At 36.1% G+C, this 69432-nt stretch overlaps 9 protein-coding genes and 1 pseudogene across 11 annotated transcripts in view; 6 read left to right on the forward strand and 4 right to left on the reverse strand.

The window, feature by feature from the left end:
• The window catches only part of LOC137727919 (uncharacterized), a 7446-nt gene extending 4219 nt beyond the window's left edge, over window positions 1–3227 (reverse strand). Inside the window, exons 1-4 of the mRNA XM_068466788.1 lie at window positions 2922–3227; window positions 2051–2611; window positions 292–1545; window positions 71–141 (exon numbers count right to left, since the gene is read on the reverse strand). Coding sequence (XP_068322889.1) covers window positions 71–141; window positions 292–1545; window positions 2051–2611; window positions 2922–3044 — 2009 coding nt within the window. The 5' untranslated portion in view covers window positions 3045–3227. The remainder of the gene's footprint in view (window positions 1–70; window positions 142–291; window positions 1546–2050; window positions 2612–2921) is intronic.
• Window positions 3228–9745: 6518 nt separating this feature from the next.
• LOC137710793 (uncharacterized) lies at window positions 9746–18092 on the forward strand. 2 transcript variants are annotated; one of them, XR_011065010.1, is made up of 18 exons: window positions 9746–9980; window positions 10072–10161; window positions 10278–10389; window positions 13997–14024; window positions 14195–14293; window positions 14401–14470; window positions 14558–14592; window positions 14708–14782; window positions 14864–14959; window positions 15343–15406; window positions 15549–15602; window positions 15970–16055; window positions 16182–16242; window positions 16336–16400; window positions 16556–16661; window positions 16965–17053; window positions 17189–17490; window positions 17805–18092. XR_011065010.1 is itself a non-coding variant. In XM_068449924.1 (17 exons), exons 1-17 carry the CDS (start codon window positions 9915–9917, stop codon window positions 17346–17348), a joined length of 1356 nt encoding a protein of 451 aa, XP_068306025.1. In that variant the 5' UTR covers window positions 9746–9914; the 3' UTR covers window positions 17349–17669. The 2 variants fall into 2 exon arrangements, 1 of the variants encoding a protein (XP_068306025.1); XM_068449924.1 differs by lacking the exon at window positions 17805–18092 and having other exon boundaries at window positions 17189–17669.
• Window positions 18093–18633: 541 nt separating this feature from the next.
• On the forward strand, window positions 18634–19966 carry LOC137710805 (NAD(P)H-quinone oxidoreductase subunit T, chloroplastic). Its single transcript, XM_068449939.1, has 2 exons — window positions 18634–19035; window positions 19460–19966. The coding sequence occupies exons 1-2, from the start codon at window positions 18686–18688 to the stop codon at window positions 19881–19883; spliced, it is 774 nt and encodes a 257-aa protein (XP_068306040.1). The 5' UTR covers window positions 18634–18685; the 3' UTR covers window positions 19884–19966.
• Window positions 19967–21136: 1170 nt separating this feature from the next.
• On the reverse strand, window positions 21137–23438 carry LOC137710813 (uncharacterized). Its single transcript, XM_068449951.1, has 2 exons — window positions 23217–23438; window positions 21137–21696 (listed from the first exon to the last, which is right to left on the reverse strand). The coding sequence occupies exons 1-2, from the start codon at window positions 23388–23390 to the stop codon at window positions 21301–21303; spliced, it is 570 nt and encodes a 189-aa protein (XP_068306052.1). The 5' UTR covers window positions 23391–23438; the 3' UTR covers window positions 21137–21300.
• Window positions 23439–23957: 519 nt separating this feature from the next.
• Window positions 23958–26716, reverse strand: LOC137710823 (transcription factor IIIA-like; annotated as a pseudogene).
• A 1970-nt stretch (window positions 26717–28686) lies between these two features.
• Window positions 28687–35784, forward strand: LOC137710832 (O-fucosyltransferase 9-like). 2 transcript variants are annotated; one of them, XM_068449972.1, is made up of 10 exons: window positions 28687–29262; window positions 29708–29780; window positions 30368–30435; window positions 31014–31102; window positions 31899–32096; window positions 32280–32484; window positions 32592–32759; window positions 34327–34494; window positions 34692–34882; window positions 35459–35784. In XM_068449972.1, exons 1-10 carry the CDS (start codon window positions 28891–28893, stop codon window positions 35637–35639), a joined length of 1713 nt encoding a protein of 570 aa, XP_068306073.1. In that variant the 5' UTR covers window positions 28687–28890; the 3' UTR covers window positions 35640–35784. The 2 variants fall into 2 exon arrangements, with proteins under 2 accessions (XP_068306073.1, XP_068306082.1); XM_068449981.1 differs by having other exon boundaries at window positions 29124–29262; window positions 29667–29780.
• Window positions 35785–38209: 2425 nt separating this feature from the next.
• LOC137710847 (transcription repressor MYB6-like) lies at window positions 38210–39782 on the forward strand. The gene is made up of 3 exons (XM_068449993.1): window positions 38210–38574; window positions 38678–38807; window positions 38891–39782. The coding sequence occupies exons 1-3, from the start codon at window positions 38442–38444 to the stop codon at window positions 39558–39560; spliced, it is 933 nt and encodes a 310-aa protein (XP_068306094.1). The 5' UTR covers window positions 38210–38441; the 3' UTR covers window positions 39561–39782.
• An 11348-nt stretch (window positions 39783–51130) lies between these two features.
• Window positions 51131–56808, reverse strand: LOC137740873 (alpha-(1,4)-fucosyltransferase-like). The gene is made up of 3 exons (XM_068480680.1): window positions 56192–56808; window positions 51950–52123; window positions 51131–51813 (listed from the first exon to the last, which is right to left on the reverse strand). The coding sequence occupies exons 1-3, from the start codon at window positions 56651–56653 to the stop codon at window positions 51247–51249; spliced, it is 1203 nt and encodes a 400-aa protein (XP_068336781.1). The 5' UTR covers window positions 56654–56808; the 3' UTR covers window positions 51131–51246.
• Window positions 56809–60787: 3979 nt separating this feature from the next.
• On the forward strand, window positions 60788–65333 carry LOC137735162 (protein disulfide-isomerase 5-2-like). The gene is made up of 5 exons (XM_068474558.1): window positions 60788–61110; window positions 61246–61349; window positions 61445–61815; window positions 62629–62936; window positions 64676–65333. The coding sequence occupies exons 1-5, from the start codon at window positions 60883–60885 to the stop codon at window positions 64991–64993; spliced, it is 1329 nt and encodes a 442-aa protein (XP_068330659.1). The 5' UTR covers window positions 60788–60882; the 3' UTR covers window positions 64994–65333.
• A 1943-nt stretch (window positions 65334–67276) lies between these two features.
• The window catches only part of LOC137710872 (uncharacterized), a 3999-nt gene continuing 1843 nt past the window's right edge, over window positions 67277–69432 (forward strand). The window contains exons 1-3 of the mRNA XM_068450027.1: window positions 67277–67618; window positions 67708–67768; window positions 67880–68024. Coding sequence (XP_068306128.1) covers window positions 67411–67618; window positions 67708–67768; window positions 67880–68024 — 414 coding nt within the window. The 5' untranslated portion in view covers window positions 67277–67410. The remainder of the gene's footprint in view (window positions 67619–67707; window positions 67769–67879; window positions 68025–69432) is intronic.

Raw genomic sequence — 69432 nt, forward strand, 5'->3', positions numbered from 1 at the left:
ATTTTGTCACTGGTATTACAAAAAACTTAATACAAAACTATGCTATATGGTGCACAATATTTTTTTGTACCTTAAGTGAAGTGTTTGAATTTTCTGAAATTTCGATGCAACTCTTCTGATAGATTTCTTTTTCACCAAGCCCTGCAAAGTGTAACATACGTCATTTTTAAATGTACATAATAAGTTCAAAGAATTAAAACATTTATCATTTTTTGTTTTACAAGTATCAAGCATGAAACAAAAACACATCAATTAAACTCGAAAAGGTCATAAAAGAAAAACAAAGCTCACCCCTGTAATCTTGTCTGAAGGCAATCCAGATGAAGTTTGTGAGCCAGAAACTAGAAGTGAGCTGAGTGCAACTATATCACCATCTTCGTATACATATAGATTTAATAGTGACATGATTGTCGATATGCAGCCCTTAACTAAGAAATCAATCCCACTACCAAAACCCAAGGACAGTAAGCCTGAAAAGTGCAGAAGCATCCACTTGGAAGCCTTATGTATCGACGGGTGGGTGTTCATCATGTCTAATAAGAACTTTTGATTAGGCAGAGACATATTGAACTGGTGAAAACAGCCAATGACACCCACTATGAAATCATATTCCTTTGAAGAAGCGTCTTTTAAGGTTTTTGGAGAGCCCAAATGCCCGCCATGCCTTAGACACCAAACAGCTTTCAACAACGAAGTACTCATTAACTTCAATATGGAAGCAAGAAGATATATATCTTGTGGACTCGTATCCCCTTTTCTATACAGCACACTATCACTAACACCACAAGAAAAACTTCCATGTATTATGCTACGCAAGACGGACGCTATATCATCTTTACATGATTCATCAAAAACATGTTGGCTCTCATTTATGTATGCAACAGAAGAATCCATCAGGTTGGCTTTTCTTCCACAGAACATATCGCACAAATACGAGTCCCATAACGAATCAGAATGGGTAACTAGATCACACATTTTATCTCTCGTAACTTGTTGAATATACGACTCAAATGAAGGTTGACAACTTCTCCCCAGCATACGTGAACCAGTAGAAGAAGAAGAAGAACATTTAACACCCAAACGATGGAAATCCATAAGTGAACTAGACATGTGGCTGGTATATAAAAGGACAGACCTTTCAAATGCTGTTAGGTAGCAGTCCATAAGTCTAAGATCTGGTCTAGCATTCAAAGACATGTCTACATCAATAGATTCAGAAACCAATAAAAACAAATGTGTCTGCAACATTTTGGGTGCTGACAGCATGATGGGGTTGAGAAGCAATAACACTGCAGCTTTCAGGCTCAGTTCGGGAACTCTACAATGCTTCCCAAAATCACAGAATAATCTTTTGAGGAAGTTCCCATATGCTCGCTTTCCATAAACTGACAAGATGAAATGGGCAGAAATCACCTCCAGAACACTTCCAATATCACCTTTGACAGCATGGCACCGAAATAGCATTTCAGTTGTGCAAGAAGAAGAATCAACAAGAATAAAGTACTCTCTCAGCAATCTACACATTACAAGTTCATCTGCAAATATCTAAATACAATAATGCTACCATCAGTTGTGTATAGATGCAATAACTCTTACAAAAGTAATTATTTTAGAATGGCATGAGAACTTCACATGGAAGAATAACACAAAGGATATTTGAAATGGAATTCTTCTTGAACTGCAAAAAAAAAAAAATATATATATATATACACACACATACATACAGCCGACGATTGCAAGACTGTCCTCAAAGTATTCAATATGTTTATTCATATCCTAATCTTGTAAATATATAACATTGGTAATTTGGTAAATTTATACTGTACTTACTATCTAATAGCAATCAATATCACATTAAGTAAAACAAAATTGAAGGAAGACGACACAGAGAAATTCATATACAACAAACAAGTTATAATGTGTTACAATGTATACTTTTAAGACCAGTACGAGAAGAAATGCAAACACCACCATAGCATATAACTGTATGGGTTGAAAGCATAGCTGACATTCCAATAGCTCTAAAGGTTAAAAGTTATTGAACGTTTACCTCAAGCACTGCAGATAGTGCTGGACACCATGGATCAGAAACCTCTATCAAACATAAGGAAGAAACAAAATCTTCGGAAACAGTAGTAGAAGAACCAACAGCATCAGTGAACGTGCACTTGGAAGAAACAAACTTCTGAAAGGTGACAGAGTTGTTTTTCTCATCTCCTCCACTTGTAACCAAAGAAATCAATTTCCGTAGTACAGAGAGAAGAAATTGGGTTTTCTCCACTAGGATAGTAGGGTCAGCCAAGGTCAAGACTAAGATGCAACATCTCAGAAGCAGTGGTAGTTCATCAGGAGCGGCCGACATATCTGTGTGGGAATCAACGTGCCTTGGTCCCCTTGTTGCAGATACATCACATAAAGCGGAAAAGAACAGTTTAAACCTCCTATCTAGCTCTTTGTACAAAACATAAATGAGACTTTGTGTATCTCCAAGTTTCACTTCAACCCCGCCATCATTGAGAGCACCTTCAAAGTTAGAAAAGTGCATTGTTTCATTACACGACAGCGGAGCAAGTAGGAAGCACAATCTTTTCAAAAGGGGCATCTTCAGACCCTGAAATTGAACACACTAAGAATCAATCAACGCGTTTATCTACGTAAATATAAGTTCCTATGTCCACAAATGACACAAACATCCATCAATGTTCTACAACAAAGCAACACTGAGGCTACACTCGTTTCGGCGGAAATGAATTTCCCAATTTCCTTCTCAATCCTCTTACAATTCGCCCCTGATTCTACAAAATTATGACCCTGGACAGTCTCTATCCAAACAAATCCATAAATGCAGAAGTGACAAGTGAGCCATACGACCTAAATGAGAATATGAAACGACAATGCAATGTAAGATGGAGATGGAGTACCTCAGGGGATTGAATTGCAGAGATTAGGGTTTGGAAGTTGAGAGGGGGAGTGTGATTGGGAGTTAGGGCTTCTTCCATTGCAGGGCTGCGGCGCTTTCTGTGCCTCTTGCTCTTCCAACCCATCTCTACGTTCTGCAGAAACGCACGGAATCTCAGAAATGATCGGCTTTCGCTTACAAATGGGCGCCAAACTGACACCACTTTCGGAAGACTAAATATGAAAACCTAAGAATTCGATAGTTCAAAAGCTCTTATATTTTTTTCCGCACCCTATTAATTTCGGCCATTTGATTTACTTTTATTTTATTCAATCTCTTTCTTACTTTTATTTTATTCAATCAAACAATTAAAAATATTTGTAAGAAAATCTCCAACTTTTGAGTTAAAATATAAAACTTCTAATCCAAAAAATTTAAGTTTTAATCATAAATAATTTTTCTTCTCCGACCTTTCTGATTAAATGTTTTTTCTTAATGTCGTCCAATCAAAATAGAGTCATTGTGATTGCACATGGATGGCTGATAATCCCAACAAGTTGGGCCCACTTTTGCACAACAAGGTCCCATTGCCTTGCTTTTGGCTCGTTCCATTGTGTTCGGAGCTAGGGGTGGGCATAAAAACCGTCAAACCATAAAACCACATCGAACCGTATGAAAAAAAATCGAAAAGAACCGTGTTGATCGAAAAAGTCAACTTTGAGTCAAAAACCGAACCGGACCATTCAAACCGGTTTCGGTTTGAACAAGAACGGGAACCGAACCGAACCATTTTATTAATAATAAACCAATTAATTATATATATAAACACATGACATAGTATAATAGGTTGAAAAATTAGGTTCACCAAATTAGTTATGCTAGAGTTCCCCTTGAACAACAAACTTCACATAATAACTTGCTAAAGGAGGAGTTTGGGAGTTCTTTACCATTTCAAACAAATTGGCATGTATTTAATAGCTTTTGTGGTTTTTTTTAATCTATAGTTGGCATGCTCCTTAGCTTATATCATTTGGACTTATTTATACAGATAATTGCTAAAATGGGGTGCAATGCTTCTTCCATGTGTAGCCCTGGGTTTTTATGTTTTATTGGCATGCTCCTTACTTTTATACTTGAAATTTTTTTACATATTTTGGTTTTGCTGCTTCTCTGTTCCCACTTAATCAGTTTTATTGTTATATTTGTTCTTTGGTGTATGTCTTCCAACTCAATTTCAATAATTGAGCAAGGCTACTATCAAAAGTTATATTGTCTCCATTTACGTTTGGAATCGTAAACTAGCAAGAACCTAACCGGAACCAGAGTAGACCGAACCATACGATTCTAGTAATAAATTTAAGCGGAACCGCACCGAACCGAATCGTTGATATTTTCCGATTCGGATTCCTGTTTAGGGGTGGAACCGCACCGTGCCCACCCCTATTCAGAGTGTTGCTTTTCATTTGCTTCCTTTTTTCTCACGCGTCCAAAAATCAGTTTAACCCAAAACTGATTTTTGGTCTAAGGTTGGAGCGAGTTGGGAAGAGATTTAGAATCTAAATTTTAGGTTCTAACCCAAGGGTTGGAGTTAGTCTAAGGAAGAAAATGGGGTTCTCTAAAATTATCGATGACTAAAAACACAAAAAAAATTGTCACTTAATATTGTGATCTAATGGTAGTGGTAGTCGTAGCTGAAATGCCTTATGTTAGAATCTGGTGAATGATGAGTTCGAATCACGGCTTGTTTGGAAGTTCTTTTAAAATGACTAAAAGCTGCTTTTAGAGAAAATGTTTTTGGGTTCCAATTCCAAAAGCACTTCAAGTGCTTCTTGCAGCAAGCACTTCAAGTATTTTTTCAGGATTCGCTTGTATTTTTATAAATGATTGATTCAAAAAATATTTTCATTAAAAGCGTTTTCAATCATTTTAAAAGCCCATACAAACGAGCCCTCAATTTATTTCTCCACCCTTTATTGTAAATAGATAGTTATATGAAAAATTAATAATAAGATAATTATTACAACGGTAATGATTTGCTCGCATCTATTTTCCTTTGTGTATATCTCACTTTATTTTTGACATTTTGTGCAAATAAATTCAAATTATAGTTAAGAAATATAAATAAAAGGGTGTGTATAAATATTGAAAGCATATGTGAATATCATTTCTCTTACTACACAATGCTTTAGAGTTATGAGTACGCTTCATCTCGTAAAATTCAAAAATATGATATAAGTATAACTAAGAAATAATGAAATATAAATTCAAAAGGGAATTGTTATTAACACTTCAAAAATCTCATTCTACACTTCAAACTTTCTATATTAGAAAAGAAAAATATACTTATGAGGAGTGTAGAATGAAATTTTTAGAGTACCAATAACATTTTCCATTTAAAAAATAAAAGTGTGCGTCAACATTACAAGCATATGTAAATATCATTTACCTTACTACACAATGCTTAGATGTCATGTGACACACCCCGACCGAGATCGGAGCGTGCTGGCCGTCACACGAAGGTGACGTAGCCATGTGCACGTGCGGAAGCCAATAAAGTAATAATATAAAAGTACGAATAATTAAAAACTAGCATACAAAGTACTAAACAAGTGCTAGCGTAAGTGAAAGACAAATTCAGAGCAGGTCTACAGCAGTCCAAAAGAAAAGTTGCGACATAAGTACACCCAAAGGTGACCCTACGCTGGTGAGTATCTGTCAGAAAAGCCGGGAGAATCCTCTGGGAAAACCACCGAAACTGCTAATCAACTAGAACCTGGAGGGGCGCAAAACAAAAGCGTGAGTGGGCAAAAACAAAGCTCTTTGAAAACCATTTAGCAAAATACATTCTAACCCCTCGCCGTAAAACCTGTATACTTCCCAGAAATAAACATATATACGTATGTATAGATATGCCAAACATGCTCGAGGGTATGCCAATCATGCTCCAGAATATGCCATGTCAGAACCCCATAATGAATGCAAGTGCCCAGGTATAAATCACATCAATAGCACAACATCTGGCAGCCGGAGTCACCTAACGTGACCTGTACGGCTGCATATAGAGCTCAAATCTCAAACTCAATAACTGAACCTGCCCACGAGTCGGAACCACCTAAAGTGGTCTGTACGACAGGCCTGGATGTAATATATATATATATATATATATATATATACGCTCTAGTGCTACGATCACGTGAAGGCTGTGCGAATAATCGCGGGTCACCTACGAGTCGGAACCACCTAAAGTGGTCTGTACGACAGGACTATGCACCTAACTTGGATCCAAGCTGAGCGTGTGGTGCGGGAGGTGAACATCACGTGAAGGACTGTGTCCTACTATGGGCGGGATCACTAACACCGGGGGTGCAGGTTATGAGCTCTCTAAGCATCTCAAACTACTGTTGAAAGTAAATATGAATATCACTTACCTGGCACTTACCTGTGCGTCCACATCACCCAATATGCATATGTATGTGCAAGCCACTATTAATGCATGCAATGATGCATAAACGATAATAATAAAGTGCATGGCATAACATAAATAACCCTTTTTAAACAATTTCTGGGAATATAAATGTATATAGGTATATACGGAAAACAAAAGCCCACTCACTGGTATGTGGAAGGGTCGTAGCCCCCCTGCCTCGAGTGCGAACGCTCGTCCTCGGGGTACGTGTCACCTATATGCGAAATAACTATAAAAACGTTAACTTTAAAGCACATAACCAACTTCTCGTAATAACTTCTCATACATTGCTCAAAATGGACAAATGAATATACCAACGTGCTCTACACAACCTCAGGATCACAACCATATTTTTAGAAAAATTTTCCCCTGCCGCACACGCCCTTACGCGCCGGCCAAGGCACGGCCACACGCGCCGGCCGTGCGCAGGCACGTGCGGCGCACACTGACGGCGTCAACTGACGCCGTGAGGAATATTCCATCAGTTTTGACAGATTCCGTCAATGGCGTCAGGAATATTCCGTCAACTCTGACGGAATATTCCGTCACCTTCTCCGTTCAGTCTCCGGTGCCGTCGCCGGCGCCGGAAAATTGGAAAAACTTCAAACCTTGTTTTCTCGTTCGTTTCTCAACCATTTTTCATGATTCTTGAACCAAATTAAAGCCCTAGACTAGTAGAATCACGTTATACAACTTTTAAAAGCTAAAAACCACGCGATCATACCTGTCTCAAAACTCAAAACTCGGCCAACTTCGACCACAGTGATCCCGACGTCCAAAATCGTCCAACGAAGCACTCCGAGGCTCCTTGGGACACCACCAAGCTACCTACGAGCTTAGAAATCCCAAAAACTCAATGAATAATCTTTGCATGAATAGTACTCAAATCGGCCATTGTCGAATCGACGTGAAAACAAAGGATTTCTCACCTGAAAATAGTATGGCTATGCTCCCCTCGACCTCACGAGTTCAATGGTGTAGTTGGTTCCCTCGATCTACTAAGGTTTGGGTGATTTTGTGTGTTGTCCATACGTTTTCAGAAGGAAGAGGAAGGAATGGAGCTCGGGGGGAGAGAGAGACAGGGAAAGGCAGAAAGACAATGTCTGTGAGTGTGTGTGTGTGTGGTCCAACACCTGCCACACCACACAAAACAACCAATAACGTGACAAAAACGCACTAGGGGCAAACTTGTAATTTCACACGTACGTTTCAATATTTCCGGGACGGGATGTCACATCATGAGTACGCTTCATCTTGGAAAATTCAAAAGCAAAAAATACACAAGGTAAGCAAATGGGTGGGCAGTGAGTTAGTGACCCAGTTTTCGCACCCAAATTTGAATTTTCTTTCATAAAAAGATAATAGTTTAAAAGAAAAACTAATGAAAAAGGTTTGAAAACTTTGAGTTTTAATGATAAGGACAAAATAAAGGGTAAAGTGAATAGTACCAGGATTGACTTTTTAGTGTAAAAATATGGTTTTTCGTTGAAGTGAACAGTACTGCGGACTTTTCGTTAAAACTCCCTAGTTTAAAACATTATATTGTGAATTTCAAGCCGTTTCTCTCTATAGAACTATATTCTTGAATTTATTTTGTGGTGGTTTCTGTCATTTACAATAGAAAACGTTGTTTTCGTTCAATTAGCTAATTCATTATTCCATAGTAAAGAGATGAAAATCAGTTTTATAGCCGTTATCTCATTTGCATTCAGTCATTATGAGAATTGTTAACGCAATTTTCTTTGATATCTTAATGTTTAAATTGAGCTCTTATGTATAGCTTCCCTTGTCCCAACCTTGTGAGTAATCTATTCTTTCCTGCAAAACCCAGCTAGTTGAAAAGAATCTTACTTTTCACTTGGAGCTACAAATGCAGTGCCCTAAGGTCGCGTTTGGTACGCGGGACGGGACGGAACAGAGTGGGACGAAGCGTTCCGTCCCACGTTTGGTACGCCTAAAATGAGTGGAACGCGCTGTTCCACGGAACAAGTTTTGGATGATTTTTTGTTCCACCTCCCCCCCTAGAACGGGTCGTTCCACGTTTGTGGGACAGAAATTTCCAATATTTTTAGACAAAAATGCCCCTGGTCTTTTTCAAAATTTACAACTTCAAAATCAGTTAACAAACCCTAAAAACTATTTCTCTTCTTCTCAACCGTTTCTCTTCACCTCTGCATCCCTTTCCCCTTCGCAACCTTCCTGCTCATCTTCTTCTGTGCAGCCTCGCAACCTTCCTCCTCGTCCCCTTCGCAACCTTCCTGCTCATCTTCTTCTGTGCTGTGCAGCCTCACAACCTTCCTCCTCGTCCCCTTCGCAACCTTCCTCCTCGTCCCCTTCGCAACCTTCCTCCTCGTCCCCTTTGCAACCTTCCTCCTCGTCCTCTTCCGTGTAGCAGCTCTGCGAACTTGGTGGTCCTCAGGTATCTCTCTCTCTCTCTCCTCTCTGTATTTTTGGGTAACTTGAATGTTTGAATTGGTGATCACAAAATCAAGATTTGTTTGTCAGTTACAGTATTAATAAGTGCCTGATTTCATTTGTAAACTATTTCTGTTTACAATAAATATGGATTGGTAATTATTGGATTTAAATGGATTCGTAGTTTTTGATGAGAGGAGTTGTTGAGGTTGTGTGAAGGTTTGTTTTTCTGGGTTTTATGTTGCAGGGGGTTACAAACGCGGACAGGAGGAGAGGAAACATTAATCTAAAATCTAAAATCTTATTCTAATTAAACGTCGACGAAAAGCTTTTTCTATTTACAAAAGATAAGTTTTTTATCTTACTTTGTTTATGTTATTTAATAAACTGTGGCAATACAAATTATCATGTATTAATATTAATTTTATGTGATTTTTTATAGTTGAAATAACATCCACCTCGCCAATATTTCAACATCTTCTTTCATTTTTTATACAGTAATTTGTATTCAAAACCTCTAATAGATAGATGAATGCTTTTAGGGAGAACTAATAAAAAGTACTCTACATAACTTTTTTTTTTTGTTTTGAAAAACACCCAGACAACTTTTTGTTTTTTTAAAGACATTTGTGTGCATTACAAGGACCAAAAAAAAAATCACACTTTGTGAAGGTTTTGAATTAAAAAAAATATCCTTAATAATAATAAAAAATGTCTTTAATAATGATAAAAAATTGTTTAAAAATTTGTGATAAAAAAAGTTCTGCTAGAAATTTTTATTAATTTTTTAATATTTTTAACTAACTGAGTTACATTCCTCACGAAGCTATATACTTTCATTGGAGGATTTTATATTTAGAGGCAGAAGATTATCATAATTTTTCTCTTTCACAAAAAAATTATTATACTTGAAAAAAATATAATTAGGTTTTTAAAGCGTAAACTTGTGACGTGGGTAGGAAACTGCAAAATCATAGCGGCAAGAGTATAACCAGGGTTTAGGCAATTTGGCGGCTCTCTTCAGTCTTGCCTGGGGTTTTAGCTTCAAATTCTCACTCTGGTTGTTCTCCTTCCCCAATTTATACAAAATTAGGGTTTCTGATTCTGTAAAATTCAGAGCAGGTCCTGATTACGATGAAGGTGAAAGTAATATCACGATCCGCAGATGAATTCACCAAAGAACGAAGCCAAGACCTCCAGGTGAGTTTTTCTCCTCTCTCTCCTCGAAGCCTTTCGTCCCTCTTTCTCTCTCTAAATTCTGATGCTAGGGTTTCTGGTTCGATCTCCGCAGAGGGTATTCCGTAATTTCGACCCCAGCATCCGAACCCAAGAGAAAGCTGTCGAGTATGTCCGGGCACAAAACGCCGCGAAATTAGATAAGGTGTGATTTGGGATTGATTTTAATTGAGTTTTGATTTGTTGGATTTCGGACTGCGTTGGATAATTGTGCATCTAAATTTGTTTGAATTTTGTTTGTATTTTTCGTGGATGATTTAGATTTTTGCGAGGCCGTTTGTTGGAGCAATGGAGGGACATATAGATTCCATTTCTTGCATGGCAAAGAATCCAAACCACTTGACAGGAATATTTTCTGGTTCAATGGATGGAGGTACTTTGTTTCCTCTCAAATTTTCGAATTCCTTTCGTCTCCTATTTATGTGGACATTTCTTTAGAGATTTTGATAGATTCTGAAAGACTTCAAACCACTTTCTTTTTTATTCAGATAAATTGTTTTACATAAACACAGTATGACCCCAGCACCGATGATTCTCACCCCATCCTCTGATTTATAACACTCCAAACTTTGCGGGTCCAAAGCCTTCCTTGCTAATACATTAAGAAATCCCAAACCTTGTGAGGTTTTCCATTTAAAAGTCCAAAGTATTCCAGTTCTACCATTTTAGTTGCAGATATCACATGCATTGATCATCTTCAAAAAAAGATGATGTTGATGACGATGGTGCAAAAATCAAGCAATTGTTAATTGGTAGATAGGGATATTGGTTATGTTGATCATGCAGTCATATATATGCCATTGGGGAAGGGTGAGACGTGAGTGATGAGTCATCGGTAGTGAATTGGTTTGGGTTGCCGATCATTTTTATTTTCAACTCAGTGGGAAAAGAGTGGGTCTATCAACCTTGTGGCCTGTGGGAATTTAATCGGCATAGAAAGTGTTGGGGTAGAGAGAGAAGAATGCGTAGAAAGTGTCGGGGTAGAGAGAGAAGAATTCTTGGCTGTTCATCTTGAAGTGAAATCCTAGGGGGGAGGTGAGGTTCTTTATAGCCTTTACCATTGTATAAATCTCCTTTCAAATCCTCCAAAATCTTTCATTTAATGGAATCCTTCAAACTCTGTAGTTTTTTTCACTACATCAAGATTTAGATGCATTTTTAAAATGTTCTTAAAATCTTAATTTACTACACTAATGGGGGTGTAGTCAAAATAGGATTTGAAAGGAGTTTAAGACTTTTTTTAGGGAAAGATTTCGTGGAATTATGTAGACTTCTACAAGGAAATATGGATTTTTGAAGGCTTAAGAGGATTCATACTACAGACTTTCAGGGATTTGAATGGATTTTAGAAGACTCATATCATAGACTTTCATGAATTTTCTCCTTGTTATCTTTGCCATGGCCCATGACTGCATCAACCAACATCGTGTCCTCCTCCGTTCTCCATCTTCACTCTTAACCCTGCCTCTCTCCTCTTCAATGGTAAAATAGTTGAACAAAATCTAAAATACTCAGCAACTGCGTTTCTTTCTTACATAGAGTAGAGCCATAAACCCAAAGATATACTTCCCTGTCTATAAATTCATCCTACACAGTTAAAATGCAAAAAGGGATTATAAAGCCCAATTGACTCATAAAATACCATATGACACCCACTAAGAATAACATCAGCAACTCCATTTCCTAGGCTGATAAAGAAAAAGTAATCACCTTTCCCACACTTTTGGGGTTTGGCCGAATAATTAGAGGCAATGAGCAATTTGGTTCAAATTTTTTATTATTATTATCTTTTTTTTATAGTTTTTATTGAAATAAAATCTTCTTTTAACTAAAAAAGTAAAAACAATGGATGATAAGAACAAATAATCACCTTTCCCAGGCTATTGTGAGGCTTGTGAAGATTGAAGACACAATAAAAGAAGAGGGACAAGAGAGATGAAGGGGATGGGTCGGGTAAAAAAGTTTATATGCATTTTTAAAAGGTTTATCAAAATCCTAATTGACTACAACAAGATTTTAAAGTCTTTCAAAATTCTCTGATTTGGTCAAATTAGGATTTCAGAGAATTTTGAAAGACTTTAAAATGTTGATGTAGTCAATTAGGATTTTAAAAAACTTTTTCAAAATGCATGTACAATCAAATTAGAATTTTAAAGGATTTTGAAAGACATTAAAATCTTGAGTCAATTAGGATTTCAAATGACTTTTTTAGATTGCATGTAAATCTTAGCGTAGTAAATTGAGATTTGAATAGACATTTTTAGAGTGTTTATAATCTAGATGTAATAAAAAATAAAAAAAAATCAAAGATTTGGTAGTATTTGTTAGATTGGGGATTTTGTTGATTTGAGAGCATGAAGTACATGTACCTAGTACCAAAAAGAATCTCATCTTACTCCCTAGGATTTCATTTTATGTTCTTCTTTGCCTCTTTCCCCGCCAGCCATGCCCAACCCCATTTGCCACCCACCTAGCATCAACTCTCTTCTCCATAGTTGCCATATACGGAGTACGGTTCGAGTTTGTGGCTCGGTTCAAGTATGGACTAATAAGCTATGTTAATATTTGATAGAGAGTAGACATAGATAATACGATATTTAGTTCGAGTTTGTGCATTCTAAAAATGTGTTTAATTGATATAATAAGAGAATGAGAAAGATGTTTGTATCCAAGTGCAACAATCAAATGAAATATCCAAGAGTCAACCTCAATTCGCTAGAAGTATACCGTCGCAAGCTTCGTTGCCCAAAAATGCTAGAACAAGATTGAAACCGCTACTAGTAAGTTAAGTTACTTTTGAGAATTCGGGGTGGGACAAAGCAGTGGAGGTGTAATCGTGGCAAAAATCCATACAAATATTCTACTAGCATCAGTTATCATCTAATAGGATCTAATATTTATTAGAAAAATTATTATTTACTAATTTTGTTTTTTTATTTTTTAATTAGAAATATATAAACTATTGTTTTTATCAATGAGAATAATTTCTATTTTTCTAAATTAAAAAATAAAAAAACAAAATGAGTAAATAATAACTTTCATAGTATAGTATTAGTAACTATTAGAAAATAGATGATAACTAATGCGAGTAGTAGAACATTTGTACGGCTTCTTGCAATGTTTGCACCTCCACTGCTTTGTCTCAACCCAAATTTTCTAAAGTAACTTCAGTTACCAGTAGCGATTTCACTCTTGTTCTGGCATTTTTGGGCGATGAAGCTTGCGACGGAGTGCTTCTCAATGATTGAAGTTGACTCTTTGATATTTCATTTGATGGTTGCACTTGGATACAATCATCTTCCTCATTCTCATGTTATATCAATTAAAGACATTTTTAGAATGCACACAAATAATTAATGCTATAAAACACAAATAATTACTTAGAATAAGTAAAACTGTAAATTATTTTTGTAGTCAAACCAATTTATATTCTTTAAAGAATCTAACTGAATATCGTATTATCTATGTCTACTCTGTAGCAAATGGTATTATAGGTTACTAGCGAATTCCGTCCCCGAACCGAGCCGCAAACTCGAACGGTACTTTGTATCTAGCAACTATGTGTTGTTAAGTTCTCTGTTGTTAATGTTATTTAAAGTATAATTTGGGATTGATTTACTCCAATTTGTAATCTTGGCTTGATTCAACTGCAATATTTGTTGCATCATTCACAACCCACGAACCGTACTCCGTATCTGGCAACTATGGGCTGTTGAGTTCTCTGACGTTAATGTGTTTTAAAGTATTCTTTGGATGATTTACTCCAATCTGTAATCTTGGTTTGATTGAACTGCAATATTTGTTGCATCATTCACAATCGGAGTGCTCTATTATCTATGTTCAAATTTGTGGATTTACTTGCCTCATTCCTTATATTAAGTATGGTATTTGTAAAATATAACACGGTACTAAACTTTCAGAGTTTGAATATGTTTTAGTTCTTGATTCATAATAGTATTCACGTCTTTTTTTGTTGGCAGAAATTCGGCTCTGGAATCTAGCTTCCAGGTAATCAGTCTTATGGTTTTCTTGTGCAGGTATTATATAAATTGATTGAGACTTGGACCAGGTGTCCATGGTTTGAGTCATTATCTATATAAATTAGATCCTTTTGTCATTTTCATACTTATAAATAATTGAAATTTATTGTATTTGCTATAATTATTGAACCAAAAAAGGCGGACAGTTTGTCGGTTTCCTGGTCACAAAGGTGCTGTCCAAGGTTTAACAGTATCTACAGATGGGCACGTTCTTGTTTCTTGTGGAACTGATAGCACGTAAGGCATAACCTCCTGGGTTTATTCCCTTGTCCCCTCTACAAACTTAACTTCTTGTACCGTTAATGAAGATTTGTCCATGATGAAGTCACTATCTTCCCTTTCAGTATTAGGCTCTGGGGTGTACCTGTTTCTAATCTCCTGGAGGAAGATGTATCATCTGATAAATCTGCTGAGGTATGCCTTCCTTATCCTGTCACGTGTCTTTCCAATAAATGGGCTGCCCACTTTACACCTACCAAACTAATTATAAATGATTTGCAGCCACGGGAAACTTATGTTTGGAAGAATGCGTTTCGGTAAGTTGCTAATTGAATTTTAGAGATGACATGTATTAGTTGATCTTACAAATTGATTGATATGTCCTATGATTGTCAAAGTTCCTAAGATTTAGGTTTACATTCTCATTTGAAGGTCTGTTGATCACCAGTGGAATTCTGATCGGTTTGCTACGGGTGGAGCTGGAGTAGATATATGGAACCACAACAGGTTTGATCTGGCCTAGTTATTCTTCTATAAACTAAAGAAATTGATAATAATTTGTCCCTCGGCTTTGTTGTTGTTGTATAGGTCTGCACCAGAGCAGAGTTACCAATGGGGCACAGACACGGTTGTATCTGTTCGATTTAATCCTGGAGAGCCAGATATCTTGGCAACATCTGCAAGGTATGTATTGATGCTTGTAGATAAGATGTGTATAATAATACTAGTAATAAAAACTTGTACGGTAAACAGATTAGATTACCATGTGCTCACTCATTCTGGTATTTGGTTCCGGATACCTTGCTTTCGAATTTTAGTATTCCGTTACATTTGTCTTATTTAATAAGAATGGAACTAATAAAAGACTATCTTGGAGAAACAAATGCTTTCGTGTAAAAGAAGGTTCAGGTAACAGTCTGTTACAGCAACGTAATTTTTTTTGTTTTTTATATTTGTTCATACTGCGGTGATTTTATTTCATCTTTCCATATTTGTTTGCTTCATTTCTAACAAGTTATATAATATCGTATTTTAGGAGAGAATCTAATATATGAATTCTGTTGCAGTGATCGCAGCATAGCACTATATGACTTGCGCATGGGAAAACCAACATCAAAGTTTATAATGAGGGTATTGATGACAAATCATCGTTATCCATTTTATCCCTTTAATTTGTTTACAGTTTTTATTTTAAACTTATGAGAGCTTAGAAAATAGCAATATTTGTTGCCGTCTCTTAATGGCGTTTCTAACTTGCATTTTATTTTGACAGACAAGAACCAATTCCATTTGTTGGAACCCAATGGAGCCAATCAACTTCACTGCTGTAAGGATGTAAATTAAGATTTTTTTATTTGTAATCTTTGTAATACATAAGGGATTTGATCCAGATTATCTTTGTACATCCTTTTCATTGTTTTAGGATGTTTAATCATCACATATGAGCCTGAGAGTTGAATTTGGGAATAAAACTTTAGCTCTACCTAGTGCAACTTGGTAATATGATTTGGAGCAATTTCTTCTTTGAAAAAAATCTTGCAATCAATGTATGCAAAAAATATTTTACTTATGTTCGTTACCCTTACTAGTGGTTTTAGAGACGCCAATGCTCAAATATGTCGGCTTTCTTCTTCTTCATGTAGCATTTTCTTATTCTATTCCGTAAAGGTGCTAATCTAATTCCTCAATTATAGGCAAATGAGGATTCCAACTGCTATAGCTTTGATTGTAGAAAGTTTGGTGAAGCTACGTGTGTTCACATGGATCATGTTTCTGCTGTGTAAGTTGATAATTCTGCAATTGGAATATTCAGTGTGTAAACTTTATATACTAAATTTCCATTCTTCCTATTGTATATTTAGTGTGGAAACTTTGTGTACCTAACTTCCATTCTTTTGTTTCTCAGGATGGATATTGATTATTCTCCAACTGGTCGAGAATTTGTCACTGGGTCTTATGATAGAACTGTGAGTTCCCTTTTGCATATGATTAAACTCCATTTCATCTTTGTTTGTGTAAATATAGCCTTAGTCCTCTTAAAAAAAAAATTTCCTTTGCAGGTGATGATTTTCCCATATAATGCTGGTCACAAACGGGAGATATATCATACGAAGAGAATGCAAAGGTTTGGCTTTCATGCATTCTTTCCCTTATTTGGTTGCTCATATTTGTTGAACATATGTTATTAGCTTTCATATGCCAATCACTGCACTATAACTTTATGTTGATCAACTTCAATATTCTGACTCTTTTGTTTCCCTCGTCCTGCTTTTTATGTAGGGTGTTTTGTGTCAAGTACAGCTGCGATGGTAGTTATGTTATTTCTGGGAGTGATGACACTAATCTTAGGCTTTGGAAGTCTAAAGCATCGGAACAATTGGGAGTTGTAAGAAATCTCTTCTTTACCTCATGTTTTTGTTGCCTTGGGATTACAGCACGGCTTTTACCTTGGTACTCGGGAGTTATTCTTCCATTACCTGTATCCGACATGAACCCGTTATATCCTTGTATAGTACATTACACCTGACAGAGCTTTTTTTATTTCGTTGGGTAACCCTTTATCTCTTAGAAAAGAAAGAACGCATAAATTGGTTTGACCACAGAATTTTGTTCTTACCATGCATGCTATCACCATCACCAATATAGGCATGAAACTCACAGATATAAACATTTAATTATCGTCATCCAGCTTCTTCCAAGGGAACAGAAAAAGCACGAGTATCATGAGGCTGTCAAAAACCGCTACAAGCACCTTCCCGAAGTCAAGCGTATTGTGAGGTATAAAAGGATGATGCCTGCTGTTATTCGTTATGTCTTATTAAAATAATGAATTGTATTTGAAATGTAAAATGGTTTAATCATTTTTAGCCTCTGTTTCTCATCTATCTGTTGTTCTGAATGGTGATTGTGTAGGCACAGGCACCTACCAAAACCAATATACAAGGCAGGTAAGCAAATTCGTGAACAAAATGAATCTCAGAGAAAGAAGCACGAGAAGAGGAAGGCCCACAGTGCCCCAGGAAGCATCGTTCAAGAGCCATTACGTAAAAGAAAAATCATCAAAGTCGAGTGAAGAGTATGTGTGGGTTAATGTTGGTAATCGGCTTCTACATATTTGTGAGCTCCATACCATTGCCTTCACAGTATGAAGCATTCCTCACCATGGACGTTGGTGCGGTCTCTATAGTGGCTTTAACGAAGGATAGTTTATAGAGGTTGGTTCGAGTAACGCTAGGTCAAAGTTTAGTTAAATTCAAATTCATAGAGGAATATTGTGTTTCGCCTGGTTGGTGGCCTTGTGAAATGTTTCATGTGGAAATGTTCAGCTCCCGATCTCAATGTAGTTCGGAATTTTTGATGAAACGTGTTTCGGAATGTTCAGAATGTTTATACATTTCATAGCAAAGCATGTTGTCAATCTTTAACTCAGATTTGAATTGAAATGTAGTCATGGTTTGATTTGTTAAAGGAGTAAGATTCTGTCTCCTTCCATCTACTCTCACCTCCCTATTTTTTTTTCTTTCTGTAGTGAAGTCAACATAAGATGATGCGGCTTAATTGTGGCTGTTCAAATAAGACGGGATTGGAGGGAAGTGAAATTTGGAGGACAGAGAACTCTACTCCGTTAAAGAATTGGGCGATGGGTAGGTAAAGGATGTTCATTACCAAATACCAAAGCATGTGTATCTTGCTTTTTATCTCCATGATTTTTCATATACGGATCACCGCTACAAAGAATCAACTGAATCAGGTTAATTATGTATGAGATTATTTTCATTCTTTATTGAAAAAAAGAAAAATTTGGGGTAAATTACTGCTTGCCCATCATCAAGTTTGTGTTTGATTGCAATCGCATCATTATTTTCAAAACATTACAATCTCATATACAAACTTATAATTTTATTGTAATATTTAAAAGATGATGTATGAGATTACAATTGAACACAAATTTAAAAGAACAAATTGCAACTTATCCAAAAAATTAATCTATTTTGGAAATGAATTTTCTTAAAAAATTGAATGATTTAGATCATATAATTACAATGTGAAGTTGCATACCCCAATGGATGGAGTTTGAGCATTTAAACTAAAGAATTGAGGATTCGGGCTACACCACATAATAAGTTATCCATAATAATTTGGTTACGAATCCGTTATAATGAAGTCAAATCTAAAACTTTTTATTTTTAAATAATAAAAAAAAAATTAGACCATATTATTAAGTAATTTAAAACAAAATAAAAAATCATGAGAACCTGGTTATTTGTCAAAAAAAAGAAAGAAAAATATCAACTTGGTTAATGGCTTTTAATCTGGACCACATAAAAAAATCATCAACAAAATACATAAAAGTCGCAGGCAAATACAAAATAATTAAAGCCACAGCACGGCTGTTCCTGAGTGTCTTCCATGGCTTTCACAGCTGCTCCTCCTCAGGCTTCACACACTTTGTTCCTCAGAAGCCCACCAGCAACAACAACAACTACAAGAGCAAGAACAGCAACCACAACAAGAAGAACAAGAAGCCATGTGAGTGTACACGTGTACGCGTCTCAGGGGCCGAGCAACCGCGACAGGGCCCCGCCAGGAGTTGATACAAGAATCCATTGGGAAAATGACGACGAAGGTTGGATTGGAGGAAGCAGCAGCAGGAAAGAGCAGGCGGAGCAAGAGCCGGAGTCGGAGCAGCAGAAGAGCAATCTCTTGGGAGACAAGTTTGCTGATTTGCTCAATGACTCCATTTCTGATTCCCATTACCAGTCAGTCTCTCCTTCTTCTTTTCTCCCTTCCACTCATTTTTAAACTCATTTTCTTTATGTTTTATGTTTTAGAAAAATTATTTCCTACTATTTAGAGCAGGTATAGGGATCGTTTGGAAGTGTTTTTAAAACAGTTGAATCCGCTTTTAATGAAAATGTTTTTGGAATCAATTCTTAGTAAAATTGCATATGAACCCTAAAAAAACACTTTTTATTATTCTTGCAAGAAACGCATAATTGGCTTTTGGCAAGAAGCGCGCCTTAAGCGATTTTGGAATCTAAAAAGTTTTTTTTATAAAAACACTTTCGGTTATTTTAAAAGCAGTTCAAAACACGTGGGACATTAAACAAATTTAAGTTTTTGAGTTTCTTACTACTCAATGCTCTCTGATTCATTGTCAATGACACCAAAAAAAAATTTCAGGTTCTTAGGGGTACCTGCAGAAGCTGATTTAGAAGAAATCAAAGCCGCTTATCGAAGACTATCCAAAGAGTACCATCCGGACACCACTGCTCTTCCCCTCAAGACTGCGTCCGAAAAGTTTGTGAGGCTACGAGAAATTTATGATGTGTTGAGCAACGAAGAGAGCCGTAGGTTTTACAACTGGACCCTCGCTCAAGAGGCTGCAAGCCGCCAAGCGGAAATAATGCGAATGAAGTTGGAGGATCCTTACGTGAAAGCAGTAGAGACGTATGAACCTGTCCCGGACATGGTTGATCGTCTTGGTGGAAAGAACATGGCGCTGGGCGATCAAGCGATGACAGCCCTCACCATCGATGTTTTGATCATCGTTTTTGCTATTTGTTGTATCACATATGTCATCTTCTTCAAAGAGCCGTACTACTAGTACTACAAGCTAGCTTGACAATCAAGTAACATAGAAATAGCATACTTCATTGTTATAGCAAGTGATACAATGCACATTTAAAACTGCTTCTTTCTTCGCTCCCCACCTCGTTTGCTTTTCTTCGTTACATGCTCTACTTTTGCTGGAAGATAATTGTTGCAGCAGAGATCATCTCGGTTTTCCTCATCGTTACCACATCTCCATAACGGGAAGAATAAAGAAAGACCATTTTCTTTCATTTCTGAGCATGCTTCAGTATGTACTTAGCAAACTCCCATTCATTGGTACCATCTGAAACCTGTATCACTACGTCTTGAAGCTGATCCATACAAGCAAGATTACGGGATTTGTAGTAGCTCATATTACACCTCGATGCCTGGAAACGCAACAAGAAAATCAACTGACTTGCTTTCGTCAGTGAGAGAGAGAGAGAGAGAGAGAGAGAGAGAGAGAGAGAGAGAGAAGAGAGAGTACACAATGCTATTACTTACACTGTTTGATGCTGGCCATCGTAAGGATGAAACAGACCGTATGCACAATTTACGCGAACTAGTCATTCCATTACGAAGAGAGACCATTGCCGGGACTAGATCACCATCACTCAAGCTCCTAGTACGCAGATCCAAGAAATATCATCTAATGTTGGCATGGAACCTTTGTAATTGGTTATGAAAATTTTCTGTTAGTTGTGAGAATAAAAAATTTAACTTTTTAACCTTGGAGTAAAAAATTTCCTGTTAGTTGGGATAATGGACGATGATTAGTATACGTACATGTCTCAATTCCCTCTAATACAGAAGAGAGGAAAATTGAAGATGGAGTTGAACAAAATTAGCAACTTGCCATGAGATGCTATGTTAGAAATTTGTGTAAACTCCATTTAACACACTCCAGATTTTTAGGTGGTTTTCAAATTGGGACACGAGTTCTATTTTGGTATCAGTCTATACCATCCTCATGTTTGAATGTCTAATCCTCCACTAAATTGACGGTTTTTATTTTATTTGTCAATGTGAAGCAAATGTGACTTACACGTTAACCCCTACACGGGTCACACATCCACTAGTCATCAACGTAATGAAGAACAGTAAATTAAACCGGGCATAAAAGATAGGGTAATGCTATTCACACACCCCATTTTACCTCCACACACCCTTGTTTGGTCCATTAATCTTCTTCAGTTCATTTGATCCAACAACTGGAAAAATGGGTGTGTGGGCAGCACTAGCCAAAAGATATATATATATATATACACTAAACGTGGTGGTGCATCAAGAATGCCAGGAACGAACTAGAGAAAGCCTTGACACACACAAATTTGTGAGATATTCATTTGTTGGTCAAACAACGATAAACATTCTACATCTTATAGTTTCTTCTGCAGTTAACATGACTGAAAGAGTATGAACTTGTATCTTTAAACAAACATGATCCCGTTCTCTTTAATGGTATCAAGAACAATCCCAAGCTTACCTTCAATCCGTTCACCTTTTCGGGCCTCATAAGACAAAGCATATACATCGGCTTCCTTCGATCGCTCAGCAATAAGCCTCCCTATAACTCTGCACGCGTTGTGATCTGTGAGTGAAGGTAAGTTGCTCCGAAGATCCTTGGCGTTGGTGGTAGCAACTGATATCACTTTGCTTGTTCCCCGATGCATCACTTTTGCGTGGATAAACTTTTTCGAAAAGAAAACATTTAGTAAGAATGGCCTCATATACATATCAGTCTTCTGTTTCCAGGATTTCCTGTTAGGCTTCTTTGCAGCTTCACCTCGAGATCTCCGGGTCCATGCAGCTCGAACAACAGAATTCTAAAATCACAGGTAAAGAGAAAGTGAGTGTGAGAGAAAGATGCCCAAAACAACAGGATTGTCCAAACAGAAGTGCAAGGATTAGTAAGAACGGACTTGGCACATGACAAATACAATCCAGAACTGCCCGACATCCAAAAGGTTTTTTCCTTGGTTTTAAATCACGTTGAAGAACCTTCAAAATTTTCTTTCACCGAGTCAGGAAAGGGATAATCAGCAGAATATATATGCTGCTGGAAGTCCCTTCCACACAAAGGTTAGAGGACTTTTGGTAGCAGGGTGTTAATTGAGTTTACCAAGTTTAGGCACAAGATTTCACTGACATATATAAACCAAGAAAAGCCTTCCTTGTTTACAAGAAAAGAAAATTGGATGCAAACGTATACGATAATTTTGATACCAAGCATCCCACTAATCGTTTCCCCTTAGTTAGATGTCACTACACAACCAATGTTTAAAAGGCGAAGGAGAAGCCAGGCGTTTCATGGATAGTCACACCTAGGTGATAGCCACGAGACATGAGGCTATAAAGTTATTATAATACTTAATACATGTAAAAATATCAAGCAAGTATGCCAAGCAACCAAATATCTTACTATTATTATTATTTCTCTAATTCACATCATATTCATAATAAACTAAGTTAGAAACATAAAATTAGCTTGAATTTCATAAAAGCCCTGCCCAAAACAACGTTGTTTTGGGTTTGGACTTTTAAAAAAAAAAATTCAAATGCCCAAGTCGCCTAGGCACCTGAGTCGATAGCCTAGGCCACTCCAGCTGGGCAGAGGCGTTTTCTTCATAGCCCCGCCCCAAAAACTGCCTAGGCGAATCTTAAAACTAGTTTTTTAAAACACCGCTACTCATACAGCCACAATTTGAAGCTTCACCATTTACTGTGGCTGACTCCTTCCTTCACTCAAAATCTACTCTTATCTAGAAATCAAGATTGAAACCACCAGTACCCCACAACTCTCACTCAAATCAATCTGCCGGTTGTTTCCGAATCATAAACTGCAAGTATCCTTTATTTTGATTTACCATTACAACAAGATGATATTCTAAACAACTCTAAATTACGGAAAAGGAAATTTGAACTTTAGTGGACCCTCGCCAACTAGCCTAACTCATATCTGCATAAACTATTGCAACTATTCTCAATGAGTTCACTAACATACATACATACATTTTGAGGAACCAAACCATTTTGTTAAAATCCCATATCAGTAATACTGCAAACGCTTCAAGCCTTCAATTATATAATAAAAATTGAAATTGATATCTTCCTTCCTTTATCTAAACTCCAAAGATAAGGAAGAATTTGAAGAATAAACGAACATACGTAGTTTTTGTATTTGGTACTGAGAATTGAGTGCTTTGAGCCAACAGAATATTTGGTGCAAAATCGAGCGCACTCGTGTTTTGGGATTCAACTTAGTGGGATAAGGTTTTGTTGTTGGCGGTGTTGGCACTGCTAATTGAGAGATTAAAGTGAGTGACTGAGTGAGTGTGTTACTTACCCTACTCAGTGTGGGAGTGGGCGGGTCTGCAATGGAGATGTTAATCGGAGGAAAGGAAGAAACCCATGAAAGCTGCTGAGTCGACCGGGTTGGAAGTAACTCGGAGGAGGAGAGGCTGAGCGACCCACAGACACTTAATGGAGGAGATGCTGAGCAGGATATTACTGTCACCATCTCTCGACAATGTCGCACTGGAACGCAGCAGCAGCCTAATGGCTAATGTTTCTCTACTTGCTCACAAATTACCGGGGGAGGACCGGTCTTATAAAAAATGTAACAAAAAAAAAAAAAAAGAATAAACCGGCTATCAAAACCGGTTCAACCCGCTCACAGCGACCAAACAAAACCAATTTCAGCAGTTGTTGCTACTTGCTAGTATTATAGTCCAGTGGAAACGTGATGCGAAGCATCACGGCGTGGGGAACGGAATTGCAAACAGAAAATGGCCGGATGTGAACTGAGTCAAATGGCTTCCGTTTCCGTTCTTAGTTGTGGGGTTTCGGGCTCCTCTTGATCTTATTCGTAATTGAGAAGGGGTTCGAGTCCATTTCCTTGGAACACAAGTGGAACGGATAGGTGAAATTACGTTCTTCTACTCGTAAATTTTGATTCGACTCCTATAAATAACGATTTCAATACCAATTGCATTTCCACGGGGACATTGCTCCCTTTGAGCGTAACGTATCTTCACAGAATAAATTTCATAATTGTTTTATGTTCTTATATGAGATTGTAAAGAACAAGGCTGAAATAGGGCTTGTGTATCAAGGTCACTAATTTTTTTTCTTTCTCCTAAATAATATTCAGAAGTCGTACAACATGCCAACTCGAACGGTGTAATCCAAACTACCTTACCAAAACTACAGAACCTAAGAACTCGATCTTTGATGATGAACCGTTTCAGAGACTATCAAAATTTCCTACTTTACATATCTGAGAATTCAGATTTATATCCACAATGAACTTCGATTTGCGTCGTGGAAGAATGTTTAAACCACATCCAATACATAAGGCACGACTCAATGCTAGTCACTGTCCTCTTGTGATCGCAACCAGGAGAGATACTCGGACTCCTGGGCTGACCGATTTGGTAGTGTTACCCTTTTCCGAACCAACATTGGTATGTCGGGGCACTGTCTCCTACGCCCACCCCTTGGCCTTGACCGGAATTGCTCATCAGCCTCTTCAAAATCCCCCTGAAACTCAAAGCAGTTGATGTTATCCATGTGAATAGATATTGTGACACTGCCTTTAAATATACTTGCTCAAAAGAACATGCAAAAATGCAACACATGAGGGAATTGAAGATTCAAGAGCAAATCTTACATGGGTATAGACATGACATCCAGTCTTCTCATGGTTATCTCTCACATGCTTGTATGCAAATCTCATGCCACAACCTGAGAAGCTACAGACAAAAGGTTTATGCTCAAGGTGTACAGCTCTCACATGTTTAGAGAGATTCGATTTCTGCATACATAAAACCAAATGTCAACACAGAATAACTACACAATATTTTACATATGAAAATAACAAAATTTATTGGTCAACAATTATTTTATGATCAATCTATTCACTGGTATAAATACTAGTTTTCCTTGTTCACTGATCACTTGACTAAACGAAATCATGTTATAAAAGATCTCTCTCTCTCTCTTTTCAAAGTTAGTCAACGACTTACAGTTGTAAACATGCGAAGACAACCCTTGTAATCGCATTTAATTCTTTCTATTGAACCCCTCCCTTCATGTGTGAGAAGATGCCTTTTCATATTATTTCTCAGCTGCTTGACCCCACATATCTTGCAGGTAGCATGTTGGTGGCAGGACTGGATATGGACCTTAAGGCATTGCTCATTGGTAAAGTGTTTCATACAGCCTGGTTCAAAGCAGAATGCCTCCACTGTATCTAGCTTAACTGCATTACGGAAGGATATCAACAGCGTTTAGGATTACACCAACACATTTTCTCATTTTGAAGCCAAAAAAAAGTGTATCTATATGTATCTGCATTATTTCATTGCATTCACAAACAACACACTACAAAACTAGAAAAGAAAAATAGAATTTCGAAACAAAAGCTACCATGGGATTCCTCATGCTTCCGCAGCCTTGAAGCATATCTAAACGCCTTTCCACAACCAATTTCCTGGCATACATGCTGCTTCTGCGCTCCACAATCAGCTGAAGGGCAATCCTCAGTGTGACGTTCATTGACATGCCTCTTAATGTTACCTTGGAAAACAAATTTAATATTGCAGTTCTCAACTGGGCACCCAAAAAGTTTCCCTTGGTGCTGAAGGAGATGGCGGGTCAAGTGGTCCTTTCGTCTGTAGCTGGAATGGCAGTCATCCACTGAACATATGTATGGCCTCTGAAATCAATAAGCTGAAATAAATTGATGAACTCATAAAAATAATTTCAGAATACACTTGAACAGTCATCAAACCTCAAACCAACCAGCGCGTGATTCAGGTTCGCTTGATGGAGCTTCACAGGAGGTCTCCCACCTGGTACTAGTCCATCAAGTCTGAACCTTATCGCATTTTGGAGTTCTTTGTGTGGGATCCAATGCTTCACGCTATCCATTGTATATTTTTCATAAATGTTGATTCCTGCAAAACATATATCTTTAAACAATTCGATCGATGCAAAGATTACACAAACTTCATCCAGAAATTGCAGACAGCGATACGCATAATCAGCAATTGTTAAATGCGTCATCAGACTCATATCATATCACAGTGATACAAATATACATTAAAACCTGCTGCCGGTTTACTGACAACTCGTGAGAGAATAACACAATCCCTCGAAAGATTTCATCGCAAGTAGTCCATGGAAGATTCATAGTCAGCTGACAAGGCATTAATCGCAACACGCAGAATCGAACTCAACCACGCTTATAAATCTCAGCTTGTTTTAATCAGGCGAGACCTAAAGATAAAAGCAAACAATACCTCAAGGGAATGACATTGCAGGTGCTGCTTGAGATGTGCAGGTTTCTTGAAACGGCACCACATTCTTCACAAGTATTGGAATTTTCTTCCCCAACCTCCCCACCTCCATCACCGTCAGCCATTTCCATCTCCCCCTGCATCAAAAATTCAAAAAATTAAAAAAAATTTAACAGACCCAACTTGTAATTTTGGGTTTAGAGGCAAAACAAAGTTGATCCACAATAGAAAAGCTGTCAAAAACAAAGACCCAATTCATCAAAATTCATAATTCGACCGAAAAGAATCAAGATTAAGGAGGAGAAGAAGAAGAAGAAGAAGAAGAAGAAGAAGAAGAAGGGAGTAAAAACCTTGTGGTGTGAGAGAATGTGAGAAGCAATGAGAGACTTCTTGGACCTGCAGATGCCACAGTAGTCGCAGTAATACCGCCTTATGTCTATGACAACAGGCCCCTCCTTCTTCTCTCCTGCCCCTTTATCCATCTTCACCACGGCGTTTGGGGTTTGGAGTTTGGAGTTTGGGGACCGACTGGTTTCTCAAAGGCAATGAGCGCAGTGTTTAGATTAGGGTTTTCATACCTTCATATTGTCGATTCTACCCTTTTCAGTGGAATTTGGATTTGACAATTCTTTACTTTCTTAATGGGCTTTCTTTGCTGGACCAGTCCAGTATGTGAAAACGGCCCATTATATTAGGGCCGTTGTCGAGAGCCCGTACGGTTGCGTTTTAAAAAACGATTTTTTAATCTGTTTTGTTGTACATATAGGATTTTGCAGTCTTATGATTTGAGAATGCATTTGATAGTTTATTCCGATAATGATATTTGAGAAAAAAATAATATTGAAAACATCTGGTTTTAATATCTAAAATATCAGAAAAATAATAAATTAGTGTTTGTTAGTAAATACTTCTGTAAAATAAATTTTAAGATGATGGGGTAAAGTGCTGGTGGCAATAACAAGGTAAGAGGCAATGTTGGTGGTGGCAATAGCAATGGTGGTACATGGTGGTTGTGTTAACGAAAGTTGTGAGGCATGATTGTGGTAATGTTGGTTTGAGAGGTGGTGAGGATCATGGTGTTAAGAGATCGTGGAAAAAGTGGTGGCAATAGCAGCGGTAGCGACAGTGGTGGTGAGACAGTAGAGATGGTGGTGAATGAATGCTTGTGCAAAGAGAAAAAAAAATCAAGGGAGATACGATTATGAAAAAGACTAAAGCTAAGGAGGCTTAAATGTAAATTTGACGGGGCTTGGCTATAGAGTAGTAAATCAGTAATGATATCAATCTTATTTGACAACACGCACATTATGAGGCAGATATATTAGCTCGATAAGATTTGCAGTGTGATCAAGATGTGCTTCATCACATTTTGATCACACTACAATATGTATTTACTAATATAAGACTCGACTCTCACATGAAATTATGTTATGAAAAGTTCTTTTTTTTTTATTAGAATGAGTTGAATGTCTGATAAGATTTTTATAGAAACCCACCCCTTTTGTTGTCTAACCTCTTGTTCAAGCCCTTCTCATTTTATACTTAGTTGGATTGAAGAAATAAAAAAATGTGGATGAAAATGTATGTGTACGAGATAAACAACTCCTACAAACCTAAATTTCGTTGGTATTCTATATTAAAATCAATATGAAACCCGCATATGTATTTACAACTTTCTTTATTTACAATCATGCATTAAAGCATCCAAAATTGGAGATAATCTAACTATGAAGATTTGGCCCCACTTGATAATAAGGTTCTAAAAAACGTTATGAGTTAGTCCGATTGCGGATTGGAGTCTAGCGCTTAGGCAGATTTAATTAAATTTATTATATAACATATAAATATGTACTTACGTACACTCTAAAAAAAATAAAAAAAATACTTCTATTGAGAATTTATCAAAGTTAAACTTAAAACTTAAGCCATATTGCCATCCTCATTGACAAATGCAGCAAAAAATAAGAAAATTCAAATTTGAAAATTCACTAATTAACTAAGTTATTCAAAAAACTCTTCAACTTAATTAAAAAAGATTAAAAACAATGGAACCGCCTAACCCGTCTGACCCCTACTTGATTTTATTCAACGTTTCGGCCTAAATTGCATTGATCCTTCACCACCTAACGCTTAGACCGATTTTTAAAACAGTGCTTGAGAATCATACAGCATTCTCAAGACAAGAAAAATGCTTAATATTTGGAAAATTAAAAATAAAAAGAAAGTGTATTATATTTCTTTCACCTAAAACCACGGACGAGGATTTTCTACTCTCCGAATTTCTCTACCTTTTCATGCTCTTTTATTTGAACGGTCATGATTAAGCTATATCAACATCTTATATTAATTTTTTTATAGAAATAATAAGATAAAAAATAATATGAGAGAGAAAGAAATAGAAGGGGATGAAAATAAAAAGGAAGAGAATTCTCCTCCTCCGAAACCACAGCCACACACTGACACTGTCATCAAATCAAATCAGAGTGGCATCTCCAGTTCCCGTGATTGCAGCCAGCCGCCCGCCCCTCCCACGCGCTCTTCTTTATTATCCTCTCTCTCTTTCCCCCACCTACCCAAAACCTCATCTCCCACTGACACATACACACTCTCTCTGTCATGGTACGTAATCAGTAATGTCGCCGCCTCCTCAGCTCCCGCGATCAGATCTCGACTCCCCTCTCTCCCCCAATCTCTAGAACCCGAGTTCTCTGCTCTTCAATGCACGGCTACAGCCGGCTCGGCAATCCCCGACCCGCGGGCTCTCCGCCGTCCTCCCCCCGCTGCCGCCACGGCCGCAACAAGAACGCAGCCGGCCGCCGTGGGCCCAAGCAGAGCATTCTGGAGAAGGTTGTCGTCTTGCTCATCTCGGTCGTTTTTAAGCGCCGCGCCGTGCTTTTGTTCGCGCCATTGTTGTACCTTTCGGGGATGTTGCTGTATATGGGCACGGTGAACTTTGATGTAGTTAGCTTGAAACATGCGGTTGTTGTGGTTAGTAAGCGGTCGCCTCCCGGCTCAGTGTATAGGAGCCCTCAGGTTTTTCACAAGCTTTGGCCTCATATGCAGGCTGAGAGCAATCACACTCACAATTTGGTGAGTGAATTCTTGCAAACTTTCGATTCGATTCCATTGGGTGGGGGATTCTAAGTGCACCATTTTCTTCTGTATCTGGTGAATTCATGGCAAATTTAGAGCATTATACCAATCTATGTGCATGCTTGTGTGTTAAGTTTGATATGGTCAACTATCTTTTGTTATGCATTAGGGTTTACTACTGATTTGGGTAATTTGATCTGACTGTACTAGGATTGAAAAAGAACACATAGTTTAATCAGAACAAGGAAAAGGATGGTGTGCTTGTCAATCGAATCACTTTTGGTATAGAAATGTAATGTCTTTATATGAAATTGCTGTGATAGGTTGCTCTCTAGAGTAACGTCTTATGGGGGCTCACTTAGGTAGTTACTTATGCACTTCTGCAAATTTGTTGGTTACAGACAATGTGAATTGACTGTATGCTGATATGAAAACGATGCAGTTGATGGCGGTGTGGAATTCGAAAGTGCGGCAAGTTTGGAAGCCTTGTATTAGCAACGATATTTCAAATGAAGGTTTGGTTTTCTCATATGAAGATCACAATTAAACTGAGAATTACGTATTTAAAATATCAAATGGATACATTTATCATACTTGCTACCCAGAATTTTCTTATTCAAACTCAGTATGTGGTGGGTTTTGCAGACTCTGTTACCAATACTCACTAAACTGCACTTTCAAATTGTTTAGAGATGATGCTTCAGAATTAATATGGATTGCAAATGCCTGTAAAGAGTCTATCACCACACATACTCGATAAATGGTGGAGTGGGTGCATAAAAAGTACTAAACAGGATTTGTTCGAAAATGAAAATACCCTGCCACCTGCTGTTGTGCGCACACAACTACACACACGTCTCCCAAGACATATTACTTCAGCTACACACCATTTTAACGCCATGTTTATGCCGTGTGGCAAAGTACTTAATAAAAAGTGTTTGAAACAAAATATGGTATGTTTTTAGTAAGTTAACTTGGGAGGAATTTTAAATCTAAATTTCTGTTATTCTGATTATTGGAAAATAGAATGAATAATTATGTGGTTGTTAAAAACTAAATGAATAACCAAGTGCTGTGTTTTAAATATTTGGACGGAATACAGGACTACCAAAGTCAAATGGTTTCTTTATAATTGAAGCGAATGGTGGATTGAACCAGCAACGTTTGTCGGTAGGTGTGATTACATATAACTGGAATTCATTTTCTTGATTGGTATGGCTTTGTTGATTTGTTATCAATTTTTCTTGGACTTGGGTGGCTGCCATGGTTAGAGTTTGCTATCTGTGTGTTGTGGTTGGATTCTTTTTTTAATTGGTTGGGTTGCTTTGAATGCATATTGTCATTGTTTTTGTGATTTTGATCTTTGCATAAAGATATATCAATCACCGAGTTGCTTTGAATTTGAACCAGACATTTGAACAAGAATCTACATGATCAATGGCCTAAATATCAGTGTGCCAACATAACATTCTGGACTGTCTACCAAACTTACATTTTCCTTTATCTACGTGTGTATTTCAACTCATTTATTTATATGATATTCATGCGAGCCCAAAGCCATCCCTGTTATTGTAATTTTCAGTGTCCAATTGTTATTTGTTCCATCAAATTACATTTGGACTTGGACAAAAGGATTCTGCATGAAATTCATGAATAGCTGACAATAGAAACTTGTGTCAAAAAACATGTCTTGTGGATCCGATTTTTCCTTTCTTTTTCTCTGACAGTTTTCTTCACGGCCTCAATAGATTTGTGATGCAGTTGCTGTGGCTGGACTATTGAATGCAACGCTTCTGATTCCAATTTTTCATCTAAATAGTGTCTGGAAAGACTCAAGGTGATTACTAGATTTATTGTACCATTAAGATTCTGATCTAATCATCATCATCTGCATCACCACATACATGTAGATTTTTATTTTATTCATCGTTCTAAATAGTTTAGCATGATTAATTCAGAAAGGTATAACTAGGTTAACTTAGTTTCTACATTAGCCACGACAAGTTGACAACCGCAAAAAAGCCTTATCCAAACTATTTGGTTAGATATGAATTGCCAAATTTTGGCTGATGCACATTTTTGAATAAAAATAAAACTAAGCAAATGGGAATTCTTCATTTGAAGTCTGTGTAGCCTGCAAGTGAGGGAGTTATTCTCACTGTAATTCAGTGTTTTTCCTTCTCCAATTTTTTTATTTTTTAAATGAATTTGATTTAAGTTTAATAATTGGATCCTTGTGATTCTGTGTCAGTCTTTTGGCCCTCCTTGATTCATGTAAAAAATTATTAGTTACTTATGGCTTGAGTTATAGCAAACTTCACATAGAGGGAGAGCTCAACTGTGATCCCCCTCCCACTTAGACCTTGGTCTTCTTTCAGCCAAAAAGAATAACACCATATGGTGGCTTATAATGGAGGTAGTTGATGAAAAAGTGCTTGCATGTGTATTGGATGCAACATACAATTTGACCTGGCACCCTCTTCATTGGTGCATGGTTGTCTAGGAGATCCTAAGCTTTGAAATTTGACGACTGAGAGTATCCGTAAAGCATGGCAGTAAAAATCTAAAATATTAAAAACTTGTCATGTTTTGATGTTTAAGGTATTGACCATTTTATTTTCTACTTGTTGCAGCCACTTTGGGAACATATTTGATGAAGATTTCTTCATTCATGCTCTCAGAAATCACGTGAATGTGGTTAGGGAGCTCCCAGGGGATATACTTGAGCGATTTGACAATAATATAAGCAACATTGTGAATCTGAGAGTGAAAGGTTGGTCAAGTCCAGCTTACTATCTTCAAAAGGTCCTCCCAAAGTTGGAACAAATGGGGTATGTGTCTTGCCTGTATTGTTGTTTGTAGTTAGTTTTTCTCCCATTTTCTTTCTTTCTTTCTATCTTTCTATATCTATATTATAATGTGTTTTACCTTTTAATTTTTTTAATTTTGAGTCATGCACTTGCATTACATTTTATGTGACAGCTATATATAGTTTCTCTCAATCCGTGTTGCAGGGCCGTGCGAATTGCACCTTTTTCCAACAGATTGGCTCTGGCAGTTCCTTCAAAGGTCCAAAGGCTTAGATGCTTAGCGAATTTTGAAACACTGAGGTTCTCAAATTCTATAAGAACGCTTGCAGATAAAATGGTTGAAAGAATGGTTAAAAGTAGCTCCCAGAGAGGGGGAAAATATGTTTCAGTGCATCTTCGATTTGAAGAGGTGTGTAATTTTTGCTATCCTTATAAATGAATCATTTCTGATTTCTTCTGTGACTGTAGTATCTTTTAAATGAACAATTTCTAACTTTTTATCTCTCTTTGTCAAAGGACATGGTAGCATTTTCTTGCTGTGAATATGATGGCGGGGAGGAAGAGAAACACGAAATGGATATTGCTCGAGAAAGAAGTTGGAGAGGAAAATTCAGGAGAAGGGGTAGAGTAATAAGGCCAGGTGCAAATCGTGTGGATGGGAAGTGCCCTTTAACTCCATTAGAGGTATAATGCTATTCTTTCTTTCTCCTTCAGTTTAAGCTGTGAATCATTCTGCTACTTGGGTTTTTGAAAAATATTTTAAAACGTGGATAACTAAGTTTCTTTAAAAGAAAACTCTTGTTCAGTGTTCAGATATCTTTTGCTGATAATTTCTACTTCTGCTAATTTAATATTTATAGGGGTCGGTCCTGGCTTGGCAAAATCTTAAGAGGCTTGTGAACCACTTGTAAATATTTTATTTAAGGAAAATGCAAATTTGTGTTGGGCTCTCATGCATATATCCGTCATAGTCAAAATCCTCCAAAGCGCAAATACGTGTAAATATTATATTTTAGGAAAGCACAAACACTTGAATGTATTGGCCTCTTATGCATATATCTGTCATAGTCAAAATACTCCAAAGAACATGCTCAGGACCTTAGCTTAAGCTAAATTTTTTTAGCTTATCCAGTCTTCAAATGGTCTAGAGGTAATTATAGCTCTTGGTGAGTGGTTTTCAAGTTGCTTGCAAGGCTTGGCTTATTCGTAACCCTAGTTGCCAACTTTAGTTGGGGTCGTGCATGATTAGGACCAGGACTTCAGCCTTCAGCTCTAGTGGCTTACCTTTTTTATGACTTAGTCCTCAGCTTTAGTGCCTTTCCTTTTTCTATGATTTCCCTGTGAATATAATTACGAATGTTGCTGATCAAATCATCTTCATGAATTGTAGGTTTGATGTTAATTATTAAGTTGTGATTGCAATGTTGGATATGATTGACCATTTTGATGCTGTTTATCTTTCTTTTGGTGGTGTAGTAGGATATGAGCTTGAAAGCAATTGGGGTTGACACAAAAGAGATTGGAGTCTATTTAACAATTTGTGGTCTTTAACTTAAAATATGAGAACTGTGGTTGTGGCTGTAAATAGGGTTTACTGGTCAAATCTCTTCCCTTCAAAATGAGTCGTTTATCATCATTTTGCACTTCACTGACTCTGTACTTCCAAATCTTGGTAGTCTTTTTCTGCTTTTGTGGGTTTTCAAAATCCCATGAATTTCGCAGTTTTTTGGGTCTGTCCATCCTGTTTTGAATATGATCTGAACGATGTTCATCCCCGAATCAGCGTAGCTGAGCTGCGAAACAGCATGCTTGACAGCTTGGCGTTGGTCTAGAATCTAGGGTTCCTGGAAAGTTTTGCTTGCTGGAAGATGAGTTTTTGGAATTGAAAGGGCTTGGAGATTAGTTTAGATAGATTGCGTCTCTTTTGCTGGACAGTGGTTTTGCTTTTGGTGGAGGTGGTGGGAAAGAGAGGGTTTTGGCGGGAGGGGCATGGGGACTTTTTTTGCCCCTCTGAAGGTTTTGTATTTCGGTTTAAATGAACAAAATGTTAATGCCTCATCATCATTATTGTTTTGACTAATACATTTTTTGTTGATTTTTATTTTGGATGAACATGGTCAAATTTTGTCCGATAGCTGGTCTGGCCATGGCTGGACCAAGTACAGAACATAAAGCTAAAGTTCATCCTAATAGGGATTAGTATTGAATTCTTTCTCAACCTTAGTGACTAATGAAGTATCTGGTGCTGTAGGTAGGAATGATGCTCAGGGGTATGGGATTTGATAATACCACCTCAGTTTACGTTGCAGCTGGAAAAATTTATAAAGCAGAGAAGTACATGGCTCCTCTTAAACAGATGTTTCCACACTTGGAAATGAAGGATACACTGGCAACTGCAGAAGAACTTGCTCCTTTTAAGGTATCGTATGAATGCAATTACATCTCCAACGAATTACGCATCAGTCACATAGAACAAAAGCAAACATTAGCTTCAAACTAGTGAAATATTTATTATACCATTTCTGCAGGAGATCCAGTCATCTAATTTTACTCCTTTTCATATAATAATAGACTTAGCTCAAGGTAATTTTTTCAATGCTAAATTTTCTGATGTAGGGCCACTTATCTAGGTTGGCGGCTCTTGATTACACGGTTTGCCTCCATAGTGAAGTATTTGTCACCACTCAGGGAGGAAATTTCCCCCACTTCTTGATGGGTCACAGGCGGTATCTCTATGGAGGACATTCAAAGACAATCAAGCCTGATAAAAGAAAATTAGCACTTTTGTTTGATAATCCCAATATCAGGTAACGTGTGGTTGAAGTGTTAAGTTAAATTTGACTTCATCTGTTCAGTTTCATCCATGCAACCTAAAACACGTAGCGGTAACTAAAAAAAAAATAAATAAATAAACCACATATTTTAAACTCTGTTGAATAGTTTTCTAAGGCACGTCTTTGCTTTCTTTGCCTTTCTACGTTTTGACTTGTGCATGTTGCAAATGTTAAAACTCGATTGAAAATGCAAAAACAATCTGAATAGTCGTACAATTCTAACATTTTGTTTCTCTTTGTGTTGCGCTGGGAATGTGTATTGTTACCATGCATTGCTTATCTTTTTGACCTTTGTTAACTCCAAGCACCTCGGTGTTCTCTGTAATGGTTTCAGTATGGTTGTCGCTTCCATAGTATATCCAGATTAAACTAGCAAATAAAAATGGGGCAACAAATGATATACACACACACACACACACACACATACACACACAAAACGACATGGATGTAATTTGATTACTTCCTCTGAGTGGTCGTTTGTTTGCACTAGAACGCATCGTAGACAAACAACTTTAACATTTATATTCATCCCTATTTCGTATACTGCAGATGGGAAGATTTCAAACGGCAGATGCAAGACATGCTTCGCCACAGTGACCAAAAGGGTGTTGAATTGAAAAAACCCAGTGCGTCGCTGTATACATTTCCCATGCCAGATTGTATGTGTAAAGAAGCAGACGCTAGAAATGAAAGCGGTAACGAAACAAACAAGACTGATTTGAATACATAAAATTGTTCACAAATTACGATCTTTTGTTCACCTGTAATTTATTGTATCATTAAAATTGTTTGATTAGAAAAATAGTGTATCATGTAGTTTGTTACTCAATTCGTTGTATATGTACAATAAAAGATCAAGTGAAAATTCTTTTGTATCAATGAGATTACTTTAGATGGTCCTAGTTAAGCATTTCTTTTTTGGGATGTTAGGTTTAGAATTTAGATTTTTTATTGGAAGGATAATTGAATTGATGTTATTTTTCAGAGCAACTTATATAGAATAGGTTTATTGTCACGTGACTTTCAATTACAATAATGCAATGTCATGTAGTCATCGTGACAATCTTTATTTTTGTAGTCGGTTTGTTCCTCTATTTGTTACATATTTTGTTTTTCTTCCTTTGTCCTTCACAATCCAACTTTTTACCTTGTTAACAAAGCGGGTTTGATCATTCAGAGTTTAATTAGCTCCTGTGGTATTACTTTGTTGGTCTGTATAATTTAGGTTTGTGGACATTGTATATATTTTGGTTTCGTCTTGGGTCATGATAAGGTTTCCGCTTTCATTCTTGTCAATTGCTGTTCCTTTTTTGTCTTGATAAGAGTTGTGTTTGTTAGATTTATTGGGTTTTTTTTTTCAAAAAAAAAAAAAAAAAAAAAACACACACACACACACTAAATAGCGTCGATGAACAGTACTCCGATTTCCTAGTTTGCATATGCATCTAAATCTTTCTGCATCCAGAATCTGCATGGCTTTGGCGGAACCGGATTCCAATAATATGAGCTTAAGGATCAAATGATTCAGATCGTTAAAATTTGATCTAACGGTTACAAATAGGGTCTTTATAAAAGTTATAATAATTGTAATCGTTGAATTAAATTTCAATGGCTCCTATCAAATGATCCTTATGCTCAGATGATTGGGATCCGGAGAGGATCCGGTTTCGGCTTTGGCATCCTGCATCGGCAATCTACATCTAATTTCGGCATGTGCATGTGCTTATATCTGTAATGCATCTATCTGTTTGCCTAACAACACCTACATCTGTTTGTCATTTTTTTTGTTGGTTGGCAAACTCATGTTTTTTACCACCTGAGTTTGACGGGGAGTGTTGAAATTTATTAATTTATTTAGGAAGTTAATTTTATATTTGATTTGATTTTGTATTATGGTACTTTTAATGTTTTATATTTTAGGTTTTCCAATATAGCTTGTAGTTAGTACGAGATACAAGTTGGACAAAATATAATCCTTTGGTATGTAGTCACCATGACAATTTTTTTCAATGAAAAAATATTATTTTCAGTTCTTGTGGTTGGTTTGTTTCTTGATTTGTTTGTTATTGTTCTTTTGTTATTCGCACCTTGATTTTTACCAATTTTAATACCACATGATGTAACATATGATATATTTGATAAGAATGGGAAGACCACAGTTTGGCAAACCACCAAAGATCTACTAGCTTTTTTCTTTCGGCAAACATTCAATAAGATACCATGCATAACATTGCACCTACTTACCATATTATGCGATGCTATACATGATATAAAATGTGATAAGACTAACATTATTCTTCTTGCTATGCATACCAGATACTTTTCCCTAATTGATATCCTTCCCCACTATCCAATATTCACTATGATACCCTCTCTTTTTGACAAAACAAAATCCTTTTATACTTTTTGAGGACCTTTTGAAAATATTGTTACCATTGGGAGGGAATAGCATAAAATATATGACTCGGAATATTCCTCTTTAATTTGTTCCCAAATTTTAAAATTATGGTACACAGTAAGATAAGACTGTTGGCCAAAAGACAGACATGCCCCTCGAGTAAGGCACCACCATGTAAGGAAACCTCAGCCCACAGGAAAAATAATTTTAGGCGATCGGGGCAATTCAGCAATTGTCTTAATGCAGTGTTTTCTTTCTACAGAAAAAAACTTTCAAGCAACTAATCTATTTTTTATGTTATTTTCTTATAAATAAAGTGAATTTAAGTGAGATACGAATAATGAGAGTATTTACTCTTGATGAGAAAGACTTTTACTGCTTTTAAGTCACACACAAATTATTAATTAGATAGTTTCGTAACTAGTAAAATGAGAATTAAACCGGTTAGTCTGGACTAAAGTAATGTACCACTTGAGTTTATAAACCCCTAACTATAATTCAGAATGCTTCAAATTAATATCGTATTTGTTAGTAAAGAAAATATAATTGGAAAAATAAAACGCCGATGTGGAAGCATTTGAAATGTTGAATTGATTTGAAATTTTGATTCACGCTTATGAGTGCCTATTAACCGTTAATAAACTTAGTTCCATTCCACGTCATAAAATATCTTAAAAGGAAAAGTGGTTTGAATTATCAATTATGAATGGAAAAAGAAAATCCCACAAAGGTAAGGAAATAGGAATGTGACGTAAAAGTAGAGCTACCTACCAAAATGGAGCCATATCTGTAACCACTAACCACTCGTCTTTTTCACCAACTCGGTCAAATCCTTCCCTCCCCACCTCATAAATCAAACCCTCCGACTCTCTCTCTCCTCTCTCTCTCCCCTATGAGTAATCTGTCTGTCTTCTTACATATAAATCTCTTTGCTTCCCTGCTATTTCCACAACCAAAACTCTCTCTCTCTCTCTTGCTTCTTATCTCTTTCACCTCTTCAAACAAAACACCACAAACTCTCTCTCTCTCTCTCTCTCTCTCTCTCTCTCTCTCTCTATATATATATATATATCTATATACCTATACACACACAGAGTTACTGTTGTATTGTATCTGATCCAGAAGAAGAAACAGATGGGGAGAGCACCTTGTTGTGAGAAAGCTCACACCAACAAAGGGGCATGGACGAAAGAGGAGGATCAGCGCCTCATCGACCACATCCGCCAGCACGGCGAGGGCTGCTGGCGCTCCCTCCCTAAAGCCGCCGGTACGTATATTCATCCATCCAACAATTCAGTTTCAATTCAATATTCCTCCGTCTATGATCTATCATTAAAAAATTCGATTTTTGTTCATGTATAATTTTATAGGGTTGCTCAGGTGCGGCAAGAGTTGCAGGTTGAGATGGATAAACTACCTCCGCCCTGACCTCAAGCGTGGCAATTTCACACAAGAAGAAGATGAACTCATCATCAAGCTTCATAGCTTGCTTGGAAACAAGTAAGTAACCAAATCACCCACTTTTCTTCAAGCGGTGGATTGCCTGCGTACGATTGATTTGTGATTTGATTGGATGTGTGTAGATGGTCATTGATTGCGGGTCGATTGCCGGGAAGAACCGACAACGAGATCAAAAACTACTGGAACACACACATCAAGCGAAAGCTCATCAGCCGTGGCCTCGACCCTCAAACCCACCGCCCGCTTAACCAAACCACAACCGCCGCTTCTGCTGCCACGCCCGCCTCTCGCTTGGACCTGAGAAATCGTTCTTCGCCATCGTCCGCTGTATTTGATCACAAAACCATCAAAAACAACAAATTTGAATTGTTGAAGCACCCCAAAATGGAGCATGAATACTACAATTACAATATAGAATCGGAGGCCAATTGCAGCACCACTACCGGCAGCGGTACCACAACCGAAGAAGACCAAAAACAACAGAACAAGTATAAGTGTTCTGATCTCAACTTGGATCTATCAATTGGGCTAGAGCCGTTTCAGTCCGAGCCAACTCGGGCATCGTCTGGGAACTCGGCCGAATCAAGACTGCAGCGGATCATAGTTCCCTGTAATAGTAATAATAATCATCAGTTTTTTGGGAGAGTGCAGTCGACGGCGGCGGTGGCGGTGGCTCAGGCTGTGTGTGTGTGCTGCCAGGTTGGATTTCAAAGCAGTGAGGCATGCAGCAATTGTCAGTGCACCAGTAACAATGGCTTCTACAGATTTCACAGACCTGCTTTGAATCCATAGCACCATTTTATTATTTATTTATTTTCTTTTTTTATCTTCTTAAATACACATTTTGATAAGTTAAATACCTTCACTTTCGAATTTATTACTTTCTGGATCTTGTATTGTACGGACGTAGAATATGAAAGAACAATAATCATTTGGAAATCGACATTTACTTATGTTTGAATTCCTCTATCATTTACATATTTGTTTACATTTGTGGGGATTTAATGTGAATTATTCTACTCTAGTGGTTTAGGATGACTTATATGGAATTGTCAACGTAATGTTTCAATCAAATAATATCATCTGTAAATTTATCTTTCACAACATGATAACATGTTTCATGAATTGCTCTCGTGGTGGAAAGGTGTACGTATATTTGAAATTTCATTCAGTTTCACTTTTATGTAGCGAGGCTTACTTTTGAAATATATACGTAATAACTATATTTTACAAGCTTTAAATTTGAGATGATCTTCAAAATGAGCCATGATGTTTTAATTTTCTTGCATTGCATCCTGAATGTTTGGAAGTGTATCAAGTTACACCTTTTGTCTCTTTGAATTTCTAATCCTCCCTAAATTGATGAGTTTTTTTGTCAACGAGATGCAAATATAGCTTACACGTCACGTTGTATAAATTTTTTGAGAGGTCATGCTACGACTGACTTAAGTTTTGGTCATTCAAGAATTGTTATTTGCATATGCAAAAGCTTATTCTACCACATCTACATTGCATGCGCATTTGACGCACACAGTCAGCAGATAAGTTCGGTTAAAGTCTCTCTAGTGAGCTGTAGTGTTCGGCAACCGGCATTATTCGGGTTCTGAAATTCCATACATCAAATCATATATACTGGTTTGACCCAGAAATGAAAAATCTTATATCTAGTGGGTGGATAACTAAGGCTCGTGTTTGGTACATAGAATTAGAAAAGGATGGATAACCTATTAAATAAAAGGTATGTTAAAAAGAGAATGATAAAATTAGGATGGTACATTTACACATTTATTTTTATCTCGCACACATTTTTATTAAATTTTGGTTAATATCTTCTTCAATTTATTCGATCTGATGGCTGACAATTGAGAGGGTTGTGTGAGCAGTAAAAATGTCTGTGAATAGCACTATCCTAAAATCATGATCACGTAGAGGATAGAAAATGGATTACTCGTGAAGAAAATTTATCCATTCCTATCCTCCTTAATATGGTAGGGTCGGAAGGGTTGAATTTTCTGCATAGCTGATCCTCCTCTAATCCTTTCTAAATAAAAATTCATTCACTTCCATCTTTAATATACTTTGAAATGTGTGAGTTTGTTATTTCAATCTAATCATGTATACCAAATCAGTCCTAAGTGACTATTTTTGTGGACTATACTCTATAGTGTGGGTACTTATATTCACTTATATTAAATCAAGATACAATTCTGAAATAGGCAAACCCTATTTATTATGCCAAAGGTAAGTGAACACTGATAAGCTTTTAGGCCCAACATAATTCACTACTATCATCATATTGTTTCAATTTAATCATTTATTATTAAATGTTGAATTTTTATTACAAAAAATCTCAATAATATCAAGCGTGGAAGACACCCATATATATATGTCGGAAATCGACATAAGATTTTATTTTTCTGCACATACTACATTCAAAAGATGTGAAATTGATATGACAGACGAAAAAAAAAATGTGGTGTGATAGTAACGATACTTTCATTTAGGATATAGGAAGATGTGACATATAATTAAGATTGGATAATACGATTACAAAAATGAATTAGCGCTTAATAACATAGTATTATGAAAAAAAAATTAAAATTAATTAACAATAACTCCTAAATAATATATTTTTGTACATGTTTATATCGAGTTTAATAATATGAACTTTCCATAGGGTGCATTTTTAATATGAAATTTTTAATATGTATTTTTTAATATGCATTTTAAAAATGTATTTATTTAATATCCATGTTAAAGTTTGCTAAAATGAATTAAGAGGCTGTATTTGATTATACGATTACACTAAGATTCAATTTTCAAAAGACTACAATTAAATTAAAAATGCTTAAATATTGTTAAGTATTCTTAGCTAGCCCATCATATTGAAAATTCTCGACTCCGCCTTTGATTAAGTACTAACGATTCCTCGTTACTTCATTTAAGAATTATTCTCAATTGAATGACTTATGTATTTACACGTTTTTTTCTTTTTTAAAAGGGGTTAACAAGTGGTTTCGTCACGACAATCTATTTTTGGGGTCGGGAAGAGTCACAAGGACATTTTGGCGTTTCTCTTCATTATCGTATGATTCACCAGCGTCAGAAATTAACCCAAGACATGCCCTCTTAAATACAAATTTGAAATTCATTTCTAACCACTGGATCACACCATGATAGTTATATTTACATGTTTTTAGGATTATGAACTTGTCAATCAATCAAAATCCTACTACTTAGAATAAATCATCAAACAAACTGACTTGTATGTAACCAATTTTGGGTAGATTTAGGTAAGGATTATCATTGATGATACCATATTCTTTTTTTTTTCTTTTCATTTTTTCAACTGAAAACTGTAAGAACCTAACATCCACCAGACCATAGTACAATAAGTAATGAATATTTTATTTATTTATGGGACACCACCTGACCTAACTAGCTTTGGCATCTACCGTTTCTCACTTTATATCACACCTAGACAGAAAGAGAGACATGTGGCATATATTTGCTGACATCTTCTAACTAACTAATTATGCCTACCTTCTATTATTTTTCTTATTATTATTTTGATCAGCATTTTTTTAAGAAATTATTATTGGTATTCTAAAATTCAATTGTACACTTTAAATTTTTTATATTTACAATGAAAAATAATCTTATGAGAAGTACACAATTAAAATTTTGAAGTATCAATAGTAGTTCCCCTTTGTTATAGTTAGGAATGTAAGCTAGCTCGAAACAATTGGAGCCCACCTTGGGTCCGGCTCGTGTTTGACTCATTAAAGTTCAACTCATGAAAAAATCAAGCCAAGCCTAGTTCGACTCGATCAAGAAATAGTCAAGTTTGAGCATTGGTGTGTTTGGCTCGTAAAGCTCGTGAGTTGCTCTAAAGTTTTTATGAAAAACTCGAAGGAAGGCTTGAGCTAAGCTCGGTTGTTCAAGCTTGACAAGTAATTTTTTTTTTTTTTTTTGATAAGGATAATAATAAATAAAATAAAAACATGTCTTCAACTCTTGATTAAATGTTTGGTAAGGATAATATTTTTGTTTTTTTTTTTTTTGTACTTCTCGTATATGCGTATTTAGAGTGCCAAGTCCAACTAATTAACTAAATTAACCAAAAAAAAGTAGAAAATATTGTTTAATAGGATTTTTGTTTTAATTCTTGTGGGCTTCAATGAAAATAGGACTTCAAGTTGACTCTCAAAAAAACCCTAAATCATACAACAAAATAAGCTAAACTAAGATTTAATTGTCGATTGTTCACTGTTCCATGTGCTAATATATGCTTTAGAACTTTTTAGAGGTAAGATATTGCTATAAATTTAGTGCTATTATTTCCATGGTGATTTATACAGAATACTATATCATGATTTTTGTTTTTACAGAACATTATAGTATCATGATTACTGAATAGTGATTACTACATAACACATTTAGACATGTAAGTTTTGATGAAATAAACGTTTGCTAATTTTGTCAACAAATCAAATTTTGACCTACAAGGACTTACGTGGTGCACACAATGGTATAAATTGCACACAAGGGAGATGAAATCATAAAAAACTGGATGAGTTGTCAAGAGTTTACCTGAAACCTCCGTCAAACAAATAAAATCAAGTTCAAAAGGGAACAAAATAACCTTAATTTGATCAAATTATATCAATTGAGGTTTAATTTAGTTAAGAGCTAAATTAAATACTTAGCTCAAATCAAAAAATAAATCCCACAAAATCAATTGCTCGCCTATAAATACTAGGCTCATTTTCAAGAGATGGACTTTAGAAGAACTCAACCCCCTCTGGCCAAAGCAAACACCAAACACCCAAACACTCATGTTCTTCAACAAGCTCGTGGAGAATCAACAAGCACAACAAATGCATGTGCCGATTCATCCCCTACTAAAGGCAAAGATCACTCACCATGTTGTAGGATGAATTGAAGGAAAACTTTAGCTAAATGAAGATTATTTGAGCAACATACATTGATTACTTAACAATTCAAGTGCGGAAGCTAGTACACATGGACTAAAAAACAAATCTCAACCATGAAATTCAAAGCCTAGTTGTGTGGTGAACCATGACTAAACTCAAATTTACAAGAGAGGGTTGAGAATCCATTATGCCTTTATAGATCCTCTTTACATTTTCAAAGGCTTCACCCAAGGGAGGCCTTTATTCCTTTGCTCTCATTTGCTGCTAAGCTTCTTGGATTTAAATGGTGGAATAAGAATCTCCAAGTTCCCAAGATAAGAAACCTCTAATTTCTCCACACCAAGGGGAGATGTGAAGAAGAGATGAGTTTGTTAAACCATTTAACTTATTGAGTTTGACTGATCAAGGCTCATTCGACTATTAAATCCGGAACTAACTTAAGTCTCATTTCGAACTTATTCATTTTGATTACTTATCTTTTAATTCATTCGCAAATCAATGTGTTCCTTCCGTAGTAATTCTGTCAAAATTTTTGTTATGTACTGATGTGACATATAAATGGACCCCCACAAGTCTAACTAAATAAAAAAATAAATTAGAAATAGGTCTAATACTTTAATAATTAATTAAAAAAGTTGTCAACCTAGAAACTCGGTCCCGCAATCACCTTTGATCCACCCCATACTCCTCTACCTCCATCTATGGTAGCCTTCGCCCATTTATTCTCTGGAAAAAAAAAAATTTCTCAAGACACCCATCTTTACACCCTTCATCGAATGGATTAGGATCGAGACCACCTTTGGTGACAGTTTGGATTGGTGATGATTTCTGTGACTCCACCATCAACATTTGGGCAATCAACAACTTCACAACCTTAATCTTGGAGAGCTTGTTGGGCTCTTCCCCATTGATCTTGGTGACACGGAGAACGGCAAGCTCTGCCTTGAGATAATCTCACTGTGCAAAAATGTGTTTTGCCTTAATTAATTATTAAACTCACATTAGCAGATAACATAATTTTTGACATAATTGAGACGGAATGATCACATTGACTTGAGAAACCTATTTTCATGGACTACATTGATCAATTTTCAATTTCAAAGACCATCATGATTGTGTGGGTCAATCTCATGGATCATTTGTGATTAGAACTCTTACATCTTGTGGGCCCCATTTATGTGCCACATTAGTACATAATAGAAATTTTGACAGAATTTTGACAGAATGACCACATTGATTTGTGACATCTATTTTTAGAGACTACATTAATCGATTTTCAATTTCAGGGACCATCTTAATGGTGTGGGTGAATTTCAGGGACCATTTGTGATTTAAACCCTATTTGGAGTGGGGAAATGATCTGTGGGGTATGGCTCCCCTAGGAGGAATTCTTTCTCAAGAATATGGGTATAAATTAAAACTAAAAAAAGTTGGTACAAATGTTTTAAAAAGTTGCAAATTAAAAAATGTGTATAAATTAAAAATATATGATACAATTGTTGGACATAAAATATAAATACATCAAATATAACGTTTCTAACATTAAATATAAATAAATACATTTAAAAATAGTTAAACAATATTTATCCATAATATTCAAATATGTTGATTTGTAAATATTTTATTCTTAAATAATAATGTGTATCAAACTCAAAAAAAATAAATAAAAAATAAATAAAACTTCGACCAATGAAATAAAAAACTGCGGAATAATTGCTCAATCTTGAATTTAATATTGTTTTTTTACCACTTACACATCACTTTTAATTTATAGCATCAAATTAAATTAACTGAACAAAATCAAAATCAATAAACAAAAATTAACAAAAGTACGTAAAAAGTAAAAAAAAAAAAAAAATGTGTGAATAACACTTCCCGTTAAAAATATGAGAGGGGGTGAGGATCGAAACTCAAAAGGATTAATTGGTGCTATATAACATTTATCTGTTAAGAAAGTGGGTCCGAGTGGTTAGGATTTATTTGGTTAACCAGAAAGCATAATAGAATGATTATGAATATAAAATTCTAGTGGGCAGAGAAGGAAAACGGAAGAAGAAGAAGTACATATATGCATGTGACATGTTACATGTTACATGTTCAGAAGGTAGGTAAGCCATCTCCCATATTAAATAATACAAGAACCTAGCGGGAAAGAAATATAATAAAAATGAACAGTTGGTTCGTTAGTTAAGAGTTTGGTAGTGGTGGCGTGACTCATATCACTCAAAGAGAGAAGATCTTGTTGCGAATTTGCATGTGCACATACAGTGAGGGTATGGGATTCCTGCATTAATGTGAAATGCTAATTGGAATCTTTTAAAAGCGGAATTATTTGTCATCTCATATTTTTGCATAATATTTTATATTATTGATGCGATAATTGATGTTAAATTGTAAGGTAGCAGAGAGTTTATAAAAAGTTCCATTTTTTAGAGAGATCCTTAGCATTTCCTCACTGAAAATTTTAGATTAAGGGGCTCTTTTGAAAATATTTTTAAAATGATTGAAATCATTGGTTCTAGGATTCACTTACGTTTCTACTAAGGATTGATTTCAAAATCATTTTCACAAAAAACGATTTCAATCATTTTAAATGAACTTCCAAATAAGCCCTTAAACCATCCAAGTTTTATCCTATTTACGTACCGTAATCAAAATTAAAATACGACTTTTGATTACAAAGTATTCTTGTACTTAAGAGCCGAAAAGTAAGTAAGGTTTAGAGTTTAGAGTTTTCAAATGAACAGGCCCGATTCAACCCATTTCCACGTATAGAAGTTTTAATATTGTACATTAATTCTCTGTAATAAATTCATCAAATTGTGAGAAAACAGAGAGATGTCAGACCAAAACGATGAGTTAAGTGTTTTAACCTTCAACAACATCTTAAGGGTAATGTTAGAAAGACTAAATTTTGTAAATTAATTGACACGAAAGTTGATGATTAGATTATTACTTAAGCGTTTATTAACATACTTATTTCTTACTGGCGACATATCATTTAGTTTGCAAATTTAGTCTACGAATTTAATCTCCCTAACATTTTTCCATTTTAATGTCAGACAATGTGATGCATAAAGTAGTATATTTAATCAACATCCGACGAGATAAAATTATTATTGACATGAGTTTATAAATCAATTGTCAAATTATGTGATGTTTATATGTGGTGTATATGCTATTGTAAAAAACTACGATTCATGGACGAACTTTTGACACATATTTTGTTAAGCCACTGCGTAGTGTATTTTAATGATTCGGACCATCTATATTTTAGTACATCATTTCTAAATAAAACAAATCTAAAATCATTAAGACATTCATTTGTAGTGAAAATGAATGAATAAAGTACTATAAATAAACACTAAATTTAATCCAACGGTCATATGATTTCGAATTTAGGTAATTTCTAATTGACATGATCTTTTTTTTTTAATAAATGATATTATCTATACTAAGGGAGTGAGATTAGCCTCACAATTGGCTAGGAATAATTTGGTCCTAAGACCTCTTTCTTACAAGTGAAGAGAAATATCACTAGACCGTAGTACTAAGTAGCAATATACATGATCTTTTAAGTGAGACATAAAAAATAAATAGTCGATCGTAAAAAATACGTTACATGATAATTTACATCAGTCTTACATCAAATGATAAGAGAAATTGTAAATAATACTCCAAAAAAGTTCAGTAAATAATATTACAACCTTTGATCATTATTTCAAAGTTTGAATAACGTTTTTATTATTTTCACAAATAGTTTTTTATGTCGATATCAAAATATTTATCGATATTTTCACAAATATTTTCATACACAACAGATATTTAAAGCCTTGGCCGGCCAAATAAAGTATTTATTTTTGTTAAATCATAATAAAGGATTTTTCTTCCGCCATGAGGGTGGATCATTAAATTGCAGAGAAATCCAGCCTTTCATTGCTGGTGCTCTGATTGACTTTACAAACGTAGAGAGAGTAGTACACGGACGAAACCATTCCTACTTTTCAGTTTCTTTCTCTTTAGAGGTTCGTACGTAACCTCGAACTCCCCCTTGATTTAGTGTCTTTCTTTTGTCAAATTGATTGAATGCTTTTAATTTTTCTTTTATTTATCCAAACGTTAGCAACCTTTCTATTTTGACTTTTTTGGTCTACTTTCTCTTCTTACTAGCTTTCATGCACGGGCACGGCGTGCTACTTGCAATTTACACGTTTTAAATATATTTATATGCATAAATTAACAAAAGTAAAGTCAAATATTTGAAGTAAATGAATAATTTTAGATCATGTTAGAAGAAAGTCCTCATAAACCAATTAAAGCAGCTAAATTCACATAATAGAATCGGTATTTATAGAATTTACATTAATAATAGAGAAAATAATATTTAATAAACAATTGATTGAATCATATTATTGCTAGCCTATTGTAAGGCTAAGCTCACCCATTCCCCCTTAATGCAGATAATACCATTTATTTATAAAAAATTAAAAAAAACAATCATTTGACAATTAATTTAATCACATTATTATTAGTGTGCGAAATACCTTTTTTATAACCAGCATTACACGCCTCTTAAGATGTTTTAAAGTGTTTAAAAATAGAGAAAATAATATTTAATAAATAACTGATTGAATCACATTATTGATAGCCCATTGTAATGCTAAGCCCACCCACTCCCATTTAGTGTAGATAATATCATTTGTTAAAAAAAAAAAAACAATCATTTGACAACTTATTTAATCACATTGTTATCCATGTGCGAAAAACATTTTCTATAATTGGCATTACACGCCTTTTAAGATATTTTGAACGTGTTTAAAAATAAAGAAATTGAATCACATTATTGCTAGCTTATTATGAGATACTAATAAAAATAAAGAAGCATCAAAAAGTAAATTATTAAAAAAATATTATTAAAATGACGAAAATGCCCCTACCTTATTTGATGCATTATTTTGGGATGCCTTTGAAGTTTTTTGTTTTGACGGCATTATTGTCCAAATATTTTTGTTGAAGCATGGTGACACCAAATCACTATTCACCTTTTCCATTCTCTTTATTTATAACTAGCTTTCATGCACACACTCAGGCGTGTGCAGAAAGTATTTTTTGAATCACGGCATGCTTCGCACGACTTACACGTTTTAAATCATGTTAGAAGAAAAGTCAAATATTTGAAGTAAATGAATAATATTAGATCATGCTAGAAGAAACCCCTCATAAACCAATTAAAGCAGCTGAATGCACATAATAAAATTATTCTCTATAGAATTTACATTAAGAATAGAGAAAATAATATTTAATAAACAATTGATTGAATCACATTATTGTTAGCCCATTGTGAGGCAAATCTCATCCCCTCCCCCTTAGTGCAGATAATATCGTTTGTTAAAAAAAAAAAAAAAATTTGACAACTAATTTAATCACATTATTATCTGCGTGCGAAAGACTTTTTTATAACTGGCATTATAGGTCTCTTAAGATGTTTTGAACGTGTTTAAAATAGAGAGAATAATATTTAATAAACAACTAATTGAATCACATTATTGCTAGCCTATTATGAGACTAAGCCCACCTCCTTTCCCCTTGGTATAGATAATATCGTTTGCTACAAAAAAAAATCATTTGACAACTAATTTAATCACGTTATTATCTGCGTGCAAAATTATAACCGGCATTACACGTCTCTTAAGATGTTTTTGAACATATTTAAAAATAGATAAATTGAATCACATTATTGCTAGCCTATTGTGAGATACTAATTAAAAAAAATAACAAACCACAGAATCATTAATTATTAAAAAAATACTATTAAAATGATGAAAATGCTGCATTATTTTGGGATGCATTTGAAGTTTATTGTTTTTGGGGCATTTTTGTCTAATTATTTTGGTAAAGCATTATGACACAAAAACACTGTTCACCTTTTGTGTTCTCTTTATATATAATAGATAGATATAATATAATATAATATAGATACAGATATAGATATAGATAATGTTGTTAGATAATAAAAAATATTATTTTCTAGAAAAAAAAATTTATGACCATTTTTACAAAAATAGCTAAATTTCAAAATTATTTACTTATTCATGATTATTCGATAAATAGACGAGCTATGTGTTTTTAAATACCGAAATTTTAATAACTTTACCCAAACAATCAAACGATTTATGATTTAGTTAATTTGTAAAGAACTAATCTTTAGATGGTGATCTAAAACGTAGACGACACCAGTTGCTAACTTCTGTATTTAAAAACAATAAATTAAAGAAAGAGCTGCGTACCTACTCATTTCCATGTGGGCTTTCGAGGTGGGACAAGAAGCAACAACATGATAACAAACAAGCACAAAAGGATATAACTCTACCAGCTTCGAATGAACTCCAAGAGGCATGCACATGAATGACTATGAGAGAGAGAGAGCGATCTAGAGAGAGAGAGAGAGAGAGAGAGAGAGAGAGAGAGAGAGAGGGAGAGAGGGAGGGACAGAGAGTGCATGTAATTGCATGGTTGGTAGTGGTTGTTAGAGAGGTGACGTTGGAAAGGCCAACTACCTGTGTTTCCCTTTCGAATTCATCAAATCCTTGGGGGTTTCTGGGGCCACTTCCCAATTGTGCTAGCTTTTTTGGATCTTTCTGTTTTACCATTTTACCTCCTAAATGGTAAGTGCGGGGTCTCTGTCTTCTGAAAAGATAGGGATAAAGCCACGTCACTTGCACCTAAATCTGGTGGCATTTGGCTTCAAGACAGAGGACCGTGACACAACCTAAATCTAATATATGCCCACTGTTATCGGCATGGCAAATAGCAGACATTTGGGGCCGACTCAATGAATATTTTAAGTAGGATTTGACGATTATATTTATTTATAGTAGGATAGAGAATGCTAAATTGTAACACATTCAACATATCAATGATACTGAAAGATTAGGCAAGACAAATTACACAAAAAAGTTTGGTCGTCGGAATATGTTTGTAGCCTTATTCTCCTTTCGTTTGATACGGGTGGAAAGAACCAAGATCTCCAAAGTAAGGTCGTCAAACTATGTACTTGAACAGTGTCAACTTACTAATAACTATAGACGTGTATGTAACATCTTTATCTTTTAAACATTGCAACTTAGGTACATAAATTTAGCTTTCGTAGCATCTCTGCGTTTTAAACAATATGAGCAGTTGAACACTGCCAATCTTCTGATAACTATGAACTAACGTACATAAATCTAGCTTTCGTAGCAACCCTATCTTTGAAGCAATGAGTAGTTGAGCACTGCCAAGCTTTTGATAATTATGAATCCACCTTCTATAACATCTGTTTTCATTATGTATGTATTTTCAAAACATTTTAAACACGCAACATCGTGCATACACTTTTGCTAATTATAACTTGTAATACAAGAAAGATCGACACTAGAAAATAAATTCCACAAAAATTGTCCGTTAATTTCATTTCTAATCAATTCCCAGTTTTCTCTTCTTTTCACTAATGCATGTATCAGCTGTGCTTGTATACAAATTATACATAAAACATATAAATTTCACTTGGTTCTTCCATTTCTCCCACCTTTTCTGCTAACAGCTTCGCAGAGTCTGCACGGTAATGTGTCGAGGCTCAATGCGCGGGTTTTAACGTAATTAGCCATTACCCCGCATCTTCGCCACGCATGGTACTCGGCATACGCAACTGGGTCGTTGGCGAGGGACTTCACATACGACGCCAATTCCTCCAAGCTCTTAAATTTAGTGCCATCGATTATCGAATGGGGAGGAACAAAGTCCCAGACATTAGGGGCACCAAAGTAGATTGGAACTGAACCGGAATCTAGGGCATAAAATAGCTTCTCCGTCACGTAACTCTCTGTCATTGTGTTTTCGATAGCAAGAACAAACTTATAGTGAGACATGGCACAATGCAAATGGTCCCACCATTTTTGGGTGACAGTATCACCGGCACAATCGGGGTAGAAAGAAAGGGCCATGTTCAAGCTACCGACGTTGTTCAAGCACTTGCCAAATGAATGGTGAGGTAGTAAGCTGAGAAGCTTATGGGCAAGAATATTTCTTTGAGACAGACAGCGCGATGATGACCAGTAAACAAGTGTGTCCTTCAATTAGAATTTCAGATAAAGTCATACAACTAGCGGTATATATTTGAAAATGTACATCATGCGACAGAGATGAACAGAAATAAGTAAAACAGTATGCAAAGAACACAGAAAGAACAAGAAGCCAAGCACTTACATTGTTTTTATAGGGAGACACGTGATAATTTCGACCATTGTGAAAGAGTGCACCGGCATAGGTGGACTGCACATCATCTTTGGCGTGATAACTTATAAATATATCCTCAACACCAGATCGCTTCCGGCCAGCCTCAAGATCCATGTACACGCGAAGTGGATCTCCACTGTGTCTCTAACAAAACCCAAAAAAGTATTAAGGCAATGAAGTAGACCTAGAAAACGACATACTAAGACAATGTATGTAGATAATGCCCAAGATATGGCTGTAGCAAGATTACTGCCCATGTTACCTTTCTAACCCGGTACAAAATAAACAGAACAAGGAATACTAATGAAATAAAAAATGAAATAAAACGAAGAGGACCACAAATATAATGCCAGAAAGGAAGAAAAAGAAGTCCAAAACCAAAGTAAAAAAAGAAAAGAAAGATGAACTAAATAAAAAGGTCATATAAACTAAAAGCTTATTTATCAAAACTCCACCGGAACATACCCCCCACTTATCACTTTACCCCCTGCTTTTGAAAATTAATCACTTTTTCCCCCTGAACTTTCACTTTGTGTTTCACATTACCCGAGTTTGTTAACTCCTTCCATTTACTTGTTAACGTTTGATTACTCGATTCTCGAAATGCCGAAAATATGTCATCCATATTATTGACATCATGATTATGTCAATATCATGGAGCAAGTTAATTGTACAGACTGAGTATTCTGGAATAGGGAATGAAATCCAGGGGAAAAGTGATATGGTTGCAAAAGAAGGGGCGAAAGTGATACAGTCGTGATACTTCATGAGGCATTTTGATAATTAAACCCACATTAATGTAAAATGACGCATACCTATCTCTAAAAAATAAAACTTGTCTTACACAACAAATTAATAACTATTCACCTTTTTTAATTAATTTTCTTCAAACTTCCTTCTAATCTTTCCTTTCTGTAAATTTATATTCCCAGAATATAGCATGTGATAAAATAAAATAACACAAAAAGTGTATTTTTCTATAGAAATATCAGAATTCTCTACAGGTACAGAAGGTGAAAACTTATCTGAAAATATCTAAAATCTCATTTGGCCTAACTTGTCCTGCCCCTAAGAAGCCTGGAGGGTGAGCATCAATGGGCCAAGTGAGTATTTTTTGTATCTCCTAGTCAAGCAGAGTCATTTTACACGCTAAAGAATTTCATATTTATCTTAAAGTATAAATCACACTGTATCATAGTACATTGTCCCTTTATATTTAGAATAGCTTCATAACATGGGACTGCCACACGCACCTAAATCATTTTGCTGGTTTATGTTGTCCCCACGTAGCACTTTTAACTTCAAAACATGAGATCGCCACCTACACCTAAACTGCTTCACTGCCTTACGTCCCCAGAATTGCTTCACTGCCTTACATCCCTATATTACATTGTCTTTTTATATTTATGTTAACTTCATAATATGGGGCCACTATGTGCACCTAAATCGCCTCACTGGGTGAGACTTCCACTTACGCCTAATCACTTCACTGCCTTACGTCCCCACATGGCACTTTTATCCCCTCAAATAACTACAAGCCTCACTTCATCAGTGAAGTTCTCATGCTTCATAAATAATCTCAAAGTCCATAAATCCATATATCAATCTGGATAAACCCCAAAACATTTCAATAGACTTGTCTAACTTCAAAAAGAGTGATATTGTATAAACAAAAAATCCATGGAAAATGTCACGGTTTTCATACTTGTAGCAAGATAGATAAATTTTATAACAGTATCATATAAACCCCTTACCTTGAAGTTGGACCCTAAGCTGATAGTAACTCATTCCATCTTGAACAGTAAAAAAAAAAGAAAAAAGAAACTACTGAATTTCTTAAAAACTGAAAGACTTAGTGACTATGAGGAAGACCAACTCCAAGCCTCACTTTCAGTTTTCATGCAGGAACCAGGTTGAAAAGGACAAGAAATAAGGGTCTCTCAAGTTTCTTATGCAATAAATGCAGTTTACAAAATGCATACGTAGATTCATTGTCTTTGAGTCTTCGTATGTAACAAGATTAATGTACTTGGTCCCATAGATTATGTCATTAAAACTCCGAAGTATATTTTCCAGATGGAACAGTGAATAACATCAACTATGACTTAAAATGACCACAAAGATTGTCCAAAACTGAACTCTACCCTCAAGTGATCAATCCCCACCCATCACATAAGTTTCGAAGATCCTCTCATTCAGCTCTACCAAATAACCCTCAAAATTACCATCACATATCACTCTACAATGACACGCATCAAAGTAAGAGAACCAAATGTAGATCCCAAATTAACTTTGCTTTACTCAACAGTTTGCTCCATAAGATCAAAGCACAGTAACTATTAAAGGTCCAAATATCTTCCAAACTCATTAATACATTCAGAGAAATGCTTAGCATAGTAACATCTATCATTCAAGCTACATGCATGAGCATCCCCTTGCAGGTCCCCCCATCAATGGGTAATTGAAATTGATTGTTTGTGCAGATGTCTTTGGCAGGACGCAGGAGCATAGTGGGATGAAAACATCAAAGAATCGATGAAAAGAAATTCTAAGATAGCAAGCACTAGCTCCCGAGTAGAAGAAAGATCAGTAAGGCAACCCTTCAGTTTCATAGACTATAAAATACACAAAAACTTCCATCCTACTGGACATTTTTTCCCCTTCCACTTTTACGAATATGACTTGTATTTCCTATCAGAAAAGAAAAACAAAGTATTCACTTCCAGCTTTGAGGAACTTATTTCATTCTTTGATTTTTAGAGAACATATTTATCATTTATATGACTTGTATGCTTGAAATGCAACGTAGAGGCTTTTACTTCTCTTTATTCCAGCAATAAACTCACCACAGTTAGAACCTCATTAGCTAGATCGTTACCTCAAGTGCAAAATATAATTTTACTTCTTGTACTTCTCTTTATAGAAACCCATGCATCGTGCATATTGTGTACTAGTTTCATTATATATTTGAGACATTAATTTTCCTAGAGTACGAGCATTTTATGGTAAATCAGCAGATTGCCACAATGAAGATACAAAGAACTGCAATTGATCAAAAAGACTTCTTAGAACATCACTCATCTAGTCTGGCCCAAGCAACATTAAGAACACCTGGTAGTTCAGTAACCTTTTTCATATGAAAACGGTTGGGGCTGTAATTCCAATACGAGTTACAAGCTGTACAAACACAGAAAACAGGAGAAAATTGTCTAGTTCCACTTTAGTTTCACAAGCGCACTCTTCAATCTATCATTAAGGTAGGTTCTCACAGGTCCTAGCTTTCTATTGTATGATGAATCCCTCATCTTCAGGAGGAAAGTAAGAGGAGAAGCCTACTTATCCTAGTGAATTAACAAGGAAAACATTGGTAAAGCATTGCAGAACTCAAACTCCTATTGCATCTACCAACCAATAAAAAATCCTATTGTAAAGTCGCAAGACACCAGAGTGACATTATAAACTGTTGCCACAAGTACGCAAGGGAATTTACATAATGCTACTGCAAGTATATAATGGGAGTGCAAAGTGCTAACCCAAGGCAGTAACCATAGTGGTCTAGCTCCTTTCCCTATCTTGTGGTAGTAAGCCTCTTGCACTTTCCAAGTAAAAGAATCAAGTAGCTCTTAAATACGAGTTAATCATGTAAAAGCATGGACCAGAAGAAACTGGATACATATATAGCTCTTGACCTGCATTGAATGTAGTCTTTTACTACTCCCTCCCATAACCTCAGCACAGAAAAAGTGGGGAAGCAGAGTCTTCTTCCTACCGTGGTGGATCAAAAATGGAACGGAATGTAGTCAAGCGACCGCACCAGTTCAATCTCTTCGCATTATACTTCTAAGGTATTTTCCCTTTAATTTCCGGTGTTCTCCCCCGAAATGTTTGAAGAAAAAGAAAGCTTAAAGAAGCAACTTTCGTAAGGAAAGTAAAAATTGGGGCATAATTTCGGACTCACGAGGAAAAATTCCTAGATCTGCCACTGTCTGCTATATTTCCGTTTATCGTTCCAAATGCTCGCCCTATAAATGTGTTCTAAAATAAAAAAGAAAATTCTTGGAGATTTAACCACATTCTATCAATAAATCGTGATCCGAAGAAACCAAGCTATCCATGAAAATGTAAAAACACACATATACATACATATATACATATAATACGAATTAATTGAAATCAATGACAGTTACAACATTTAGAAAGAAAATGGAGTACCTGAAGGGGAGGTGTAGTAGTCTCAAACAGCAAAGCATCAGGCTTGTCAGCAAGAACAGGAGATTTAGTCCACAAACAGCTCAACCCACACGAGCATGAATACAAACTATCCAAATTATCAGGAATCCAAGTCCACCCTTTCACCAGCACGCTAACATGCTCCGATTTCGCCTCCCCACACTCCGATTCGCCGCGAATTTGTTGCAGAGAAGAAGACTTGTTCTGCAACATCTGCAGCTTGTGCTTCTCTCTGAAACGAGAGCAACCCACTTGGGCATCCCACTTCCTGAAGGCGCCGATCAAGTTGGTAAACGGGTCGGGTGTGAACTTGGTCGGATCGTTGATGGGTTTGATTGAGGTTGATAGAAAAGGGAATTCGAGGAAGCTGCAGAAGAAAACGAGCAAGAGTGCGCCGCTCATCATGAAGGCGATGCTGAAGGAGTTGAAGGGCTTTAACTGCATACTGGGTTGGTCCCGATCGGCGGCGATTTTAGCAGTTGCTCTCTCCCTCTCTCCCTCTCTCTATCCCCGGAAAGAGAGGCAGATGAAACGGTCCATCTGGTGCATTAGGCGTCTTGACCAGCACAGTCCCTCTCTTCTCCCCGTTTTTAAATTATTTTCCAGTTTACCAACCAAGACCAGGTGGTGAGCGTTTACCGAACATATAAAAATATAGGGTAAATTACCGTTTAATCCCTAAACAAATTAGCCATTGGTTCAGTTCAAGACTTAGGCCTGTATAGCAGATTGGATAAAGAATCGGATAGGACTACTTATACAGACCCTGGTGTTTGGCGTTCACTCGTACTAAATAAGCGCCGGATTAATTTAACCAGTCTACTTATTTAACACGGTATATGCCGGATTAATTTCTCTCAGCATCGTCGTCCTACCCGTCACCTTCTCTCACCATCGCCGTTCTCCTTGTCGCTTTCTCTCACCGTCGTTTTCTATCGTCGTCGCTTTCTCTCGCCATATCTGCTCTCCTAGTCTTTGTCGCCTTCCTCGTCGTCCTCTCTTTGTGGCCTTCCTCATCGCCTACTCGTCGTCCTCCCTTGCAACTGGGTCTTGTAAAGAAAGATGGTGCGGCGGAGAGATGATTTCAATTTGGGATTCTTCCGCAATTGGCTGTTTGAATTTATTTCGGATTCTTCTGCAATCGGGGAAGAAGAAGAAGGGAGATAGAGGGGTGCGGCGGAAAGATCTGGGAACAAAAGTGATGGTTTCTTTTTTTTTTTTTTTTTTTTTTTTTTTTAATTTTAAGTTTAATTTAATTTTAAGTTTGATTCCTCCTATCCGGTATAAAACCAAACACAGTATAAATAATATGGTCATTAGTCCGATACTGTACCAAACGCCCGACTAATTTAGTCAGTACTATCTGGTGGCTATTTATCCTATCCGACAAAAATACTCAGTACAATCTAAGTTGCCAAATGAGGCCTTAAGTTTCACGGCTTGGACTATTTTCTTTAGTAAATTAACCCATGAACTATTTGAAATCAGCCAACTAAACCTCTTACTATTAGATGCGATAAATTTCGTCCACTCTGTTGTCTAATCCTGACACAATTATACACTCAAGAGTGAATCATGTGTTTGTCACGTGCCAATATTTGATGACGAAACGGGTTCATCGAATTTGATGGGAAGTTAATTAGCTAATTTCAAATAATTTAGGAGGTTACTTTACCAGAAAAAAGGGTAATAATTCAGGAGGTTAAACGGTGATTTACTAAAAAAATATATGACAAAAGAGAAAATAATTTTCTTATACAAATAATATTTGACACTAAATTAAAGGAATGTAGATTCGTAGTTGGGTGTGTGTTTGTCTCCATTGGTTGCTGGGCCTTTAGATTGTCATTATTTTTTAGTATATCGATATTTTTACGCTAGGAGGAGAAGGAATTCGGCCCCACAACCAATGGACACAAACACACACCCAACTACGAATCTACACTCCTTTAATTTAGTGTCGAATATTATTTGTATAAGAAATTTATTTTCTCTTTTGTCATATATTTTTTTAGTAAATTACCGTTTAATTGTCACCAAAATAAAATTATGACATATTTTCTTTTTTATTTTTAACTTGTTAAAAAATGGTTATACGGTTACGGTTAAATGGGTACGGTTAACAATTTATAAACGGTTATGGATATGGGCATATCTGTTTATACAATTACCCAACGGGTAAACAGTTATACGAGTAAGGGCTTAAATAATTATGGGTAAATAACCGCGGTTACCTGCCCGCCATAACCAGTACCCATCCCTAATAAGGAGATAAGGACTTGGGTTGGCCATGGTGAGCTTGATGATGACCAAGGGAATCCATTTTTGTTTCCCTTGATTTCTAATGCTATCTTCTTCCTTATATTTGAAGTTCACGGTAATTGACTTGCACAAGTAACCTTATATTTGTAGTTCACGGTAATTGACTTGCACAAGTAAACTATTTTTTTTTATTGGTGGTGTGTTTCATAACTCTTGCTGGGAGAGTAGAGAAGCAGAGAGTCGAGTAAAACTAGCAATAAAACAATCACACTCCGAGTTCAAGTGGTTCATCAATTTGGCTACGTCCATTAGAGTTGCATATGCATTTGGATTTCACTATGTACAAGAGATTTATAAAATACAATGAAGATAGTCTAGAGCCTTTACATAAGGTAAAAGAAATGAATGGTGGGGAGAGTGGTATGAGAAGGAAAGATCTTTGTTGTTGTTGCTGTGGTGGTGGTCTTGCTGCTCTGTTCGTGCTTCCCCTCTTCCCCCCCCCCCCCCCTCCATTATACAGAGATGCATCAAGACTGATATCGGATGCTTTGGAATCTTCACTTACGTCTCCATTAGTCCAACTGTTATCATCTCATTGGAATATTTGGAAGCTTGATTGAGTAACATTGAAGATAGAATATTTTCCAAATGATTGAGATTCCCCTAGGCTAGTGAGTAAGCGCTTCTAATACCATAAACATTGCCTCATGCATGCTAATAGACTAACATACACATGCTATAGACTCCACCTCTTCACCCTCATTATTAGCTTCTATTAATTACCAACTTCCACCTCACCATTTGGATAAAATATCAAGACAAAACTACTCAATTAGTCTCATCTCAAACTCTCGGCCCTCTGTGAGAAAATAGCAAACTCACTCTTCTAACAAAACTCCCACCTCTCACTTTATTAGTAATTAGGTATATTTGTCCAATAAACCAAAATAGAGGAAATACAATTAAAGAGGGACACAAAACTTTTGTAATATAGAAATAATACGTATACATATATATTTTTTTAATACAAAGTATTACAAACTAAATGATGGTGCCATGAGTATAACTGATGTTTAGTGTGCATTTGCTCTTTGTACCAAGACGGATGCTCGAGAAAGAAAGTGTTTTTTGTGGACATGCCACCATTGGATGTTGTCAACACGCAAGAAACATTAGGATTAGTATGTTGTGTTTGTGTCAAATTATTCGAGTTCTAATCAATTGATTTTGTCATGAGTGTGATGCTAGTTTAGTCAGTGTTCATTTATATGCCTTGGATATCAAAGACTTCATAACCATTGTCATACTAGTAATCCTTTCACTTTGAAATGTAACTGTGGTATATTAGAGCATTTTCTATTTAAATTTATGATACATTTACGTAAAAGTGATCAGAATAAATAAAATATTAAATTTCGATTACAAAATACTCTGGTATTTACCAAACATTTGTAAATCAAACATTTGATGTGATTGACGCATATTTTAGAATTCAACTCCAAAATTTAAAGGAAATAGATCCAACAATTTGATGGTATATGGATCTCTGATTGCGGGGTAATCAAAATGGACTTTTTCTCCCCATTATGACCTCATTTATTTTTAAATTTTCTAAATTGCCCTTAACCCATTGAAAGGGCTGTCTCACTTTCTAGTGCAACTCCTTTTCTCTTTAGCAGCAGCTCACGACAAGGGCGTATAAAATTTTATTATAAAACAAGCATGTAAATGTTGTAAAATCGATGTTTTGTGTAGTAGAATAAATAAACAAGACACAAAATATACGAGGTTCTTCTACAGTTAGTGTGGTTGGAGTACGTCTTCGGAGTAGCAGTGATACTTTTATTTATAATTTGGAATAATAAGATTACAACGATAACTCTCTTTATCCTCTCCTCTCTTTTTCTTCTCTATGCTGTGAGCCTTGTGGCTTCTCTCTTCTTCCTCTCTTCTTTCTTCTTTCTTTTCTCTCTTTTCAGCTGTAAGGCTTTGTGTTTTTGTGTGTGATTTTATATGGAAGGATGAGGCAGCAAGTTGATTAGTGGACAAACATGTAGAGTTGCAGTAGGTTAGCCATCCACACATTGAATGACTTATAAGATTACAACAATAAAATATTTGATTTGGGACAAGGTAATTTAGAAATAATAATATTACTATTCTACTTGATTAATAAAATAATTTTATGAAATCAATTTTATTTTTACTCCAAATTCAAAACGTTTTAGTAAACAACTTTGAATGAAATTTTAGATTTTAATTATCCTCAATTAAATTCTTTTTGAAGACACGATATGAAAAGCTAATGTAATGGAAAGACTGAAATCCTTGGCGAAAAGAAAAAAGACTGTAAAACTGAAATCAGATAAACAAGAAAGAAAGAGAAAGAAAGTGAGAGGGAGATTGCGACGATGTCGACGATGCGCATGCGCGTAAGGGCGTTGTGTTGTTGGCTGCTTCTGATATTATTAACAGCACTAGATTGGCCTGCAGTAGCAGCGTCGTCGTCGTGGACGGTGGACGGGACGGTGTTGGAGCTCGACGATTCCAACTTCGATTCCGCCATCTCCGCCTTGGACTTGGTCTTGGTTGATTTCTACGCCCCCTGGTGCGGCCACTGCAAGCGCCTCTCTCCTCAGGTCTCTCTCTAGAATCCTAATTTTCAACTTTCACTTAAGATCTATCTCCATCCATGTTAATTTTGATGATTAATTAACACATCTTGGTTAGAAATTTGTTATTTATTTACATTTTAATCGATTTCATTTCTGTAGTTGGATGCAGCTGCCCCCTTGCTTGCTGGGTTGAAACACCCAGTAGCGATTGCAAAACTTAATGCTGACAAATTCACCTCTGTAGCTCGAAAATACGAAATCGAGTATGATCCCGTTTCTTCAAATCACTTTTATATCCATTTCCAGTCAGAATTTTATTTAATTTTAATTTATAATTTTGTGTTGATCATTGATATAGTGCATATCCTACCCTCAAACTGTTTATGCACGGCGTCCCCTTAGAATATAATGGACCCAGGAAAGCGGAATTGCTAGTTCGCTATCTGAAGAAATTTGCAGCTCCTGATGTTTCCATACTTGAATCAGACTCTGCTATTAGTGAATTTGTTGAAGCTGCTGGCACTTACTTTCCTATATACATTGGTTTTGGCTTGGACGAGTCGCTGATATCAAAGTTAGCCATAAAGTACAAAAAGAAGGCCTGGTTTTCTGTTGCAAAGGATTTCTCCGAGGATGTAATGGTGTTGTATGATTTTGACAGGGTTCCTGCTTTGGCATCCCTTCATCCAACGTACGATGAGCGCAACATCTTCTATGGCCCCTTTGAAGGTTAGGTTGTTTTGGTTGATCAGTCCTAGTTCACCACTAAGTGCATTCAAATATGAATATAGTATGTTAGTGTGACCTTTTTCTGAGTCATAATGATACATCATATCATAAATTCACAAATTTACAGTATTTCTTCAACTTGCACTGTTTTTAGGATCCGTCTTTTCATAAGGAAGAATACATTTTGACATAAAGTCATAGATGTGGTCGAGTAAGCTTTATGAGATTGCTTTTCATGCCATCTTGTTAGCACCCTTTTCTTGCCTAGTTCCTTTTGTGCTTGAGATGTGGACAAAAACCCATTGCTTGTGAAGTGATTCTAAATGAAATAAGGGATGCAATCTCTTCAAGTGAAAGCTTCTTCTTTTAAAAATCATAAAGGTAAGGTGAGTGTAATAGTTTAATTCCCCCCACCCTCTCGGACAGGCTATTAGAATTTTCATTTTTAATAATACACTTGAATGAATCGATTTAGCTCTTCATATGCTAGTTTTAGTTTATTTACCTATTAGCTTATGCTAGTTCCTTATACTGAACTGAGCTATATGGTTCATGCTTACCTAGGAGACAATGGTGGCTATCTCTTTTATTTAGAGTTAGATGTGTGGTGAGTTTAGAAGTTGCTGCTGAATTTTATCCCAAAGTTAAACTTTCTCTAATGTGAGCATATCATATGACATGGTGTTGAAGGAAGTGTTTTGTGCATTGTAAAGCTAACCATCATTTAGTAAAGCTCAAACATGACTCATCTATGTTCAGCCATTTTCTGTCTCTTACTTCTGTTTTTTTTTTTTTTTTTTTTTTAATGTACAGAGGATTTTTTGGAAGATTTTATACAACAAAGTTTGTTCCCTTTGGCCATGCCCATAAATTATGAGACATTAAAGTCATTGAGTGATGATGAAAGAAAAATTGTTTTGACAATTGTGGAAGATGAGGATGAAGAGAAGTCAAAGAAACTTATCAAGATTTTGAAATCAGCTGCATCTGCAAATCGGGACTTTGTATTTGGTTATGTTGGGATCAAACAGTGGGAAGACTTTGCAGATACTTTTGGAGCCACCAAGAAGACAAAACTACCAAAAATGGTTGTCTGGGATCGAATGGAGGAGTACTTTACAGTAAGTGATTAGTTATTAGAAAGACATATGTTCTTTAGATCTCCATGCTAAATTTAGTATAGACAATGGTATATGGTTGCTGATTTTTTTTGGGTGAATCTATGTTTCATATATTTGGGTAAATAATTTGTGACCATTGGTGCCTTATGAAATTCATTATATACATAAGTTTTGATGAAAAATTGTGGTTGGTAATGGGAAGATGTTTGGGAGGGTTATCCTCTTCCATCTTTATTTCCTTCCTTGTATAGTCTCTTTGACCAACAATGCTACCATCCACTCCTTAGCCTCCTTATTGTTACTGGGTTCCATTTCTTGGAATTTTCGGTTTTGTGGAAACTTTAACAATAGAGTTCCTGGCTTATGTAAACTTGTTTGCCCTTTTAAATATTATTTGTTTGCATTCTAATTGAGTGGATAAAGGTTCTTGGATTGTTCATCCTTCTGGTCATCAATCGTGTAGATCCTCCTTTCAAGCAATTTATGTTGAATTGGACAGCTGGAATTCCCTCCAAGATACAAATTTTCTCTACGGTAAGTGGCTCACAGAAAGATTAAGAGTTAATTTAAACATCAGACATGTCCAACAAGGGAAAACATTTAAAATAGAAACCCAGCAAGATGCCACCCCAACCCCCCTCTCTCTCGCTCACTGGCCACCGTTGATGTCCCCCAAGCCTTGCTCTCTCTCTCTCTCTCTCTCTCTCAATGATTCATAGCCTTCTCATCCTAATGGTCATGACCTCACGGCCATGTGGGTCTTCCTAATGGTCATGACCTCACGGCCATGTGGATCTTCTTCTAGTTTTTGCTTTAGGATTTTGGTAATGATGCATAGAAGATATGAGTTGTGATTGGGAATGGTGGCTCTTGTGGGCATGGATTATTTTGAGGAGAGATAGATTTGAATTTTGGAAGACTAAAGCAGATGTCTGTTGGATGGATCGAAAATTAAGATGAAATACTCAATATCCACAACTAATTAATTAATTATCTATTTGATTAATAACTTAGAAGGATCAGTACACAATAGAGAGTGAAAATCCAAAAAAGATGGGGCTGATGGAGAAGACTGAAAACAATGGCGGCCCACAGCCTGACATGGGTGAGGAGCTGGCAGCAAGAGGCTGGTGCTAGGCTTCTGTTGTATGTTTTAATTTTTTTTTTCTTTTGGTAATTATGAAGGGTTAAATAATGCGAAAGGAACTTTGGTGAGTGTTCTTAGACATGTGTGGTGTTTAAATAGAAAACCTCAAGATTAATACCTGTGACTTGATCCAGAAAGATCTCTCTTTCCTTGTTTATCTACTCATTGGTGTGTATTGTGTAAAGAGGAGGGGGAGCGGGCGAAACATTTAGTTTTGCACTGGAGACAGATTTTGTTTTGGGGGTGTTTGGTTTGAGGTGGGTTTGCTGAAGAAACTGCAGTATGGTGTTGTCAGAAGGTTGTTTGATTAAGCGGGCTCATAAGAAGGTGCTCACTTTATGGAGATGTGTTCTATCACTGTGGTGGTGTGTTTATCTCTATGTTCCCTGTCAAAATAGGTCAAGAATATTTCTTTTTGTTTGGATTTTGTGATTGCAGGTGCTCTGTATTGAGAGCACTCTGGGTTGGTGTTGTGGTTTTTGTGCGCTTCTAATGTGTTTCTTGTTTCTCGGACTACTTGTCCATGCTTATTGTATTCCTTGTGTTTCTGTTTATAATGTTTACATGTTTCTGACATTATTTTGTAAAATAGGTAAATGGTTCGGAAAGCATTGATGAGGAAGATCAGGCATCTCAAGTCTCACAGTTCCTCCAAGGATACGAGGAAGGAAGAATAATAAAGAAAAGAATTGGCGGTCCGTCATTTGGGAGTGTTATGAATTCATTTTTAGGGATGCGAACTGTATACATAATGGTTTTTTTGGTTATAGTAACGATGCTTATTAGATCAATCAGTAAAGAAGACGACGAACCTCCTGTTGTTCGTACTGCAGACCAGATTGATTCCGCTACAAGCTCTTCCACTGAGGCTGAAAGCAGAGAGCATAGATCTGGAGAAAAGGAAGATTAGATCTGGCCTTTCGGACTTATAACCAGATCTGATTGGGGGTAGCTGCAGAGAAAAACGAGAGTTTATTAAACGCTTAAATGCAACTGTGCAGTTTGCCGGAAAGTTGCAGTGTAGAGTATGAAACATCCATGATTTTGTAGAGACTAGAGAATGATGAATTCCTGCGCACTGTTATGCGTACGCCTTACAGAAATTCAGCTTTTGTGTAGTGTCTTAATTTGTGGCGAACCACGATAAACATAGCGTCTCTTTTTCCTTGTGTATCTGCTTAATTCGTGGCAAACTTGAATTCATGTATTTGTGCTGTTGATTCTGTTTTGTGTGTATTTTCATGGGTTTATGCTAAGACCACCTATATCGAGCGTCGAGCTCTCCTGAATGATGTTAATGATGTGCATGTCTCTCATGGTCATCTGCCCTCGGTCGTTCCGGGGGATTTAACGGGAGCGGTGTTTATGTGTACTTCGTAACCGTGTCTCTTGCACAAACTTTCTAATATGTCTATACAAACTGCGGGTTGCTTCATTTTCCGACCAAAGGTTTGCCTTGTGCACGGGTTCGTCGTGGTCTGAGGCAGAATGTTGAAATGCGGTCGGATAGGTGTGTTGGAAATTCCAATGGTTCGATTATTGGGCTCAATATGAATGCAACACTTTGGACACGTTTGTCGTCGGATCATTGCCGTCTTCTTCTTTCTTTCAGACGGTCATTAGTGGTTCCAAAAGTACCTTTTCGATTTCAAGGGACGTGGTTGGAGGATGTGAGGTTTTTACCATTAGTTTTACTTATGTGGCACTTCGGTTTTTTTAACGATGAATTCATGAATATGTTGAAGAAATAAGAGAATGCTAGTAACTTTATTTTTTATTTATTATTTTTTTTAACAGACTTAAATGTCAAAATGGTTCATGTGTTACAGTCATATGGCCAATTTAGTCTTTGTGTTTTCGATTTGGCTAATTTAGTCCTCGTGTTTGTCTCTATTAGCCAATTAAGGACATTTCATTTAATTTAATTTTTTTTTAAATTCATATGAAAAATCATATGAGAAATAATTATCCTTTCTCTTTATAGAAAATTGTAAATCAATGAGAAATAACACATATAATAAATAAAACTTTCAATTTGAAGAATGATTAAGGTTGTGACATAAAAAAGAGGGGGTAATGTTAGGGAGGAGGTCAAAGAGTTGGGAGGAGAATAATTATTCTTTTAATTTTTAATTTTATTTCATTCTAATAGAGATAAACACAATGATCAAATTGGCCAAATTGAAAACATAAGGATTAAATTGACCCAATGACTAAAACATAGGAATCATTTTAACATTTAAGCCTTTAAAAAATGACATGTGTCAATACATATTTAATGCCTTTAAATATTATTTTGGCTTTTTGGCCAAATAATCACTGAGATTTGCCTAACTTCTTACTTTGGCCTCTGTGATTTGAAATCAATAGAAGTGATTCCTTAGATTGTCCACCATAAATCATTTTGGTCATTCGACGAAAAATTATGTTAAATAAGATCAAAATGACAAAATTACCCTCAATATAATAAACAATATGCCAAAATGATTAGACACAAATTAAGGGTGTTTTTGTCATTTTATCTTTATTTTATGAAGATTTTTCACAAAATGATCAAAATAATTTATTGTGGACAAATTCAGGAATAAATTCTATTGATTTCAAATCGCAGGGACTAAAGTGAGATGTCATGCAAATATTAAAGATCATTTTAGTTAAAAAGCCAATTTTTTTAACTTTCAGCTTTAATTCTTAATCAAAAGCATTAAAGTTTTATTTTTTATTTTTTTTATTTTTTTTAAAATGACATGTATTATTTGTTAAAGTGAAAATGTCAAAATGCAAAGGTTGACTGTGTACGCTAAGTATTATAATATAATTAGTTGATAAATTTTATTTTTTTTCAAATTATCAACGAATTACATTATTACACCTCCTACTGGATTGTTTTTAGCACTCTGAAAAATCTCACATTTAATTTCTTAAGTGATTCTTCAAAAAGTATTTGAGTAATGTTAGAGAAACTAAATTTATAGACCAAATTTTATAAATTAAATAACATAAAAATTGATGATTAAATTATTACTTAAACATTGATAAATATACTCATTTTTTTATTGATGACACATAATTTAACTTGTAAATTTAATCTACATATTTAATCTCATTTTCATTACTCCCTCAAATATTTACTCAATGACATTTCCACCAAAACGTCTGTAGTTAAAAGCAGTTCATGGTAATCTCCGCCATTGAAATCCGAAACCAAGCGTTTGACGTTTTCTTCTCACACAACTACCCTCGTTACTGTCGTCCTCCTTCGTCTTGAACCCCCCTTCGCACAGAGACGCAGATCACACCTAAATCCTAAGTCCTAAGCCCTAAGAAATGTCGACCGCAGCTTCCTCCGCCTCTCTCACTTGCCACTCCCCGCTCCTTCACCGCCCAAATGCTCCCTCCCGAATCTCTGTCGCCGTCGCGATTCCCAGATCTCTGCCGCCGTTGCCCCATTTGAAAACTAAGAGGAGGAACTCAACCACCACCTTTTGCTCCGCCGACGCTGCGAAAGACAAAGACACCACTCCCATTGAGCTCAGTAAGAACTGAACCGTACTGATTTCTGCTTTTCTGTTCTTTGATTTCTTTGATCATACCTCATCAAAACTTCCATTTGTGCCTGTGCAGGATATGAGGCTTTTCCTACCGTCATGGACATCAATCAAATTCGTGAAATTTTGCCTCACCGGTCTGTGCCTTTTTCTGCACCATTTCCTGCGAAATTCGGTTTCTTTTCCAAATCATTTGAACTAATTCGAGTCTACATTTTGTTTGTTTGATTGGGTTTCTGGGGGTTTAGGTTTCCGTTTCTGTTAGTGGATCGAGTGATTGAATACAATGCTGGAGTTTCAGCTGTTGCAATAAAAAATGTCACCATCAATGATAATTTCTTTCCCGGGCATTTCCCCGAGAGGCCAATCATGCCTGGTGTTCTCATGGTCGAGGTAATCATTTTTTTCGTATCGTACTAAAAGATACATGCGTGTGTGTTTGTGTATTTTATACGTATATATTAGAATAAACGTGCTTTCGTTAATAGAACAAGCATATGAAACTTACAAAACAGGGCACACAATATCCGCTAATCTATCTAGAGTACTGATTTACAGCTAACAAAAATAATAGCAACATTAGTAATATGTTAAAAATGTAAAATTATTGGTGAATGTTAGAAAACTCCCCTACAAAAACATGCATGTCGAGTTGTACATGTTCCACTCTGCACAATGTTAAGCCTTTTCTCTTTCCCTAAGTCAAGGACATGTCAATGCTACTCACTGAGATGGTGTCACTGAGTGACAGTAACATGAAAACATTGGAGTGGATTTCACTTCTTTTTGAGTTCTGATTTGTGTGATTGTATGTATTCTAACTTGTAATTATTGAAAAAGATAAGATGACATTTGTGTAAATACCATATTTACTCGACTTGTCGTATACAACTGAGCAACTAACTTGTACTGGCGTTTGGTTTAATGTCTGGTGATTGCCTGGTGGCTATGCCAATTGATCAGCAACTGAAAAGTTGACCAAGTTATCTTTCTTTCCACACCAAAATCCTGCATTAATACATATCAAGGGTTTGAAAAGTCCACTTAAAGTTGGACCAGATTGTCCAGCAACTGGTTATATGTGGATCAAAAAGAAGTATTCAGAATGCTGAAGCATTTTTTTTCTTTCTTCGTAAAGGATACTCCAACGTGGGAGTGAGAATTTTCAGTATTTATTTATTGTAATTGGGATGGGATTAAATACTTGACCTATTCTAAGTTTCTAACTGTAATCTTTTCCCTCAACCGTGAGCACCTTGGTATATGAGGAGCTCTTCTAGCTGTTTCTGTTACTAAGTTATGAATTGCTTTCACGCATGAAAATTGTGATGGATAAATGTCAGTTTAACTATGGCGGCTCATCAGTGAGATATATTTTTTCCTTTTTGATGAAATTTTTATAACCTTTATTTCCTTCTACTATATTCCTTTATTGGTACATTTACAGAGTTGTGAGTGGAGGCTTGAGAAAATTGCAATACATCTTTTTGTTAACCCTAGGTACATTTACAGGATGTTTTTCGCTGATCATGCTAACTTTGCAACTATTTCTAAGCTATCATGTTCTTTCCCATACTTGCAATTTAAACTAGCAGGTTAAGGCTAACCCATTTAAGTAAGATGTTCAAAGAAGGCCCTAAGCACTATCTTCTTGCATCCTCTCTGTATCAAAATAATCTCATCACCTTGTGCACCTCAATAAGTTTGTGATCTCCACCATCATGTTCTCTCTAAGATTTCTCCTAAAACTGATATCCCAGCTATTGCAGAAGGAGCATGTATTTGTGCAATTGCAGTGGAG

The sequence above is a fragment of the Pyrus communis genome, chromosome 1, assembly GCF_963583255.1.
Source record: "Pyrus communis chromosome 1, drPyrComm1.1, whole genome shotgun sequence".
Lineage (NCBI taxonomy): Eukaryota > Viridiplantae > Streptophyta > Magnoliopsida > Rosales > Rosaceae > Pyrus > Pyrus communis.

Bases quoted from the DNA above. Each gene is read 5' to 3' on its own strand.
- LOC137710793 (XM_068449924.1), top strand. From the start codon at position 9,915: ATGAAGGTGAAAGTAATATCACGATCCGCAGATGAATTCACCAAAGAA. The intron at 14,294-14,400 runs GTAAGGCATAAC...CTTCCCTTTCAG, and splicing joins TCTTGTGGAACTGATAGCAC to TATTAGGCTCTGGGGTGTAC. The intron at 15,603-15,969 runs GTAAGGATGTAA...CCTCAATTATAG, and splicing joins AGCCAATCAACTTCACTGCT to GCAAATGAGGATTCCAACTG.
- LOC137710805 (XM_068449939.1), top strand. From the start codon at position 18,686: ATGGCTTTCACAGCTGCTCCTCCTCAGGCTTCACACACTTTGTTCCTC. The intron at 19,036-19,459 runs GTCAGTCTCTCC...AAAAAATTTCAG, and splicing joins ATTTCTGATTCCCATTACCA to GTTCTTAGGGGTACCTGCAG.
- LOC137710813 (XM_068449951.1), bottom strand. From the start codon at position 23,390: ATGGTGACAGTAATATCCTGCTCAGCATCTCCTCCATTAAGTGTCTGT. The intron at 21,697-23,216 runs GTAAGTAACACA...CTGTGATTTTAG, and splicing joins CCACTCCCACACTGAGTAGG to AATTCTGTTGTTCGAGCTGC.
- LOC137710832 (XM_068449972.1), top strand. From the start codon at position 28,891: ATGCACGGCTACAGCCGGCTCGGCAATCCCCGACCCGCGGGCTCTCCG. The intron at 29,263-29,707 runs GTGAGTGAATTC...AAAACGATGCAG, and splicing joins GCAATCACACTCACAATTTG to TTGATGGCGGTGTGGAATTC. The intron at 34,495-34,691 runs GTATCGTATGAA...TTTCTGATGTAG, and splicing joins AAGAACTTGCTCCTTTTAAG to GGCCACTTATCTAGGTTGGC.
- LOC137710847 (XM_068449993.1), top strand. From the start codon at position 38,442: ATGGGGAGAGCACCTTGTTGTGAGAAAGCTCACACCAACAAAGGGGCA. The intron at 38,575-38,677 runs GTACGTATATTC...ATAATTTTATAG, and splicing joins CTCCCTCCCTAAAGCCGCCG to GGTTGCTCAGGTGCGGCAAG. The intron at 38,808-38,890 runs GTAAGTAACCAA...GGATGTGTGTAG, and splicing joins CATAGCTTGCTTGGAAACAA to ATGGTCATTGATTGCGGGTC.
- LOC137740873 (XM_068480680.1), bottom strand. From the start codon at position 56,653: ATGCAGTTAAAGCCCTTCAACTCCTTCAGCATCGCCTTCATGATGAGC. The intron at 52,124-56,191 runs GTACTCCATTTT...GGGTTTTGTTAG, and splicing joins CTACTACACCTCCCCTTCAG to AGACACAGTGGAGATCCACT. The intron at 51,814-51,949 runs GTAAGTGCTTGG...TTCTAATTGAAG, and splicing joins TGTCTCCCTATAAAAACAAT to GACACACTTGTTTACTGGTC.
- LOC137735162 (XM_068474558.1), top strand. From the start codon at position 60,883: ATGTCGACGATGCGCATGCGCGTAAGGGCGTTGTGTTGTTGGCTGCTT. The intron at 61,111-61,245 runs GTCTCTCTCTAG...TCATTTCTGTAG, and splicing joins GCAAGCGCCTCTCTCCTCAG to TTGGATGCAGCTGCCCCCTT. The intron at 61,350-61,444 runs GTATGATCCCGT...TCATTGATATAG, and splicing joins GCTCGAAAATACGAAATCGA to TGCATATCCTACCCTCAAAC.